The sequence below is a fragment of the Xenopus laevis genome, chromosome 6L, assembly GCF_017654675.1.
Source record: "Xenopus laevis strain J_2021 chromosome 6L, Xenopus_laevis_v10.1, whole genome shotgun sequence".
Classification (NCBI taxonomy): Eukaryota; Metazoa; Chordata; class Amphibia; order Anura; family Pipidae; genus Xenopus; species Xenopus laevis.
The window spans coordinates 21984920-22057008 of record NC_054381.1 but is presented as its reverse complement, the minus strand read 5'-3'; the positions used below and the strand labels follow the sequence as shown (position 1 = coordinate 22057008).

At 38.6% G+C, this 72089-nt stretch overlaps 1 protein-coding gene across 1 annotated transcript; it reads right to left on the bottom strand.

The window, feature by feature from the left end:
- Positions 1–15084: 15084 nt before the first annotated feature.
- On the bottom strand, positions 15085–70979 carry kif5b.L (kinesin family member 5B L homeolog). The gene is made up of 26 exons (XM_018267185.2): positions 70648–70979; positions 37691–37778; positions 35213–35286; positions 35019–35123; positions 34014–34062; positions 32001–32056; positions 30675–30762; positions 29070–29194; positions 28086–28190; positions 26984–27129; positions 25925–26073; positions 25540–25721; positions 25279–25347; positions 24444–24650; positions 24143–24286; positions 23615–23803; positions 22924–23041; positions 22002–22063; positions 21673–21782; positions 21021–21122; positions 19403–19463; positions 19241–19312; positions 19055–19159; positions 18711–18927; positions 16583–16715; positions 15085–15464 (listed from the first exon to the last, which is right to left on the bottom strand). The coding sequence occupies exons 1-26, from the start codon at positions 70771–70773 to the stop codon at positions 15458–15460; spliced, it is 2889 nt and encodes a 962-aa protein (XP_018122674.1). The 5' UTR covers positions 70774–70979; the 3' UTR covers positions 15085–15457.
- Between the last annotated feature and the right edge of the window lie 1110 nt (positions 70980–72089).

Here is a 72089-nt window from a genome sequence, read left to right as displayed (position 1 = left end):
GGTTTTCATTTTGTATTATTTGTGGTTTTTGAGTTATTTCGTTTTTTATTTAGCGGCTCTCCAGTTTGCAATTTCAGCAATCCAATTGCTAGGGTTCAAATTCCCCTAGCAACCATGCATTGATTTAAATAAGAGACTGGAACATGAACAGGAGAGGCCTGAATAGAAAGAGGAGTCATAACAAGTAGCAATAACAATACATTTGTAGCCTTAAAGAGCATTTGTTTTTTTAGATGGGGTCAGTGACCCTCATTTAAAAGCTGGGAAGACTCAGAAGAAGAAGGCAAATAATTCAAAAACTATAAAAAAGAAAAAAACAAGACCAATTTAAAAGTTGCCTAAAATTAGCCATTCTATAACATACTAAAAGTTGAACCCCTTTAATGTGTCACTTGCCTTTTGTTTTCACAATAGATTAGGAGACTCAGATACATATATATATATCTATATATCTATATATCTATAGAGATATATATATATATAGATATATAGATATATATATATATATATAGATATATATATATATATATATATATATATATATATATATATATATATATATATATATATTAGGACTACATTAAAGGACCTGTAACATTAGAGAGGTGCATGGGAATTAAAGCCCAAGTATAAGACACTGGCCACATTCCACTGCATTAGGGAGGCCTTGCAACACAACTTATAATTGCCACTGGCAGCTTCATAATCTTTTCTTTAGTCTCAGCGCTCATGTGTATTAATGGGGTTTGCATTTCTCTGTTTATCTGCAGCCGCTTACTTCAATAACCAACATTTACTTTGCGCCAACGCCCTTTGTAATGTATTTCACATCCTTGTATTTATTGATCATCACAGACTCCCTAATCCTCACTGTGAGCTTTAAAATTGCAGAATGCTGCCACCTACTGGAAAGTTGGTGGATTCATAAATTAAAAACCCTGTCCTCCCACGGCCTAAATGTTGATTTTAATCTGAGGACTTTTTTCTCATGATAGTTTTATGTTACAAAGTATTATATTTAGGTTTTTATTTTGCAACACTGTATATGGAATGTTTCTAAGTTGCAAACTTATTGTTACATACTCTGGGGATAATAACGTTTTTAGATTTGGAACTTTGTGGGTAAAATAAGCAACTATCCGGAAGTAAGAACATCGCTCATTGGAGGAAGCCAGTCGGCGAAGCTATTGATGGGCAAAATTTAAAAAAAAAAACATTGGTGGCAGGGGCCTATAGAATATTAAAATAATACATTGGTGGGCAGGGGATTAAAAAAAAAAACCCACATTGGTGTTCTGTAGAATTGAACTTGTGGCCTCGGGATTTGAACTTCGCCTCCTTTCGTGACTTTGGTTCTTTTCGCAGCTTCATGACAATTTTGGCTGTTTTCGTGACTTCGGCTATTTTCGTGACTTTGGGTCTTTTCGCCGCTTCGGGAGTTCGGATTTGGCTGTTTTTGTGGCTTCAGGTCCTTCGGCTGTTCGGGATGGCCGCAGGCTTTAGTGCTCTCAAAGGGGCCGACTCTTTTCAAAAGTGCAGCACTGCCGGGCCCCCCTTCATGCCCGGGACACTTGTCCCCCCTGTCCCCCCCCCTGATGGTGGCCCTGGGTGTATTTAAGCACATAAACAGTGTATGTAAAATAATTGTATTTTAAAATACTGCACTATATTATCTATCTGTTCTTTCCCCCTTAACGACCTATCGTCTTTGCGGTACAGCAATCTATTTGTGGAGAGTACCTACTGGAAATGTGCAGAACTGAGCAGCCTAAAATGAATAAGATTATTCCTACAAAAGGCTGCTGCACATGCAAAGCATCATATAATCCTATTTAGCCCTACAGGCATCCAGAAAACCATAATTAACTACCCAAGCTAAGGGGGCAATTAAAGTTGATAAGTATCACTGATTGTGGCTGTTGTTGTGGAATTTCCAGTGAACATCTGACCTGCAGAATTAAATGGGGCAATTCGCCTTCCATTTTTAGGGTAGGACTACACGGACGTTTTCAGCGTGATCCAGGCCCGGACTGGCAATCTGTGTGGTCGGGCATTTGCCCTAAGGGCCGCTCTATATTTTGCTTAACTGGGCCGCTCCCGAGAAATAATACTTATTAGAATTTACTGTACCTTTCAATGCATCTGTGGGCTCTAGGACCGCTCCTCCGTCCTAGCTCCCACTGTGGCTCCGCCCCTCCCACGTCTCTCCGTTCTCTGCTGCTGCTGTTGCTGCGTTCACAGTGGAAGCCGGAGGAAGAGGGCCTTCAGCATGGCCTGTCAGTCCCCTGTCTCTGCACGCCCGCATCAGCACCGGCAGCTGCAGCACACTACTGTATAGGTGTGGAGAAGTGCGGATCATATTTATGCTGATTGCTGGCCTGCCTGTGCTGCGCCTGAACGCAATGCTCCCTGCTACAGTAAGAGGCAATTAACCATTTTTTTTGCACTGTGCAGTCAAAACAATTGAAAAAAAAGGAGAGGCTGATCTAATAAAAAATAAAGGGGCAAAATAAATAGGAGTGAAGATGGGGAAGCAGAATAAGGAATAAAAGGAGAGAAATCTGGAAAAAAAGTAAAGCTAAATGGTGAAGGGTGTAAAAATGAAGGGTTATGAGTGAGAATTTGAAAAAAGTAGAAAGTATCTCTCCTCTTTTCTTTCTGTAATTCTTTGGCAGTGGGCTGTGATAGTATGAAATAGTTGTGGGCCACTATGTTCTATTAAGAGAATTTCTCAATCCGCAACTGACCCTATCCCTCCTGCCCCCGCACCCGACCCTAACCCGCCCGCTCCCGACCCTAACCCGCCCGCTCCCTACCCGCACCCAACCCGGGCCCGCTGCTCCCCTTTATTTATAGACCCGCCCCGCAGTGATGTCACAGGTGTGGCAGGTGGAAGTCTATATATTCCGGCGCCGGAAGCCAGAAGCCGGCAGTACTTGGTCTTCTGGGAGAGCAGCAGAAGAGCTCAACCCACCCGCGACCCGAGCATTTTGTCCAGGGGTCGGCCTGAACCCGCCCGACCCGCGGGTTCCGCGGGCCTCGGGTCGGCCCGCAACATCACTAAAAGGCAGGGTTACAGCAACAGTTAGCAGGAGAGAAGCAGAGACAGGCACTGCAGTCCCTGTGGTATGCCAGCTGGCAACTCAGTCTAAGGGTCCCCACCAAAATAGCCCCACACTTGATAAGACCGGCCCTGCGGTGCTGCACTTAACTTGCGTACCTCTAGAACTGCTGACGGCTGAGTTATACAGGGAACTCTGAGTATCACTCATGTATTATAAGGGATAATGTACCCCCTACTGTAAATGATAAGGATATTAGAATTCAATGAGGGGTTGTTCTGTGACCATATAAAGGCACAAGGCTGCAGGCTGAGTTATACAGGGAACTCTGAGTATCACTCATGTATTATAAGGGACAATGTACCCCCTACTGTAAATGATAAGCAAACATAAATTTAAATGTCTATTGGTATGTATCTTATAGGATGCATTATTAGAAACTAAAATGTACTCCTTTTGTATTTGTTTATGACGAGATAGAGAGAGAGAGAGAGAGAGAGAGAGAGAGAGAGATATAGCTAGATATAGCTAGATATAGCTAGATATAGCTAGATATAGCTAGATATAGCTAGATATATAAAATATGCTCGTGTTTAAATAAAAGACCAGCATGCATTTCTGTGTGGGCTGCTTTTTACTCCCAGTCCGGGCCTGGCGTGATCTGACGCGCTGCGACCGAACACCAGCGACAAATCGCATGCGACGGAAATAAGGTAAGAGATAGAAATGTCGGATGAAGTTGCAGCGTTGATCCAACGCGTCACGACTGTTGGCTGCAGACACAGTGTGCAGAGTCTGCATCCAACAGTGGTGTCGCATTGGATCAACGCTGCAACTTCATCAGACATTGCATTCACTTACCTTATTTTCGTTGCATGTGATGTCGCTGGCGTTTTTTCGCAGCGCGTTGGATCGCAACAAAAACGTCCGTGTAGTCCTACCCTTAGTGTGATGGAGGTAGTGATATTCTGAGACAATATTATATTGTGGGTTTTGAATGAGTTTGCAGTTTGTTCAGCCCATATGAATATTTGTTGGGGGACTGTAAGATCCAGGTAAAAGGTTCAGTCAGGTATTAAATTATTGAGAAGGATCAGTGTGCAAAGGGGGGGGGGGGGTTTCTTCATTCTCTGTGCCCTTTTTTTTGGAACGCAGGAGGGGGAAGGCAAGTAGCCACACTAAAGCTGCCCATATATAGGGAGAACTGCTCACTTGGCAACATCACATAAGAAGCAGATCTCTCCCTGATATGCTCAGCTTGAGATGGGTGATAGGCTGATGTGATCCTGGGCCCTAGGGCCCAACGATCGGATCACAATGAGAAGCATCAAGGATCGAATAAATGAACGGATGCTGTCCTGATGGGAGTTTTTAAACCTGCCTGATCGACAGCTGGCCAACTTTCAGCATCTGGCCCCATACACAACTTAATCTGTAGGCAGCTATATCTGTCCGTGTATGGGGGCCTTTAGGAGAACAATTTTGCACCCTAGAGAATAGAATATGACCCCTCTTGTATTTTGTTGAGGACTAACGGAGTAAGGGCAGAGCCAGGCCAACATGGATGGCACAAAAGACAGCACGACTGCTCTCCACTTGGTAACTGCTCTATCCCCACCATACTTGATGCCGCTGATCCACAGTTAGAGGAGGTAACAGAGGTATGTGCCTACAGTCCTAGCAGCCCTCCATCATTGTGTCCCAGGCATGTTCCTCTGTTGCCAGTTCCAACCCTATGTAAGTGGGAGGGGGGATTGGCTGGACTGTTTGCCACCTGTATACCCAATAAAAAAAATATTTATAATATTCAGTATTAGTCTGGCCCACTGGGATGCCAAGAAATCTCATGGTAGCCCAAGTGGTGGTGGACTCTCCTGTTCACATAGCCATTTGCCTTGTATGTCTATATAATGGACATTCCCCATATCTATATGCGAACAGAGGGGAGAAATGAGGGGAAGGATAGACAATATGTAAGTACTGATTAAGCAAATAAAGAAAGTGAATGAAGAAAGAGGGAAAAATTGTTTGGAGAGTGGGTCTGTAGTCAAAGGTTTTTAAATGAATGAGAGAAGTTATGTTGATGGATAGATCTGAGCCACGGGTTCTTTTGCTCCTGCCCGAGGTACCCTGCTCCTGCACATGTGGGCTCTGACCCTTCTACTCATTCCCTCCATCCTTGCCCCATCTCCTCCATAAACAGAAATTAACATGATGCGGTAACTTTTATAGACAACATTTTAGCTCTTTCCTATGAAAATACAATAAAAACGGGAAAAAAAATGCCCCATCTATAAAAACCCCAATTGTTTCAGTTTGTCTGCCAAAGCGATCGTTTTGTTCCATGGTAATGAGAGTTAATGTGTGTCCCCTGGCACACTGGAATTTTGGAAAAGCTGTGATTACGCATGGCTAGTTACAGTGAAAGGGCTTGAGCACAAAATTGACTGTTAATGGGCCTAGGGCTTTGTCTCTGGAGACATTCTCTAGTGGACCTTTATTACACAGTTGCATTGGAAAATACAAACGTATCCAAAAACATAGGCACCAGTTCTGCCAGACTCAACACAATACAAATCTTATTCAACACAGAAATTGTAACATGGACTGGACAAATGTAGTGGCACCTTACTAACTTGTAAGTAACATTATACATTATAAGCAACACATATTCTGCCAGTCTCAACTGCCCGTGTGCCCCATAGAAAAAAAAAAGAAGAAAGAAAAGCAGTCTGAGCAAATGAAATGGTAAATGGTAAGAAACCATATACAACTTTAAAGGGCATGTAAAGTCTAAAATAGAATAAGGCTAGAAATGCTGTATTTTGTATACTAAATATAAACATGAACTTACTGCACCACAAGCCTAATCAAACAAATAATTTTTGCTTTCAAAGTTGGCTACAGGGGGTCACCATCTTGTAACTTTGTTAAACATCTTTGCAAGACTAAGACTGTGCACATGCTCAGTGTGGTCTGGGCTGCTTAGGGATCGTCGTAAACAAAGCTGCTTGAGCTCTGCATGGCTGGGAAGTAAGGCGGGGGCTCCCCCTGCTGTTCATAAGTATGATTGTTTCCCTGCTCAGCAGTTAGGGACTGTCTGACAATTCCTATTCACAGCAGTAAATGAAGGGAGAATTTTACAGTTTCTTATAAAAACAGTACACATTTTCTAATCAAAGTATATTGGAGATAGTTTTCTTTTTCATTAAAGAAAGTAAAAATGGGATGTTATTTGTTTGCCTTTACATGCCCTTTAAGGCTCAACCCAATCTTTAGATACCTTAAAGGGGAACTATCGCGAAAATGAATTTAATATAAGCTTCAGCATACTGAAATTAGATATTCTGTACAGTTTCTGAAATAATCAAGTTTATTTTCACTATTCCACTTTCAGTATCTGTTTCTCTTCATTCTGTCGTTATGCAGGAGTTGATTGTCAGATAATCATTGACAGTTAGATCCAATATATCTTATAGGGGGGGCTCCTTTTGCCTAGAACAGTGATCCCCAACCAGTAGCTCGTGAGCAACATGTTGCTCTCCAACCCCTTGGATGTTGCTCTCAGGGTCTTCAAAGCAGGTGCCTTTTTTGGAATTCCAAGCTTGAAAGCAATTTTTAGTTGCATAAAAACTAAGTAAAGTGCCAAGCAGAGCCACTTGTAGGCTGCCCGTCCACATAGGGGCTACCAAATAGCCAATCACAGCCCTTATTTGGCACTCCAAGGGACTTTTTCATGCTTGTGTTGCTCCCCAACTCTTTTTACATTTGAATGTGGCTCACGGGTTAAAAAGGTTGGGGACCCCTGGCCTAGAAGATATATTAGAGCTCACTCTATTAGAGCTCACTCTATTAAAATCACCAGACATTATGTCTCTCTACATGCAGGATTTGTGCAAAAGGCAGTTATTTTGTTTGTACTGGAATCAGTAATTGCTCTGCTAGGAAAGGAAGCCCCCCTAAAAGATATATTGGATCATTCATCTGACACATAACTGCTGAATGAAGACAGAATGAGGAGAAACAGATGCTGAGAGAGGAAAAGTGAAGATAAACTTGATTATTTTAGAAACAATGCAGAATTTTTGAATTGATGGTATATAGAAAGTTTCTTACTTCAGTATGATGAAGCTTATATTACATTTTCATTTTCATGATAATTCCCCTTTAATGTTCCTGTGCCAACCATACAAAAAGGTCAGCAATAAGTTTAAGGTCTATGGCACAGAAACTAGTCTCCAGATATGTGGAAGCAACAAGAGAGAAAATGGATCAACTACTGCAGAGAAAGATTGACCAGTGATGAAAGAACCTCTATCATCTCCTATGTGAAATGGGGATCTATGGTAGAAACCAGGAGATTAGAGCTTTTTGGTAAAGCACAACATATATTTGCAGGGGGGAAATTATAACTTTAAAGGGGTTGTTCACCTTTGAGTTAACATATAGTATGATGTAGAGAGTGAGCAAGTGCTTCCTACACTCCCCCTTCCTATTGCAGAAGTCAAAAGGGCCAGATTTTCTCAGCTGCTGGCAAATATTGTGTGCGAGGCTTTTGTGTTGGGCGATACAAGAATTTATGAGTCACGTAGAGAATGTGCTAATGGAAAGCAGTACAACAAACTTGGCATTGAACTCAGGCTGCCAGGCATTCTTTTGTCATAATGAAGACTTAATAGATTATCTGCGTCTCTTTTCTACAGACATCTCGAGGCTTTCAAACAAACCACTGTAGTCCATGGAAACTGCTGGAATTATAGCAGAAGTTCAGTTATTGCAGGAAACATAAATATTTGTATTCTCAGACCTCAAAATCCCACATGTTCCTTTGACCTTCAGTTTGAGAGGGGAGCTCACCTTATTAGAGAGAGAGAGAGAGAGAGAGAGAGAGAGAGAGAGAGAGAGATCACTACAGAAAGAGTTGCTCAGATTTTAAGAATCTTGTTTATGAAATGGTGGACTCTTTCTTTCACCCATTGATAAATAAGATTCTAAAAATCCCGTAGGAATTAATAGAACGAAAAAGTTCTGTAGTGGTCTCTTCTAATCAAACCTGCCCCTGATATGCTTAAAGGTAAAGGCCCAATTTATTAGAGAAAAATAGAAGATTGGAGGAGGAATGGGAGAAGGCCTGAATAGAATAAAAAAAATGGATGAACACCAATTTATGTTCTAAATGTTAAGCCCCAGATCCAGACGTTCATTATTTATGGTCGTGCCCCAAACTATAAAGTTATGGATGGACACGGAAAACCTTATAAATGTCAAAGGAGTCAAAAATATCTTTCTGTGAAAGCTTAATAGGTTTGCCAAGTCAATTAAACTTTTATTTGCTGCAGTTTGGTTAAGATTTAATTAATCATAATTGAAGTTTTCTTTATACAGGTATGGGACTGGTTATCCAGAATGCTCGGGACTTGGACCTTCCCGGATAATGGATCTTTCCGTAATTTCGATCTTCATACCTTTATTCTACTAGAAAATCCTGTAAACATTAAATACACCCAATAGACTGGTTTTGCTTCCAATAAGGATTAATTAGATCTTAGTTGTGATCAAGTACAAGCTACTGTTTTATTCATTTTTAAAAATTTGGATTATTTGGACAAAATGGAGTCTATGGGATACAGCCTTTCCGCAATTCTGAGCTTTCAGGATAACGGATCCCATACCAGTTATGTTTTTATATTTCCTTTACGTATGTTAACCATTAATATGTGGATCATATTTATATTAGTGGGTTTGGTGACTTAAGAGTGAGCAATTCTGTTTTCATTTTGTTCTTTCATTTGGCTTCAGGTGACCATACCCAGGCTAAGGAAAATCTGCCAACAGACAAAGCAGACAGTTTATTGGCCAGTGTATGGGGCCCTCGCTCGGGCCAAAAATCAGCCAGATGTAGACCGGGCAGGCTTAAAGTTCCCATCAGATCAAGGACCATATCTGTGTATTGATGTGGCCCTCGGTTTGATCAACTGCATCATCAGTGTTGAGATCCAACTATTGGGCCCTAGGGCTCACAATTAGATCAGCCCGATATCTCCCACCTCAACGTGGTCATACTAGCTCGCCATACTAGCGGATCTTTTCATCTATGGGTGCCTTTAGACAATTGTCAAGTCTGTTAGATGGTTATTTGTGATTTTACCTATATACCAACTTTTTAACTGCTGTTCTCCACCAATATGATTGTGCCAACTAATGTTTTATGTAACACTGAAGTTTAACTATAAACTCTAATAAAAACTGATGAAAAAGAAAGAGTGAGTACCTTTCTGCGGTGGGCTCTAATCTCCAAACAGGCATATGTTTCCATGGAAGCCTGTATTTATAAAAGACGTGAATAAGAGACTGGAATATTAATAGAAAGATGATTAATACATTAATACATCTCTACAGTGCATTTGTTTTTTAGATTGGGGTCAATGACCTCGATTTGAAAGAGTTAGATGAAGATGGCAAATAATCAAAAAACTATAAAAATAAATAAATAATGAAAACCAATTGAATTGCTTAGAATTGGCCATTCTATACATGAACCAGCCCTTTAAATTTAAGTGAGAAAAGTCTTGCGATGTTGTTCTCTTTTTTTTGAGCAGACGTTTCTATGGTTAGTTCTAAGCAGAACAACATCATGAGACTTTACCTTTCTCATTAACTTGATTTTCTGCTGGTTGAAGTCAGCTGAAACACACAACAGGTGGCGCTGTTGTTTCAAAATCATGTGTGTAAAAAGGGCTGTCCTGAAAACTAGAAACAAAAATGAAGAACATCAGAACAACATTTGCTTTGAGGCTTCGCATTCATATAAATTAAATTTCGCCTTTAAAGCAGTGACGGAAACTTTGTGTCTTGTGTGAAACATAAGAACTTTTTTTTAGGAGTGTAGATAAAATTAGAAAGATTTGTCATTAGTCATTTGATTTTGACATCTTTATTTTAAACACAAATACATTTACAGCATGCAGAGAGTCTGAAATAAATGGCATTTCATCTGTCCAAATGTCACTCGTTTGAATGTATTGGAGCCGAACCCAAAGGCAGACAGACAGACTGGGGATCTGCTCAGGCATTATCCAGTTAAAAATAGTGAACAAGCAGTCAGTGTTTCTTTAAATTAGGCAAATAATTTAGTTGTTTATACTGCATAAATATTAACTTTTTACCCCAAATCGGTGTCGTAGGGACAAAAAAAAAATAAGGAAGAGGAAAAATGATGGCTAAAACAGTATCAAATAGCAGAAAACAGGGAGGAGGAGGGAGAAAAAAGAAACCCCTAAACATGGAATAGACTTCCTACTGTAAAGGAAGAGAAGCGGAATATAGAAAATATAATATCCTGTATGTTGGGTTTAATGGCAAAAGGTAGAGATTTGAATTGACTTGCAGGTCTGATCTCATACAAAGGAAATCAAACAAGAGAGAGAGAGCAGTATATAGCAGTATATAGGCACAGGAGAAATGCTTCACTGAATGCTAATGTACAATGTTAATATATATTTATATATACCTATCTGATCATTTCAACACTGTCCCCTGAGACGAGCAGCTGGAGCGTCACATAGAGGAAACATCCAGGAAAAATTAGTGTTCAAAAATCCAAGCGCATTGACTTCATCATGATCTGCGAGAGCTGCGTCAGCTGAGGTCTCGGAACCAACACGTTCTTGACTTCTTCATTGCACTGCAGTGGCTTCTGGGAACTTTATGAGTTCAGAGTTCACCTGCGTGTTTCATTCATGGAGTGTTTGGACTAAGTACAGAGACATATTTGGATTCTAATGTTTGGCAGGTTTACAGTATAAACTAAAAGTTGAAGGGTTGTTCCCACGTAAGCCATCTTGACTATCACATTCACTTTCTTGATTCATAAAAACACACACATACTAGTGTCCTGCAACCAACGTCCCCCCCTCCAACCGCAAGTGGATCAACCCACAGCAATCAAGGGGTTACAGTATCAATTACTGACAGGTCACGCTACATTATCCCAAGCTTCAGGTGCTCTTTGGTGTCAATCCCACTATTTTCCATAGCAACGGATTTGAAGGACCCATAGCTCCCTGCCTCTGGCACAACCAATGACTTCTTAACCGAATTCCTTATAACAAATTATTTTAAAACATTACAGATTCATTATAGAGAAGGGAACCGCCAACATCCATGCATAGAAGATAATCAAAGACAAACATGTCAGGAGCTAGCAAATTAAAGGGGAACTATCAGGGAAATTAAAATTGAATATAAGCTTCATTATACTGAAATAAGAATCTTTCTAAATACAATCAATTTAATAGTCGGCAATGTGTCTGACATAATCAAGTTTATATTCCTCTCTCAGCATCGGTTTCTCTTCATTCAGCAGTTGGGTGTCAGATGAATGATCCAATATATCTTACAGGGGGGGCTACTTTTGCCTAGAAGATGTATTAGAGCTCACTCTATTAAAATCACCAGACATCATGTCTCTCTACATGCAGAATTTGTGCAAAAGGCAGTTATTTTGTTAGATTTTGTTTGTGTTGGAATCAGTTATTTGAGTGAGTTCCAATTCATCTGCTAGCAAAGGAGCCCCCCAATGAATATCTGACACCCAACTTCTGCATGAAGACAGAATGAAGAGAAACAGATGCTGAGAGAGGAATAGTGAAGATAAACTTGATTATTTCAGAAACAATGCAGAAAGCTTTTATTACATTTTAATTTTTTCAATAGTTCCCATTTTAATGGTAAGCGGGTAAAGGCAACAAAAACGAAAAGGGCTGCTTATTAGCCAGCAAGGCCGACAGTTTATGGAAACCCCGGTAGTTATGTGTTGAGTTGGGGGGGGGGGATAAGGTAGAGTGGTTAAATCAAGTACTACTGAAAGGCTTCCTATACATTCAAATACTCTCCTCTGACAAGTATCCATTAAAAAAATAAGATTTATTCTGTGCAGAAATCCTGTTTCTGCCTCTGCATTTCTCACCCTATGGATGTGCAGCCAACCTCATTAAAAGTGAAACAATTGCATGTTGTGGGATTTAAGTCACACTGAGCACCAGCTCCACAGCTTTTCCTACGATCATTAAAAGCTAAGGCTAACAAGCACAGGCGAAGGCTACTGGCACATGTGGGGGTTTGACTGGTGGCCAAAGTGCCCGGTCACTGCTCTAAAGACAAAAGCATGGGAAACTATGAGCCCCCCGGTTCAAGTGCGGCTTTTGTGTTTTGTGCCATTGTCAAAACACATGTATCACAAGCTTAAAGGATAAGTAAACCTTTAAAATAAGCAAATGTAAAATTGACGAGGGGCTATTCTAAGTACTTTTGTAATTTAGATTCATTATTTATTTATTTTTGATTCCAAGATATTGAGGGATACTTGTTCTGATAATGTGAATAAAGTTTTGTTGCAACACCGCCACCTAGTGGTCATTTCCCAACCAGTCTGACCACCAAGTTAAAATCCTGCAGCTGTCGGGTACCCGCAAAAAAGCAGTCACTCTGCGGAATGAGGGGAAGATTTTCAGGTGCAAATATAGATGCGGGTGTGCGGGTCGCCGATCTCATCTAAATTTCTTATCTTATGTAATGTTGCCTATATTTTACTCCTTTTAAAGTTTTACAAAACGTGTTTGTCCACACCCACTTTTGATGACGTAATTTCCAGTTTGCAGCGCCATCACTTCCTGTTTTATGGTGGTCGGCAGGGTGCAGGTCGGGTTACGGATAAGGCAGTTGCGGGTCCGGGTCGGGTAGCGGATCAAAGTGGGTTTGTGTCTCAGAAATTGGTTCTGCACAAGACTCTACACCAAGTAATCAAGGAAGTTGTCAGGAGAAAGAAAAAGGCTGCTCTGATGTTCTTCCGCCTAGGAAAACATTAAGAAACATTCCTTCATTTTTCCTAAGCACAAGAACATCAGAGCAGCCTTTTTCTTTCTCCTGACAACTCCCTTGACTACTTGGTGGTCAGACTGGTGGGAAAATGACCAGCAGGTGGCGCTGTTGTAACAAAATTCATTCATATTAACAGTACATGTATCCCTAGTATAGGTCAATCTAAAAACAACTAGACTTGCAGAGTAATCATTAAAGACGTTTCACTACTCATCCGAGCAGCTTCTTCAGTTCAACTGACATCTGAAGAAATTCACAGGGGTGTTGATTCTGTGTAGTTACTGTTATGGATTATCCAATGTGTCATGCAACTCCTAGATACAGGAGAGTTGCATGAATGGATGTGAAGTGTTCTGAAACCTCAGCCACTGGATAATCCTATCACAGTAACTACACAGAATCAACACCTCTGTGAACTTCTTCAGATGTCACCTCTTTGAAGAGTTACAATGTGCCATTGTGATTGAATTAGTGGAAGAGTTTATATCCCGAGGACTTCCCACACCAGTCAGTTGAACTGAAGAAGCTGCTCGGATGAGTAGTTAAACATCTTCAATTACTCAGCAAGTCCAGTTGTTTTAGATTTACTTATACTAGATATACCATGACCTGGATGAATGAAAATCTTCAGTCATAGTTAATATCTTGGAATACAAAAAATAAATACATGTAAATTACAAAAGTACTTAGAATAGCCTCCTCATCAATTTTACATTCACTTATTTTAAAGGCTATCCTTTAAACATATATTTCAATCTATATGCAGCCCTATCATGTGCCAATGCTCCCGGTCGAGTAACAGCATTGTCCATAGCAGTGCTCAAGCAGAACCCTCTCTCTTTACAGGGCACACAACTGCAAAATCTAAAAGGGCCACGCCAAAAACCTTTTAATGCCTTCCAACGTGCTCAAAGAGAACAGGCATTCCTTAGAACTAAAATCATCGGGAATGTACATCTTACACTGAGAAGTCGTAAAATAATCGACAATGTAGAAAACCGCAGCCAGTTAAGCTCTGCATTTCAATAAACCAATCAAGAAACTGACCTTTTATGTATATAATAAAGGACAAAAAAAAAAAAAAATCAGAATAAAGCAGTTTATGCGATGCATGGGTAGGACAAATGCTAAACAAAGAACCTATTTGTGTGTGTGTGTGTGTGTGTGTGTGTGTATATATATGTGTATGTGTGTGTATATATATGTGTATGTGTGTGTATATATATGTGTATGTGTGTGTATATATATGTGTATGTGTGTGTATATATATGTGTATGTGTGTGTATATATATGTGTATGTGTATATATATATATATATATATATATATATATATATATATATATATATATATATATATATATATATATATATATATATATATATATATATATATATATATTCTCCAGTATTTAGTTACTATACATTATTTAAACCAACAACAACAATCCCAACGGCAGTGTACGTTCCGCCAAATAAAACAGCAGCCTTGATTACACGGAAACTTTGTCTTATTCCAAAAAAAAAAAAAAAGATCAGAGCCCTGCGGTGAGTATACAGGTTTAGCACAACTACAGTAATTTTATTGTAGCATCGAAGCTTCAGGAGGGGTCATCACCGCTGTAATATAGTGAGACGGTAAACTTGAAAAATGCTTAGTTTGAGAATTGTATTAAATGCTTAAAAGGGTTTGTTCAGCTTTAAAATAACTTTGAGTAAGACGTAGAGTGATATTCTGAGAATTTGCATTTGGTTTTCCTTTTTTATTATTCGTGGAGATATTTCGCTTTTAATTCAGCAGCTCTCCAGTTTGCAATTTCAGCAATCTGGTTGCTAGGGTCCAAATTACCCTAGTAACCATGCTTTGATTTGAGTAAGAGACTGGAATATGAATAGGAGAGGGACTGAATAGAAAGATGAGTAATAAAAAGTAGCATTAACAATAAAGGTGTAGCCTTACAGAGCATTTGTTTTTAGATGGGGTCAGTGACCCCCAATTGAAAGCTGGAAAGAGTAAGAAGAAGAAGGCGGCGAATAATTAAAAAACTATACAAAAGAGAAAATGAAGGCCACCGGAAAAGTTGCTTAGAATTACCCATTCTATAACGTACTAAAAGTTGATTTAAAGGTGAACCACCCCTTTAATGTTTGTTCCATGTCCCCCAGAGAGAAGAGCTGACGTAATATAACACGGGTCTATCTAACTGGTAACTTAAATTCCAACTTGGCACAGTGCAGATTACGTTTTTAAGACATGGATAAGAAACTGTGCAATGGATGGCGCTACATATTAAAGGACAGGTTTTAAAGCGAGGACAACAAAATTGCACTCTAGTATTTTTTTTTGTTTTTGCAGCAAATCAGTTCGAATTTGCCAGACACAGAAGAGAGGGAAAGGAGAGCTGTACAGGTCAGATAAATTACAATTTCAAAAACGATCCTACAATCCCATAGAGATAAGTGCGTTTAGCAAACGTCACTGCTTGATTCTCCGACTCCTGTGCACCCACGACCCACTTCAGCAGCTGAAACAAGAAGCAACACAATGAGTCCAAATTGCAAGCTCATGTACAGTATATACAATTATTGTCTCTGCAGGGATGCAAATAGAGAGAATCTTTTGTTTTTTTGGGGGGTTGATTGCCAGAATGATCGGGACCTGACGTTTTATGGATAACGTATCTTTCTGTAATTTGGATTTTCATACCTTAAAGGAGAAGGAAAGCTACCGAAACAGTTTATTGCCAATAGATTAGCCACAATAGAGCAAGCTAGAACACTGTATTTATTCTGCAGAATGCTTTACCATACCAGTGTAAACAGCTCTAAAAGTGCTCTCTGTTTATGATAGCAGCTGCCATATTAGCTTGGGACGTGAAAGGAATGTTGTAATCCTCATTTCTTCTTGCTCCTCCCCCCGTCTTTCCCTCTCTTCTCATTTTAATTTGGGATCTTGGAATGCTAACACTTTAGGCTTGATAAAAGGCCTGAAGGGGCCCGAAACATTGCCCTTTTTGCGGATACACATGGGCTGAATAAAAACACAAACTTCAATAAGCAAACTATTGGTGTGCTTCTGGAATTTTTACTACACATATCAGCTTGGTGTGACATCACTTCCTGGCTGAGTCTCTTCCTGCTCACTCATAGCTCTGAGCTCAGATTACAGCAGAGAGAGGAGGGGGAGAGGAGCAAACTGAGCATGCTCAAGCCCTAGCCCTGGAGGTTTTAGCTGAAAGTCTGATACAGAAGCCCATGTGTACACAATAGAAGGACAGAAATGCTGCGTTTCTTTTGACCTTTCCTTCTCCTTTAAGTCTACCAGAAAATCATGTAAACTTTACAAAAAAACAATTTTTTTTTGGTTTTGCTTCCAATAAGGATTAAATTATATCTTAGTTGGGATCAAGTACAAGTTACTGTTTTATTATTACAGAGAAAAATTAAATAATTTTTAAAAATTTGGATTATTTGATTATAATGGAGTCTATGGGAGACAATGGGTTTCCAGATGATGTATCCCATTCCTGTACTACACACTCGTATGAACTGAATTTATTGAACATTAAACAATTTTTGACCCAGCCTATTAAAAAAATCCATCTAGATGCAACATGAAAAGAAAGAATAATGAAAAGCTTACACTTTGTCCTGTTTAGCGCTGCCTCCACGGACAGACACTGGCTGAGCGTTCTGAGGAAACACGCCTCCTCCACGAATTGCATTTGGGTGGGTGGGAGAAGCAGCAGGGTGCTGCCCAGGGCGAATAGGTTTAGCTGTTAAACACAAAAATAAATATCTGAATTGAAGGATGATTTAAAAACAAATCTCAAATCCATGATGACAGATGTCCTTTGTCATCTTAAAAAGCCCTAAAATTAAAAAGTCGACATATGTTAAGGGTCAAAGCAAACAGGGTAAATGAACAAGAGGGAGAAAGAATGTCAGAAAGCACCAGAAAGGGATAGATGGAAATATTTCAAAAGGACATAACATTGTTCTGTTCATTTGGGAAATGACATGAATATGAACAGCAGGAAACGAAGAGCCACAGAGTTGTAGCCCATGTTCTCTTCCTTTTAGCCGACCAATGTAACCCGTGTCTTTTCAAGTAAAGAAGAATGCCAATACCTGTGCTTGCAGCAAACGGGGTGATCCCAAATTTATTCAATGGTGCTTCATAGCACTTAAACGATCAAACGTTTCGGGACCGCATGGCGGGACCGCATGGCCCTTCCTCATCACTGAAACTTTTGATCGTTTGTTAAGTGTTATGAAGCACCATTGAATAAATTTGGGATCACCCTGTTTGCTGCAAGCACAGGTATTGGCATTCTTCTTTACTAGGATTTACTACTGGCGAGTGGCTAGGCCAGTGCCATATATATCTGTATCCCCTGCATTGACTTTGTATGACCCGTGTCTTTTCTCCATTTTGAATGGCTGCCCTTATGGCTACACAGCATCTTGTTTATATAAACTATAGAAGTGTTTCTGAAGCAAACACACCAGTTGTACCAGTGCAGGGCAACACTAAATTTATATTACTTTATAACACGTCATTTTTTGTGTTACTGTTCCTTCGAGTGTTGTACAACTAGCTGGTGCTATATAAAAATTATGATCTACCAAAATAACAGGCTAAATCTCCCCCTGACAGGGCATTTATAAGTTGGTCAGTATGGTCGGAATCAAGGAATATATAAACCCTTAAAAACTAAAAAGAGCAAGGAATAATAAGAAATAAAACCAATAAACAGAACAAATAAAATCCCAAGATAAACAGTGAGAGCGGGAGAGAGGGCTATGCTACCTAATACTTGTGGAACAGAGATTTAGGGTATAAATTTAGGACAATTTAAACAGAGTCTGTCCTATTTACAGGCTATAAGGGAACACCGAATAAAGGATTCAGCTAAAAGTGTTTAGGAGAACCGCAGACAAGCCCTTTAATTTGTTACTTTAAAGCTGAAAGTTTTGTTCCTCAGTTGATGAAATTTCTTTTTCTCCTCAGGTTCAGATCCAGATTGGTATTCGGACAATCTTTTATGGAGGATTCAGTATTAAAGGAAAACTATCGAAAATGAAAATTTAAAAAAGCTTCCTCATACTGAAGTAAGAAACTTTCTAAATACAATCAATTAAATATTCTGCATTGGTGAAATAATCAAGTTTATATTCACTATCCCTCTCTCAGCATCTGTTTCTCTTTATTTTCTCTTCATGCAGTAGTTGGGTGTCAGATATTCATTGACAGTTAGATCCAATATATCTGATTCCAGCACAAACAAAATAACTGCCACAAATCCTGCATGTAGAGAGACAGGATTTCTGGTGATTTTACTAGAGTGAGCTCTAATACATCTTCTAGGCAAAAGGAGCCCCCCTATAAGATAAATTGGATCATTATCGGACACCCAACTGATGAGGAGAAATAGATGCAGAGAGAAGAATAGTGAAGATAAACTTGATTATTTCAGAAACTGCACCGATTTTTTAATTGATTGTATTTAGAAATTTTCTTATTTCAGTATGATGAAACGAATATTACATTTTCATTTTCGCGATAAGTTCCCCTTTGAGATGAGTCCAAAAAGATGGATTCAGTGCATCGCTTATAAATCAGATACAAAAAAAAAAAAAGTCCACACCTATCTCAACAACAGCACTGGCATTAGCAACTTCATTACACCGTTTTCTCAAACTGTTTCCCAAAGCTAGGTTTGCGCAGACATGAATTGAAAAGCAAGTACAGATCAAGCTGAACTTACCAATCTGTGCAGAATGTCCCCTTCTGGCCATGTTCTTGGACCTCACGGCTTCCTTAATGCGATCTACCTCTTGCTGATAGCGTTTCCGATCACGCGATGCATTTTCTTTGGCTTCCTTCAGTGCAGATTCCAAGGCTTTAACTCTCTCAGCAGTAGCCCTAAGTCGCTTTTCCAGCTTTGGAAGCTCACACCGCAAATCTGCATTATCACGTACCAGCTATACAGGAGATAAATTCTATTGCATTTAGGTATTTCTGGGAAATAGTCTTACATTTTCTCAATTAGAAGGTATGATCATTTGCATGGATATTACATATATTTTTCTGCCTGTCTCTATTTCATACCTGCTTGTGAACCTTAGTGAGTTGTTCAAGGTTATTCTCAAGAAAGGAGATTTTCTGCTTCTGTGCGGCACTGCCCCCAGTATCATCAGAATCCATTTCTGCACTCTGCACAATAACAGAGAAATGTCAGTAAAACATCCAAAAGATTTCACTGAACACTTCAGAACAAACATGGACTGGTTTTACCTTTTTAACACGTGTAGTTAAATCCTGAACAAACAGTTTTCTAAGATTATGGAGGGTCTGAAGCTCTTTTGCCTGTAATTAGAGAAATCATGTCAAACCACAGTAAATGAACAGCCAGTGTATATTATTCAACATTTTGTTGAGTTTGCTTGCTTGTCTTACCACTGTCTCTTCCAATCCCTTCAGATCCTGCCTTGCCTGCTCTCTTCTATCCTGCATTACACTGCGAATAAAGGAAAAAAAAATCTTAATACAGTTTTGAAAAAAAATTACAAAGTTGCCAAAAAAGATTGTAGGCCACAATATATCCAGAGACTATTATCCCACTGTTACTATAGGCACCATCTGCTATCCCACAGTCACACTCCCTTCCCAGAGACTATTATCCACTGTTACTATAGGCACCATCTCTCCCTACTATACCTGCTATCCCACAGTCACACTCCCTTCCCAGAGACTATTATCCACTGTTACTATAGGCACCATCTCTCCCTACTATACCTGCTATCCCACAGTCACACTCCCTTCCCAGAGACTATTATCCACTGTTACTATAGGCAACATCTCTCCCTACTATACCTGCTATCCCACAGTCACACTCCCTTCCCAGAGACTATTATCCACTGTTACTATAGGCACCATCTCTCCCTACTATACCTGCTATCCCACAGCCACAATATATCCGGAGACTATTATCCCACTGTTACTATAGACACCATCTCTCCCTACTATACCTGCTATCCCACAGTCACACTCCCTTCCCAGAGACTATTATCCACTGTTACTATAGGCACCATCTCTCCCTACTATACCTGCTATCCCACAGTCACACTCCCTTCCCAGAGACTATTATCCACTGTTACTATAGGCACCATCTCTCCCTACTATACCTGCTATCCCACAGCCACAATATATCCGGAGACTATTATTCCACTGTTACTATAGCCACCATCTCTCCCTACTATACCTGCTATCCCACAGTCACACTCCCTTCCCAGAGACTATTATCCACTGTTACTATAGGCACCATCTCTCCCTACTATACCTGCTATCCCACAGCCACAATATATCCGGAGACTATTATTCCACTGTTACTATAGGCACCATCTCTCCCTACTATACCTGCTATCCAAAAGCCACAGTCCCTTCCCAGAGACTATTATCCACTGTTACTATAGACACCATCTCTCCCTACTATACCTGCTATCCCACAGTCACACTCCCTTCCCAGAGACTATTATCCACGGTTACTATAGACACCATCCCTCCCTACTATACCTGCTATCCCACCTCCCACAGTCCCATCGGAAAGAATACATTATTATCACTCTACAATAATTAGAACTTTTGCCTGTGTTTATGAAGTCATACTAAACTCATGAAGCTGTATGACACAGTATCCTACTAAGTCATGCATGCATGTTTCCAAAAAGCCACAAAGCAGGGCTTTAGATTTTAGCATGCAATTGTAAATATAATGGCAACACGGGGGCATATTTATTAACATTAGAGACAAAATATCAATGGTGAGGTTGCCCATAAAACCAATCAGCAATTTGATTTGAACAGTCACCTACAAGTTAGAAAACAAAAGCAAAGATCTGATTGGTTTCTTTGGGCAACATCAACAGTGAGGTTTATTTCCAGTGTTAATAAATATGCCCCTAACTTCTCTCTTTAGCCCAAAAAAAAAAAAAAATGAAATATTTGCTAATCCAAGATTTTATTTATAAAATGCATTGGGCAGCCTATAATCACACCAACCACATTGTCAACTTACGTGAGTTCATGCAGTTTTTTGCTTTTTTCCTGATCAGTGTATTTCAGCTTTTCATGCTCAACCTTAAGCCGTTCTTGCTCAAGCAACATCTTCTGATTTTGGCTGCAAAAAAAATTTATTAGGGTATTAGAATGATTAAAGCCATATTCTGGTAAAAAAAATTAACAGATTTACAGTTGTAAATTTAAACACCCAGTAAATTAGATGAAACTTGCAAGCTGAGTGATAGATCCAAAGGACTTGCAATGATGCTAGAAAATACCATTAAGGACCCAGGTGGGTAAGGTGGGCTACTAAATCATGTGACCCCAAAACACCAATTTATGATGCCTCATGCTTTTGTTTGCTTGCCAAAGCATGGAAGCAATAACATTCACTCACTTAGGTTTTAAAATTTAGCGTTATATATCAGAGGTGAGAACCTGGGTCCTTTTAGATCTGGGGGTGTCTTGGTCACACCCATTCCACAGCACCAACCACACACCCACTAGCATATTACTCGTCATTCGGGCCTGCCTGCAAAAATTTGTGGCACTGAATGCCTGTAAATAGTAAGCCCACAGAGATACAAAATGCTCACATAAGAATATCACTGGGTGCCATTACTCAAAGAAAGAGAGGCTAATAAACACTGTTTATGTACAACACTTACTCTTGTAGCTCTGTAATTACTTTCTCCTTGTTTTCAATCTCATCCCTGAGAGCACTTAATTGCTTCTGGTGGGTTTCACGATGACTTTGAATCTGCTCCTCCACCGCATGCTACAAAACAAGGAAAAGTATTTTAATCTTTTCTCTTCAACAAAATAAAAAATGGATCTCCACACAAAAAACGTTTTTGGCAAAAAGAAAAAAAAACTTTTCAATGCATGTTAAAATTTTCTGTTTGAGTTATTTTATTATAATAAAAATTTGTATTCTCTGCACCACAAAGTTTTGGGTGAGATTACTCTTTCAATGTAGAGATGAATGAGAACATACCTTCACTTCATTTGCAGTCTGAACTTTATTAAGATGTTCTTTTTCCATCTCATGCACTTTTTCTGTAAGAAACATAAAGCACAAAGGAGCATAATGAATGAGGAAATGACAGGCCTTTCAGGGCAAAGCTTTCATGAAGAGGTGAATCAATACTCTACAATGTAAAATTAGAACATTATTGCTTATTTGGAAATTAAAGGCCTTTTGTAAAGGTATTATCAATACCAATAAAACCAGTATTTAATGCATTTAATTTCATAGCCCAATTTTCCTTTTCCCATTGCATGAGCAATAGTTTAATATTCAAATGTACCTTTTGCATCATTAGGGCATACCTAAATAATACTTTAGCTTTCATACTTTAGGCGGGCAGTCAGATTCATGAAAGAGCAACAACACACTGCATTCTGCTGCTACATCTTGTGATCAATATGCTGTAGACTGCTTCCCATTCACTTGAAATACATATCTAAGTAAAATTAGCCCTGAAACAGCCAGGTGAATGGGAACTGCAACAGTTTGCATTATTTTGATCAATAGAAGTAGCTACAAAAAGCAGTGTTGCTTTTTAAGGAAAAGCTGAAAGCATGGAATATTTGCCTGTTAACAGCAGATATTTTGTGACTCATGCCACTTCCTTTTCCAGTCAAAATGAAGAACTCAGCATTAAGTAGTAATGGCTTGCTCTCCAATACAAGTGACGACAATCAATAGTCTGACTTGTGTTTGTGGTGTTTGTTGGGTGTCTCAGACTCCATCAAATAGCATTTTACCCTTCATCAAACATAGGTTTATATCATGTATATCATGTATAGCAGCTCGCCAGTGAATCCCATAACTTTCCCCCACAGCAATAAATTCTGTAAATTTAGTTGGAGATGTGTTTTACCAAATGTAAGATGAGTGTTACTAGTGGTTTTACCTTGTGCTCGCAGCTTTACAAGCTCTTCATTGAGAGAATCCACAGACTCCTCCAACTGCCTCTTCTTCTGTTCCACATTCTGAACATATTCCGTCAGTGATTTAATCTTTGCTTCATGCTTTAGGGAAACAATATTGCAGAGTTTAATAGAGCAAACGTTTTCTTTAATTATTCTTTCAGTAACAGGTTATTGAAAGACCGACATTGTGATTTATTTTTTCCCTAAATTCACGCTATTTTTTCACTAACACACAGACTTTAGAATAACCAAGTGAAATTTATATGCAATCAAATTTATCCTGGAATATATTAAGTTAGAAGTCACAATGTCTGCAATGAGGGGGGTTTCTCAGACTATGACATTAGAACACTCCCTTTGGAACAAGGATTTGCAGAGGCTTGCTGAGAGGAATATGACATACAGACTTTAAACCACCACTAGAGGTGGATATTGACTACAAATCTTGCACAAGTTTAAAATGTAAAAAAACGCAACAAAAACATACCTCCAACAAAGATTACAAGCCCTTTAAATCTAAGGTGTTGCTTAAACTGATTGCACAGTAAAAGCTGTTAATCTCTATTGGAGGTCTGCAAATTTATTTTTGATTACACAGTGCAGTCACTTTTCATACCGAAATCTGTGTGTACTTTTCAAAACTGTTTAAAGCAATTCCATTCCAATATTAACCTGAGAGATGCGCAGCTGACATGCAGTTAACTCCTTCTCATTCTCCTCCATCTTCTGGTTACTCTCGCTCTGTGTGCCTTCCAGCTGTTTGCATCGTTTTACCATAGTCTTCACTTCAGACTTCATTTTACTGATGTACAATCTTGCAACAGTAAACTCTTCATCAATCATTCCACTTACTTCAGGTTGCTGATAAGGAAAGAGAACAGCATTGTCAGGTGTATGCAAATAGGACAGTGTACAATTACAATTCAGACAGTGTTGAACACCAGTATTTAATTTTAGAGAATTATAAAACGAAAGAGCTCCTAAGTGCACAAGTCCTTGGATAAATGTATATTCCTGCTAAGGGGGCTGAAAAAAATGCATACAAAGTGATTTAAGCATAGCTTTTAGCATATCATAAATTTGGCACAATAATCCCCAAATTAATAAATGTAGTTTCATCCAGACTTCACCACAACAGAGCACAAAGAAATCAATCAGTGGGTGTTGGGCAACAGGCCAAGCCTTAAACGACCAACCTACCTTGCCATCGTTGCCTCCTACTGCAATACCAATCTCTGCTAGATCCTTCAGTAAAGAAGTCATCATCTCTGTTGCTCTTTTCTTCTGATGATTGGTCATTTCCTTTAGTTTCTGCAGCTCAGAGTCTAGACTGGACAAAATGACCTACAAAAAGCAAAAAATGTTTGTACAGTGGAGGGATAGCAGTTTATTATTATTATAACATTGCATTGTAACAGAACCCAGGATGGGTCAGTTTAAACACCGGTCTAATGCAAACCAATACAAATACTACAACAGAAAGTGTAGTGCTGTAACTTACAGATTTCTGATTAAGTTCCTCACTTAAAGTGTCAAATTCCTTAGATTTATCTTCTACTTCCTGAGACTTCTGATCGTAGTTGACTGCAAGTTCCTCTAGAGCCTGCAGTACTTCTTTCACTTCTTCCTTTGAGGCATCATTTTCAGCCTGAAGCCTGTTCAACTCTGCCTGCATGTTATCTTGGTCTCTTCTTGTAGATGCCAATAGCTAAAAAACAGAGAAAGGAATTAAGCAGAGAAATTAAGAAATTCTGAAAAAATTCTCACAATAAATGCAAACAAAGTACATGGTTTTAGTGGCCTACATATCATGGTTAATGCACAAAATAAGATTGAGACAGAAGTTTATGCCCTGCAGTGCACTATAGCTTTTTTTACATAACGCCAAATCAATGAGCTTATATGGAGCTGTATTTTTTTTTTCCTTTAGGCTGATGATCAAGGATGTCTCACTAGATAACATGATAGGAAATGCAGGTGGAGCAAATTGTACCATTTGTCAACCAGCATAGGTATTTTTTGTGTCATAAGCATAACAAAAGCTGCCCATACTCAGTCTAAGCTACTGATTTGGCCCTTCAGTTGAGATTTGGTTTATTTTTGGGTTGGTTTGAAAATCCTGTTGGGCAAGAAGGGCATCAGTACACGGACGTAATCCTCATCTGATAGGTCTTGAAAAACCTGCAATATGGTTCCATCATTGGCATGTGGGTGGCCAAATCGGGCACAGATCCACTTGTTTGGTGACCAAACTGCGGACCACAAAGTATATGGCCATCTTAACAATAACATTTTAGTGTATTATGTTCTTTTAATGTTTTCACAGGCCTGCTTACCTCTTCTTGGTCCAGCATTTGCTGCTTGAGTTTTTCCACAAGCTGGCTTTGTTGATTAATCTCTTCATCCTAAATTAGAAATAACTCGTTAAAGTAATGCAAAAAATAAATGGAATTTATGGTATTACAATAGTAAAAACAAACACATTTGTTGTTGCACCAGGCAATAGGCATAATAAGCTTGGGGTTGGTGCTATAAAGGCTTGAGATAAAGACTTTATATTTCCTTTCTACTGAACCCAAGAATAGACCAGAGTTTACCTTGTCATCAAGTTGCTTGTATAATTTAGTAACTTCTTCCTCGCATTTACTTCTCTCTGCATCCGTAAAATTAGCAGCAATTGTGACTGCAGGCTTTTCATTATTGACAAAGTTATCGACGACAAAGGCATCCATGTTGGCTTTCTCCTTATCATATTGTTCCTCAATTGGTACCGACTCTCCTGCATACAAAAATAAACATATTTAAACCCTGCTTCTCCAAACCAATCAAAGTAGTGGTGATTGGAAGACAGCCTAGCCAATCAAAGTTCCCAGGAATAAGTTTTACAGACAACAGGCACAATTTGCTCTTAATAAAAACAGCAGTATTTAATTTGGAGGGGGGGATCGAAATGGGTCAATGAATTTTCAAGTTAACGCTCACCCTTGCGCCATCTGTTAAGTTCATTTTCAAGCCACTGAACGGTACTGCGCAAACTTTTGGTTTTTTCCTTCTCTTTTTCATATTTCTTTTTCCATTGTTCGGCTGTAAGCTCTACATTTACACACACTGTATTCTTAATGGTCTTGGCTCTAAGAAAGAAAAACAAAATATTGTTGTATATAAGTTCACATATAATCACGTAATAGATGGAGGCAACAAATCAAGGCTATGAAATAATGACCGAAAAAAAAGTCGGCCAGATCTCGATCGGATGGGACAGAAAATCCCGTTGGATCGCGGCCGCATCTATCCGTTGATGCGGTCCCGCGATCCGACCGCCCATTTGGGCATCGTTAGGATCCGATCGTTGGGCCCTAGGGCCCACGATCGGATCAGCCTGATATTGCCCACCTCAAGGTGGGCATATCGGAGGGAGATGCGCTCGTTTGGCGACCGCCAAACGAGCGGATCTCTCCATGTATGGGCACTTTAAGTGTTAAATTAAAGACTATACTGGAAGATATGCAATAACATAGCTCTGCTTTAAGTTTGGATTTCACCTTCCATTTTTTACATCAACAGCCTCACTGTGAAATGTTTCCCAGCAGTACAGGGGTGGAGAACAGGTTGAAGGAAATGCAAGGAAGAAGTTACTAAATGATACAAGCAACTTGATGATAAGATATTTGCCCTAAGACCTCAAGAAACACAGCAATTAAATTCAATTCTTAAAGCATATGGTCATCCCATAGTGATGCAAGGCATCAGTTAGCATTGAGCTGCATCTACAACCTGCTATGCTTGCACCTTTCAAATTCAATACCCTCCTATGTAAGAGTTGCTGCAGACAGCACTATTCAGAGCAAACTGTAAGCTGCAAATACAACTCTACTCTAATCACTGCCTCTGCTTCACTTTGAAGCAGATCAATGTTAAGTAACGGTAGCACCAGGGAAACGTAAAATTTTTTCAAAAGGTTTGGATGTAAAAGATGTAAAGGCAATATTGTGATTAAAAGCCTTAAGTGGTTGCCAGCTGCTTTGCTTCAGGACCACATACCTTTGCCCAAAGAGAAGTGTAGATTTCGATTCAGACTCATTGTAAGATGATGGTGAGCAGCAAATCACAATAGTGGTTCTACAATTTCCTCCCAAGGAATCCTGGAGAATTCTGGTCATTTTACTGTCACGATATGGAATATAGACCTGTAAAAGGAGCAGCAAATTTATATTTCGGTCTTTGGTCCTCAGAAACAACACTGAAGGTGAACAAGGCACTAGCAAAGCCAATGACACTAGGCTTGATTTGCAGCTTCTAAAGAACAAGTTGTTGTTGTATATGGGCCAAAGTACATGAACAATATGGTAAACAGGATCAATTAAATCTGTTTTAGGTAGTTAAGGCAAGATGAGGCAAGTGCTTTTAATAAAAGCTTCATTATACTGAAATAAGAAACTTTCTAAATACAATCAATTAAATAGTCGGCAATGTGGCTGAAATAATCACATTTATCTTCACTATCCCTCCTCTCTCAGCACCTGTTTCTATTCATTCTATCTTCATGCAGCAGTTGGGTGTCAGATACTCATTGACAGTTAGACCCAATATATCTTATGGGGGGGGTTCCTTTCCTAGCAGCGAGCACAAACCATTTGTTTTTTTTTGGTGTGCTATTAATCTGGACATTGTCTTGTGGTAACATGGGTGTGGTCTAAAAACAGAGAGTGGCTAACACTGGCTTCCATTATCAGAGCTCCACCATGTAGACCAGAAAAATTCCTCGGTAACATCGAATTTGACAGCACTGATATAGAACATCGGCAATGAAAAAATTCCAAGGAAGTAAAATTGGGTACATAAAGATTTGACCCAGCACACTGTAGAACATTCAGTGTACTGCTCTCATGATGGCTGGTCAATACTCAATACCCAAGAATCCATTCATTCTGCAGACATGTTCAAGTAGAGGGAATTTGTCACACTCATAGTGAGTACAAAGTACATAGGATTCCAGTCACATGAAAATGTGACCATTTTATATATACAATGTAATAATATATTATATGTTTGCCCATGGTATTGCACACAATAACAAATATATGTGAATTCAGAACATGTTTTGTCTGTATAATAAAGAGAAATCATGCTTCTTCAAACTTACACTGCCTTCAGCCAAAGCAGAAATGACATTGCCAAGCGAGGACAACGATTTGTTGATGTTTTTAGCCTCATCCAACACTGCTCCTTCAGCTCCAGTTTTGCTCACCTACAACAGTTTTGCACAGATTAAATTTAAATTCATGAAAACTCAACCAAAACCAGGAAATAAAATGCGAGTAAATGAAGATAACATTGAAACAACTGAGCAGAGTTTTGCTGTTTGAAGAGTGGTACTGAACATAAGCTAGATGGACTTCTGGAGGGAAGAGCTTTGAAATACCACCTGAAAGTTACATTTCCATCTTTACTGGCAGGCCTTGCAAAACAGTAAGAAACATTTCAATATTACTGGTAATGGTACACTTGACAGCACTAAATTTTGGATCATAATAAAAGAAAATTACTAAACATAGATTAAAGGGGCAGTTTAACCCTTGTTCAATATGAAGTTCAATTAATAGGGCTCGTGCTGAACAAACTTGATGCCTGTTTAAATCATAAAACATTGTGGTTTTTGTTATTAGATTCCCAGTGCCCAGAAAATCCTTCTGTATAAAGGACATCTGCTAACAATACAATCACAACAAACGACAAGGAAGGGTTGCATCAAATTATCTTCCTTACCAGGACCAAACATGGCGTAGCTTCGATCCTATGTTTAGCAGGCAAAAAGTATAGTCAGCACAAGTGCTATTCATTGTACTCATGCTGAACACGTAGGTATACTGGTAACCTTTGCTCAATTTCTAGCAACACATTAAAAGGTCCTTTAAAAGGTCATTTTGGGATTCATTTAGAAATTGCATTGAGGAGACAGGATTTGGACTGGTATAAGTGCACAGCCCTGCTACTGAAGTATAAACAGTTTTATGCAAATTCCTTTATGATAGTTTAAGCCAAAGTTTTATAGTGTATTTAAGGTTAAAAAGAAGAGGCTACTCACAATTAAGAGACATTCATATAGGAATTAACAAAGAATATTTACCTTTTCACTACCTGCCAAATCAACCAGGTAAAGCTTCCCACTTAGTTTCTGTTCTGTTTGAGTGTTTTCTTGTTTGACGTTGATTAAAAAAATGCTGTGACTTCGAGAGCTGTGCTCATTCATGTCTGTGAAGTTAATTGCAAGGTTTAAAATATTTGCAAAATAAATAATGTGGCAATAGCAAAAAAAAGAAAAAAAAAAAAAAAAGAAAAACAAAGGAACTATATATTTATTAAAAAATAAATTAGGGAATGTTATTCTATTTGATCAAATCAAAATAAAAATACTGCATGTTTCTAGAAGCTATAGAAAATTTTGCATGTCCGCTTCCTATTACCGGAACCCTTTTCAAGGTGTGGGATGCAACACTAGCACTTATTCAGTACCAGGGGGTCTCCCCAAACACCACTTTGTGGGAAAATGATAAGCTTCCTCATTGTTCAGATAAAAATAAAAAAACTGGGTAAATAGATAGGCTGTGCAAAATAAATAATATTTCTAATAAAGTTATTTAGCCAAAAATGTAATGTATAAAGGCTGGAGTGACTGGATGTCTAACATAATAGCCAGAACACTACTTCCTGCTTTTCAGCTCTCTTGGTTTCCACGGATTGGTTACCAGGCATTAACCAATCAGTGACCTGAGGGGGGAGCCACATGGGTCATAACTATTGCTTTTAAATTTGAGCTGAATGCTGAGGATTAATTCAAAACTCACTGAACAGTAATGTCCCATGTGGCCCCCCTTCAAGTCGCTGACTAACTCGTTTTAGAGCTGAAAAGCAGGAAGTAGTGTTCTGTTCGGTTATGTTCGATATCCAGTCACTCTAGCCTTTATACATTACATTTTTGGCTAACTAACTATATTAGAAACATTTTTTATTTTGCACAGCCTGTTTAGCCAGTTTTTATTCCGACCCGGAACATTTCCTTTAAGAACTCCGATTTACAGAACTACAGGCACCCACAGGGGATACAAAAAGTTGATTATTTGTTCATAGATGGGATATTTAAATCTTTTGATCAAGTAAAGGCAGACTTTGACGCAACAGTAAAAGTATCTACACAGTGGTATGTGCCTGCCCTAACCACAGCCCTCGTTACATACACCAATTCTGCCAGTGTTTTTATGAAAGGCTTGTCTCAAATAGGACCCAAAGTAATAGCTTTGTACAAATTCCTATGCAGCAGGCTCCTAATCTTCTCCACTACAGTCTTTGCAGAGTTCAGCACTGGAACAGAAATATTGCTTTCACTTGCACATGCCAGAGCAAGATGCCATTAGCTGACAGAGCAGGTATGGCACAAGCAGCACTGAAAGGTCACTGCTACCACAAAGTGACACTTTGTAGAGGTCTAATATATGGCTTCAGTATGATTCAGTCCTAGTGAGAGACAGCCTATGGAAGAAAGGGAAGGCAGCTCTTTTTTCAGAAGCAATCTCAGCAGAGACTGTGAGTCCAGCAGTGAGATGCAAAAAATGATTGATAAAAGGGGGGCAACCATAGAGTAAACAAAGGGCATAGCTGAAACAGCAAATACCCTGATTCACCAACAGGATAATGTCCCATTACATTAAATATATATTATTCGTCTAAGACTTACTTGTCACTGCTACATGTCTGTTAGATTTCCCTTCATCTATTGTATCCATGACTTCATCAGGACTACATACAAAGCGCTCAGTACAACCCTATGATAGAAGACAAAACAGTGAGAGGCACATTTATCAAGGGTCGAATTCAGAATTCATGCAAGTTTTTTTTTTTTTTTTTTGTTTTTTTTTTTTAGATTTTACTCAAAATTCGATTGGGGGGCAATTTATTAAAAAATCAAATACATCAAACTCTGACTAATTTAAACGACCCGATAACTCAAATCGAATTTGATTAAAATTCGATCAAACTCAAATCAAGTTTTTTTCTCTGAAAATAACTTGAATGTCAGGAAGGCTCCAAACATCTCCAAATTGGTCACTGGACTTCTCCCTCTTATACAGGAATTCGGCAGCTTTTAGGTGGAGAATAGTCAAATTAGAATTCTTAAAAATCTAGAAAATCAAAGTCGACTTTTTTTAAAAAAATAAATAAAACTTGAATCGAGTTTGGATAATTCCCTGGTCAAATTTGACAGTTTTGACCATAAAAAATTTTGAAAATTCAAATTTGAATTTTCAATTTGACTCTTAATAAATCTGCCACACTTGCATTTTACACAATTTCTGTGGTTGGGGTTAACAAATGCAAGGATGCTGTGCAACTAATCCATTATTAGGGTTTAATTTGTATGTTGCGCCTAAAATTGCACACTAAGGGGGTTATTTACTAAACTCTGAATCCAAAAATCACAAAAAAATGTATTTTTTTTAAAATAAAATAGGACATTTAAAAAATCACAAATTTTTCGGATTTTATTAAACCCAGAGGATGGAAAAGTCTGAATCAGAAAATCCAGCATCTCAGACCTGTCGAGGTTGCATATAAATCAATGGGAGAAGTCCTAATGATTTTTTGATGTGCGCTGGGTTTCGTGCAATACCCCGAAGTTTTTGGTTGAAAAATCCTGAAAAATATTGTGAACATTGGATAAAAAAAAAAAAAAAAAAAAACGGAAAAAATTGCGAAAATTAGATTTTTTTTCCTGCAAAGCAAATTTTTTGGGAAAATGTAAGCGTAAAAAACGGAGCAGATTTGATCGAAGTTTGTAGCAGAAAATATTAAGATAAATTCGGACTTTGATAGATAACCCCCAACAGTGTAACTTATGTGAAATCACACCCCACTGACAAGCAAAATACAAACACTACTTGCAGGTAATTTTCCCAACGCAGACACATTAGGAATGGGTTCTTGCATCCTTTTTGAATTTGTACTAGTAAATGAACACTGCTGTGTACAAAACGAGAGCAAAGCTAAATATCCCAATACTCACCTTGACATACGGAACTCTGTTTTTGTCTTCATGAACCGAAAGGTTTGTTTTTGAAACTAAAAAAAAAAGAACAAAATTAGACTGCCCTGCGTGTACTGACGACCTACTGTTCCTATGTGTTAAACAGATACAGCTCCAGATAAGTGAGAGAAATAAGTTTGACACCTTAGAACAGTAGAGAATTGTTCAAGAAATAAAACATAATGCCTATACATAACATAATTACAAATCTCTATATTTCAGATTTTTCTCCAAGGATAAATATTGCCAATAGTCCTAGTAAGCCAGTATCAATTACAGCAAAGCTGGACTTTTACATATACACCTTTCGATGCTTTATTTTGTCATGCAGGGGGAGCTAGAGATCTATATGAAAGATGGGGAGTGTCAATACTGAAAGACAGATAGAGCGAAGATTAAAGTATGACAGCAGGGCTGCAGATTGTAACTGAAAGAGAGACACTCAGGGGGAACCAATTTCCAGCTGCATGAATTTTTGCTGTGACTACTGTTTAAATGAGCAGTCACACAAAACAATGAAAGCATCCTAAAGTACTGAAAATATAATGTACTGCTGCAGTGGCAAAACTTGTGTGTTTGCTTCAGAAACACAACTATAGTTTATATAAACAAGCTGCTGAGTAGCCATGGGGCAGCCATTCTGAAAATTGAGAAAATGCACAGGATACACAGCAGATACCAGATAAGCTCTGTAGTATATAATGGGATTCTTCAGAAATTATCTGTTTTCAACTGTGTATCATGTGCATGAATGGCTGCCCCCATGGCTACACATCAGCTTGTTTATATAAACTATAGTAGTGTTTCTGAAGAAAACAGCAGTTTTACCAGTGCGGGGCAACAGTTCATGACATTGTCATTCCTTTAAAATACTTTCGTTTTTTGGTGTTACTGGTTAAAGCCAATGGGAGTAGGTATGGGTAAGGCTCTGATTAAGTCCAAACACTGGCACTTTCTGTATTTTGTGGAGTGAAGTAACTTCAAAAGAGCTCCACGTTACTGAAGGGTGATACTAACTAAAGGTGGCCACAGACGCACAGATAATATCGTACAAAACAAATTTTCGTCCTATATTCGTTGCGTGTATGGTGGGAAAAGAGCCGACCGATATCGGCAGAAGACTTGGGTATCGGTCGGCTCGTCGATCGGGCTGGGCGGAAAATTTTGATCAGGTGCCTTTGAAGGGATCCAAACATCGCCCATTGTTAGTGCTGAATCGTCAGATACAGGTAGAATTCTATTGTTTCTTCCTGTATATCTACCTGTATATCTGTTGATTTAGCTCTACACGTGTGTATTAAAGCGAACGATCTTTCTTGGAAAGATTATTTCCAAGAAAAATCGTAATTGCTACATCTATGGCCACCTTTACTCACATGTTTACTTACAATACCAGTTAATTTATTAACAATTCATCAAAGAAGAGTTGCTGTCAAAAGGTTTCTAGTGAAATATTTAATTGCAAGAAATCAGCACCTAAGTTACAGTTGCGCAACATCTCTAATTTAAAATGGCATAGGACTGCTGACTGTGCAAAACAATTAAACTCTAGTCCCTGACACCCCCTTCAGAGGAGAAAAAGGATCAAGGCAGCAAAACAAGTGCAGGTATGGGACCCTTTACCCAGAATGCTTTGGACCTAGGGTTTTCCAGATAAGGGGTCTTTCCGTAATTTGGATCTTCATACCTTAAGTCTACTAGAAAATCATGTAAACATTAAATAAACCCAATAGGCTGGTTTTTCTTCCAATAAGGATGAATTATATCTTAGTTTGGGTCAAGTAGAAGGTCCTGTTTTATTATTAAAGAGAAAAGGGAAATTATTTTTTAAAAATATTTGGATAATATGGGAGATGTCTTTCCATAATTCGGAGCTTTCTAGAGAACGGACCCCATACCTGTAATACAAAACAAGCGACAACAATTTCTGTACTAAACTGAAACATGCCCATTACACACACATTGATTAGCCTTAAGAGGACACAAACTCACCATCCAACAGATCCCTTATCTTGTCCAAATAAATTTCAAAGTATGATACCTAAATAGAACATTTATAAACAAGGGAAAGGAACAAATCAGAATTATATGTTTAGGTATATCAACATATATTATATCTATAAATGTCGAAGGGGTTGTTCATCTTTTAAATAAACTTTTAGTATGATGCAGAGAAAGATATTCTGAGACAATGTGCATTTGGTCTTAATTTTTTATGATTTGTGGATTTTGAGTTATTTAGCTTTTTATTCAGCAGCTCTACAGTCTGCAATTTCAGCAATCTGGTTGCTAGGGTCCAAATAACTTTAGCAAACATGCATTGATTTGAATAAGAGACTGGATTATGAATAGGAGAGACCTGAATAGAAAGAGGAGTAATAAAAAGTAGCAAAAACAATAAATGTGTAGCTTTACAGAGCATTTGCTTTTAGATGATGTCAGTGACCCCAATTTGAAAGCTGGAAAGAGCCAGATGAAGAAGGCAAATAATTAAAAACTATAAAAAAATAAATAATTAAGACCAAATGAAAAGTTGCTTCAAATTGGACATTCTATAACATACTAAAAGTTAACTTAAAGGTGAACCACCCCTTTAATTCACATCACCTACAATGAATGAGTAAACGACTTATTGTAGGACATAGGGATAGGGTTTTTCCCCTAAGAACTTGCTGCCAAACAGCTGTGGCCACTGCACAATTACGGTCACTAAATCAGATGATAGAGAGATTAAATGTACCCCCACAATAGGAAATCATGTCCCACATAGGTCACCATGGAGTGTAACCATATAAAAAATCACAAGGCAGCTTGTCTTATAAAAGTCACGAAGTTCAAGGTGACGTCTAATAGCCTATGAGAAAGCAGGTCATGCGTTTCTTATAATAAACAAGTTTCATTGAATCTTCTGACATTGCTACGCACCATTTATAAGGATATATTTTATGCAACTGTCATGTTGGCAGAGCATAAACATAATATCCTTAAGATAATTACCTTTATATGAAATTCCAAATTTTCATCCATAGAGTAAATATAATTAAAAATGTCTTGCACTATCCTGGGAATGATTCCCATTCCATCCGGATCATGGAGTGTTCCCTGATTGAAGAAAAAAAAAGAGATAGTTGATGATCAGATCAGTAGAGTTTATGAATGAATTTTACCAGCAGTGAATAACTGGGTCTTACCTCCATGGTATGGGTTTTTCCTGATGATGTCTGCCCATAAGCAAATATCGTGCCATTATATCCCTCCAGAACATCTAGCAATACAAATGGAAGGATCAATAATGAATAAAGAATACATAAATAAATCACCATTGCCCATTACCAACTATATTTTAATGCACACTTCTTGCAGCAATCATGTTACCCCACCATATCAATCTTTCAACCTCTTCATCAGGAATAAAATGCGCAAATGTTTAACTGTTTCATGTCATACTAGTTCAGGAGGCTTTTTATTTTCAATAATAACTTGACCAGTGTTTGAGCCAAATGTCCTAAAACCCTAAAAATTAATATGGCCAAAAATGTAATTTTATATACTGAACTTATTGCACGAGGCTAAAGTTTCAGCTTGTCAATAGCAGCAATGATCCAGGATTTCAAACTTGTCACAGGGGGTCACCATCTTGGAAAGTGTCTGTGACACTCACATGCTCAGTGGGCTCTGAGCAGCTGTTGAGAAGCTAAGCTTAGGGCTCGTCACTAATTATCCAGCAGAAAATGAGGTTGGTCTGTAATATAAACTGATGCTACAGGGCTGATTATTAAATTCTGATGCTAATTGCACTGGTTTCTGTGCTGCCATGTAGTAATTATCTGTATTAATTACTAATCGCCTTATATTGTGACATTCCTATTCTATGTGTACTGTATATTGTGAGTGGGTCCCTAAGCTCAGTAAGTGACAGCAGCACAGAGCATGTGCAGTGAATCAGCAGAAAAGAAGATGGGGAGCTACTGGGGCATCTTTGGAGACACAGATCTTCATCAATAATGTTTAGCATTTCTAGCCTACTTCTTGGTTATATTTTAGTTCTCCTTTAAAGGGGTTGTTCGACTTAAAAACACCTTTTTCAGTTCAGTTGGTTTCCGACAGTTTAAGAGAAATAAAGACTTTTTGAAATTACTATTAAAATGTATTTATAGAGCGCCAACATATTTTGTAGCGCTTTCTATTTTCTATGTGTGACTGTATTTCTAATATTAAAGTGTAATTTTTCACCTTCTAAAGCAGCTCTGTGAGGGGGGGTCGCCGACCCTCTATAATGGATACATTCAGTTAATAGATTTCTTATCTGTGTCCTTGCTGAGCAGAATCCCTGAGTTTCGTTACAGGCAGCTGAATTGATACAATAGTTGCTAATACTCCAGAGAAATGTATCAACTAAATGTTGCAAAATTGTAAAAGTGCAGAATCCGCACCTGATTTACTGAGCTGCCAGACTCAAACACCAGAGACAAGAATATTAAACTTAAAACTTGGATTTTGGAAAAACGGTAAAAAATAAAAATGGATAGTAATTGAAAAAAAAAATACTATTTCTGGTGAACAATCTGAAAACAATTGAAAAAAGTGTTGGGAAGGTGAACAACCCTTATTCTGGCATGAGAGATTAGTCAGTGAAAATAACAGTAGGAGAATTACATCATGTTGATGCAATGGGATTGCAGAGTAAGGCTCAAAAGCCTCCAGGGAGCAGTACGACAGCAGCAGGGTAGGGAGTGGCACTGGTGAAGTAGAATATTACTAAGCCTGCACAGCTCTAGCTAAGGAAAGCATTACCAAACAGAACCAAGACTTAAATATAGGTAAGGGAAATACAGGCTTGAAAAGGGAGTTCCCACAGAGCCATGGCCTAAAACATGTTAGTTCCCACAGCACAATGGCTTTGCCAAAACAGAAAGTCGATGCACAGAGTAGGTATGGCAAAATAGGCATAACTGTATGGATAAAGAACATAACTAAAGCTGTTTATTCAACAATTCTGCATGTTTATTTAGACCACTGTAATAATTCAGAAGTATGTTTTGATTCAGTAGGTGATGCGGATTGTATTAATATACATCAAAACAATTGTATAATCAAAAGAAATATAGAATGTATCAAGTGTATAATGTCTAGTGTTTGATCCTCAAGAAATAGGAGGCAATAGTAATGGATCTACTTGCAATAGACCAGGTAGAACAGCCAGAAGAACACCAAAAAATTAAAGTTTTTTAAAGTAACAAAAGTATAATGTAATGTTGCCCTGCACTAGTGAAACTGATTGTGTGTTTGCTTCAGAAACACTACTATAGTTCATATAAACAAGCTGCTGTGTAGAAATGAGGGAAATTGAAAAAAGTCTATATGGCACAGGCTAAATAGTGGATACCAGATAACACCATTATGTTCTACAGAGCTTATCTGCTGTGTAACCAGAGTCTTGAATGGCTGCCCCCATGGCTACACAGCAGCTTATTTATATAAACTATAGTAGTGTTTCTGAAGCAAAGAGCAGTTTTACCAGTGCACGGCAACGCTGTACTATATTTTTATTACTTTAAAACACTTTCTTTTTTGATGCTACTGTTTATTTAAATTACGACAGCTGTCACGTATACAGAAAAAAAAGTTTTACCTTTAACAATTGCTTTTGCATAAAGAAAAAGTTTTACCTTTAACAATTGCTTTTGCGCAGGCGTTGTAAACTTGTTCTTGTGATGTGTTTGACTGGAACACACGGTCGAAAACATAGGGCTTGGACTAAAAGATAAAAGCAATACAGAGACATTAGATAAAGATTGCAAAAATAACAAAATGAACAGCAAGAAGAACTCTAGGGAAAAGGGATAGTACACCCCCCCCCCTCTAATTAAAACAAAGAACTTGTCATTTCTGGCAGATGCTTCATGAGATTTCATACAGCTATAAATGAGTCTGTCGTACGAACCGTCGGCTCTAATGCTGCACAAATTGTACACCCATATTTTTATGGTCACATAAATTGATAATTTGCATTTTTAAACAGAGAAACTAACATGTTCAGACGCTCCCTAAGCACCACTTTTTTTTTTCTTCTACAGTTTTTATTTTGCCATTTTAACAAACACAAAACGAAGGTAAGGAAGAGAATAAGGAAAGAGTCAAAGACTAATAACAGCAGTGCAATGTAGGCCCAGCAGTGCTCAGCATCTGCCATGTGCAAAATGCAAGCAGCACTCTGGGCTGGATCAATATTTCTCTGTCTGGATGACTCAGGATCTCTTTTGTTTCCATAACAAAGAGCATAAATCATCAGCTTGGGACTGACACGCAGCCAAGCTCTGGGGATGTTGTGAAGTTAAAGCAACAGTATTTGGGAAGATAAATCGGAAAAAAAAAAAGCACTTGGAGAAGGAAAGCTACCGAAGCAGTTTATTGCCAATAGATTTATTCTGTAAATACTGTATTTATTCTGCAGAATGCTTTACAATACCCGAGTAGACAGCTCTAGACACGGTCTCTGTTTGTTTAGGATAGCTGCTGCCATATTAGCTTGTTGCGACATCACTTCCTGCCCGAGTCTCTCCCTGCTCAGTCATAGCTCTGGGCTCAGATTAGAGGAGGGAGGGGGAGCAAACTGAGCATGCTCAAGCCCTAGCCCTGGAGGTTTAAGCTGAAAACAGGAAGTCTGATACAGAAGCCCGTGTGTACAGAAAAGAAGGAAAGAAATGCTGTGTTTCTTTTGACTCGGAGCAGCATTACTTTGAGGGTTTGCCGGTGTATTTATATAGATCTTTCATGCAACGCTTACTTAGTTTTAGCCTTTCCTTCGCCTTTAAGGGGGAATTGCTGTCAGAATAAAGCCCGTATAATGTGCAAAGTGACTCTTGTATTGTGCAGATTTTCTTTAAGTGATTGCAGCTTTTTTTTTGCTTGCATGGTGGAATCTATTTCCTGGTACTCATGTGACCTGTCCTTTTGCCAGTAAGGAAAGATAACTGAAGTCCTGTCTTGCTTCACAAACCTCTAATGGATAACATAACACTAAGTTGGGGGGGGGGGGGGAATCAAAAAAATAAATAAATAAATAAATAAAGGTGATTATGTGATTACTGTAAACATAGACCTATGGCACAGCCAGGTTGCTAGGGTATATGGAACCTTAGCTGCTGAAATTACATACTGGGATGTTACTGAACAAGAAGCTAAATTAAAACAGAAAAACAAAGACCAATTGCACATTGTATCACAAGATCACTATCTGAGGGGGATTGATTGGAGAGGTATAAAGAAAGGCTCTATATGGATTGAAATAGAACAAGGCAAAATGACACATGGGGTGGGTTTATTATAAGAGATTCATTTAAGAGGGAAGTTGCCCACAGGTGAATTCCTGATGAATTGGCCGGAGCTTGGGGTTGTTCTACGTAGCACACGTTTTACTCTGCAGACTCAGCTATGGAATATGTAGCGCATAGCAAGTATCCCTATATAGCCATTACCCAATCAATCCAAAAACAATTTTAATTGGATATTTTACACTTACAAAATAAACTCACATTTCCACAAATGTTTTCCCTGAAGATACATATACAGAGGGTAACAAAAGAGCTGGTCACAAATACTTTCTCTGGAGGTCTGGGTACCAGGGGTAATAGATTACTTTTTTCCCCCAGAATAATAAAATGCTCTTTCCAGAGGCCCATGTAGCATATACTTCTCACGTTGGGGCAAGTTGAATTGGGGGTCTCATCGTGGAGCACAACTGCACTCTTTACCTATTACATACCTCCCAACATTTTGGAAATAAAAAGAGGGACAAAAAGATTTGACGTGCGGAGCGCATAGAATTTTTTTGACCGACACCCATTTTTGTGACCACACCTCTTAATTACCATTTCAAAAAATTTAGCAGGTTATTAAAGTTTGAGCACATTTCTGTAGTTTGTATGTGTTATTACAGTTTTGCTAATGGAGGTGAATTGCCCTTTAAAGTAGAAGTAAAGCTTAACTAAAGAAGTAGCTAGAAATGTTGTACATTATGTTTTGGGCGTCTGTACCAGCCAAAGGCAAACACAGCCCTTTAGCAGTAAAGATCTGTGTCTCCAAAGATGCCCCAGTAGCTCCCCATCTTCTTTTCTGCTGATTCACTGCACATGCTCTGTGCTGCTGTCACTTACTAAGTTTAGGGACCCACTCACAATATACAGTACACATAGAATAGAAATGTCACAATATAAGGCTGATTAGTAATTAATACAGATAAATACTACATGGCAGCACAGAAACCAGTGCAATTAGCATCGTAATTTAATAATCAGTCCTGTAGCATCAGTTTATATTACAAACCGACCTCATTTTCTGCTGGATAATTAGTGACGACCCCTAAGCTTAGCTTCTCAACAGCTGCTCAGAGCCCACTGAGCATGTGAGTGTCACAGACATTTTCCAAGATGGTGACCCCCTGTGACAAGTTTGAAGTCCTGGATCATTGCTGCTATTGACAAGCTGAAACTTTAGGCTGGTGCAATAAGTTCAGTATTTAAAATATGCCATTTTTAACCATATTCATTTTTAGGCTTTAGTTCTCCTTTAAACTGTGAGTCTAAGTTGTGAGTCTAAGCTATTTCAAGGGTCCCGCTTTGTTACAAAAAAAAAAAAAAAAATATTATAATTTTATAATATATTTCGAGCCGAAACGTTGAATAAAAGGTTTACAAATGCTTCTGCCTAGGTGCTGGTTATAGTAAATCATAGATAAAGCAAAAAAAACGCACTCAGAGGACCTTTGAAGGTGCAAAATCAAAAAATTATATTTATTTCAACGTTTCGGCTAATCACTTAAGCCTCCTGATGACGGCTTAAGTGATTAGCCGAAACGTTGAAATAAATATTTTTTTGATTTTGTGTATGTATGTATGTATGTATGTATGTACGTACGTACGTACGTACGTACGTACACACACGAGAGAAAAACCGCAGGACTGTCCAGCGAAAAACAGTTGGGAGGTATGCACTAAAGCAGTTTACATTATCCCCCATATGTAATGTAAGCCACGACGTTTGCCTAGGAGCAATCACCAATAGCAACCAATAAGATGTTTAAGCAGGGGACCAGTAATTGCTTTCTGCCGACTGGTTGCTATGGGTTACTGCCCCTGGGCAAACTCAGTGCCTTTAATCAAATAACTCCATTACCGTTTAAAAACAGTGTAAAACAAGGTTTTAAAGTTACCAATGACTTTCTATGGAGCCAAGAGGATGTAAACCCAAAACTAGAATCAAAGTGGGCAAAATCATAAACAACTTTCCACTTATATGTTCATTAGGAAACGATCTGAAAATAATTCAGAGTGGAGCAGCAGACAGAACATCAGAACTTGGCACTGACAGGCACATACTTCCATAAGATTAATGGACTCATGAATACCGCTTCATTAAGCATTTTTGTTGGATCAGCAAGTCCATTTGAAAGCAGTACTAAAGCAGTGGCTACACCTAAGTGCAGATAAAGTACTATATTCTGTTGCCTTAGCTAAAGAAATCAGAAGCGTATGCAATAGCTAAATACAGCTCCGGGCTGATAGTGCCCTTACCTTACCCATTGGATGATGTTCCAGGTTTCCGACCAATAATGCAATATATTTCAGGTGTTCTGGAAAAGGACCAAGTTCCACTACACAAGACTTAATCGCAGCCCTGGGGCTGTACAAGTGTTTCTCCGGGAGCTTAGGGGTATTTTACACTAAATAAACTTTACTGAAGGAATAGAATCTGCCCAAAAACAAAACCTTTTGCAATGCAATGGTTACCTTTCATTTAATTTCCAATAATAATGTTCCTTAAAGGGATACTGTCATAGGAAATTTTTTTTTCAAAATGAATCAGTTAATAGTGCTGCTCCAGCAGAATTCTGCACTGAAATCCATTTCTCAAAAGAGCAAATAGATTTTTTTATATTCAATTTTGAAATCTGACATGGGGCTAGACATATTGTCAATTTCCCAGCTGCCCCAAGTCATGTGACTTGTGCTCTGATAAACTTCAATCACTCTTTACTGCAAGTTAGAGTGATATCACCCCCTCCCTTTCCCCCGCAGCAGCCAAACAAAAGAACAATGGGAAGGTAACCAGATAGCAGCTCCCTAACCAGAAACGGAACTAGAGGGGGGCGGGCCCTGGCGCCGGATGCGCAGCCAGGCCCCCCGCCCCCCTCCGTAAACCCGGAACTGGCCGGGATATGCGCGGCACGCGGACTGCCGGGGGGGCCCTGTGGGGCTAGCGGGCCTGGCTCGCTCGCACCCCCTGCTCCCCCGGTAGTTCCGCCCCTGTCCCTAACACAAGATAACAGCTGCCTGGTAGATCTAAGAACAACACTCAATAGTAAAAACCCATGTCCCAATGAGACACATTCAGTTACATTGAGAAGGAAAAACAGCAGCCTGCCAGAAAGCATTTCTCTCCTAAAGTGCAGGCACAAGTCATATGACTTGGGGCAGCTGGGAAATTGACAAAATGTCTAGCCCCATGTCAGATTTCAAAATTGAATATAAAAAAAATCTGTTTGCTCTTTTGAGAAATGGATTTCAGTGCAGAATTCTGCTGGAGCAGCACTATTAACTGATTCATTTTGAGAAAAAAATGTTTTCCGATGACAGGATCCCTTTCAGTAGGCCAGGTTTTAGTTAGACAGTGGTCTGCCTAAAGTGACATTTTTTGATACCTTTTGTTCCTTTCAGGAAATTGTTTCAGTTTCTATATTATTGGACATTTTGTTCTCTCTTAACAAATGGACATTTTTTAACCATCCTGGACTAGTCGCAATTGGATACAAGCAAATAAAGATGAATACAAGATTGGAATTTTTAAATGTAATTGTTTTAATTTCTGTATGCTGCAAAGTTTTCTATTCCTTATATTTGCGCACACAATTATGGTTTGAGCACCGGCTTTGCTATTTATGTGTTAATAATGTTACACACACAATACAAGTGTCACTTTGCCCCCTCACTATGGACTACAACTCCCAGCAGCCTCTAGCAGGGAATCCATGTTACAGACAAGCAGAGTGTGGCCCTGAGCTTTTGTATTTTTTTAGATCTGTGCAACAATTATGGTCTGAGCACCGGCTTCACTATTTATGTGTTGCAATACAACCTATATACGCACCAATGTTTTAAAATGTGTTAGTACATTTCTCTTTAAATTGATTACCCAGACTGCACTATGTTGTATAGGTCAAAGTGCATATGAGTTTTAAATAGGTGCACTTGTTAATGGTCCTTATTCACTTGATAAGGGGTATTGAACCCGAAACATGTGTTTACCACTGACTGGAATAAAAAGTTGTTTGCAGTAATACTGCTGGAGTTCCTCTTCCTTCTCCTATACTTGGATCTTGTGAGTAACGTTCTGGGTGGACGGACTTCTTCCAAAAAATGAATTTTAACTCTGCGTCAGAGTGTCCCTTTTCCACATGTTTGGAAACCGGTAATTTGGTGTTAGACCTTCTAATGGTCGATCTAGGTTGGGATATCCGAGTCTTTATGTGCAGCGTGGTCTCATCCACATAGATGAGGCCACATGGGCAGACCAGATCGTACACCACAAATTTAGACATGCACGTAAAATGCCCTTTCAGTGGATAGTTACATCTCGTTAATGGATGATAGAAAACCGCACACTTATTGACACAACTTCATTGGTTACATGACAAACAAGGGAACATGTCCCATGACCTTGGACCAATACATGTTTGCATCGGCCCCTCATTTATCCGTGTCTCTGATCATAGGTGGTTGTCCAAACTCCCTGGATAGGCTGACTTCAAGATGTCCCAATGTTTGCCACAATATCACGGTTATCGCTAAGCTGTGTAACAAAGAGGGTTCGTGGACCATCACTGCCCAATTTCTGTCTCCCGTGTTTAACCCTATGTTTCGCTCTGTCTAGAAAATATGGAGGATAACCCCGTACCCGGAATTTTATACATTTCATCCAAATGTTGATTCCTTCTGTCAGGTTCACTCACTAGCCTTTCAACCCGTGAAAACAGGCTTATAGGAATGGCATTTTTAATATGATTAGGACAGTAAATTTTATAACGTAACTGATTCCGGTCAGTTGGTTTTGAATATAACTCAGTATAGAATCTGTTCATACCTTTAGTAATCTTTATGTCCAAAAATTGTATAGACTGAATATTCATGTGAAATGCATAGGTAATGTTTGGGTGCATTTAATTTAGGTCTTGTTGGAAAAGCCATAAATAAACGACGCCCCTCCACAAAATGAACACATCGTCAATGTATTGCCACCACACAGTGGACAGTGAACGATACATGTCAATATTTGTGTTCCTCCTCTTGCGCAAGCATAAGGATCAGTCCACACTAGCAGATTGGGGGAGAGTTAGTCGCCTCATGAGGCAACTTCGGAAAACGAAGCGCCGTGTGTGCTTTGGTGCATGCGACTTTTCATTATAGCAGACAGGAAGACGCACAAAGGCAGAAGAAGAGGTGATTAGTTGCCAGGCGACTAAATCTCCCAGAATCTGCTTGTGTGGACTGACACTAAAGGAGTTGGCATATGAAAGGGCAACGTTAGAACCCATCAAGGTCTCCATGAGAGACCGAAACGTTGGATGAGATGCCATTTTGTGTGGAATAAATCACTACATTATCACAAACAACAGAGTGCGGATCCTGCTTTTACATATATAACCTACGATTGATTGAGTGTGGGCAATGTGGGACTAATTATATATAATAAGAAAATTTTATGTATAAAATGCATTTTCTGAGCGTCCATCATTACTTTGAGAAACGTTAGTCTTTTAGTTAATAAAACATTTTTATTTTTTGTTTAAGTCCTGAGAGTGCGGACCTCTTTTTTTTGGATAGTCATTTCAAAAATTTTGGACACTGCACCCAGGCAAGTTTTAACTGAGTGACGTGAGTGCCGACGATGAGATATGCATACATACATATGAAGAGAAAGCTAGGATCTTTCCCTCTTCACTAAGCTCCATTTTCACCCTTAAAAATAATTCTTTCCCCAGTGTTCCTTCTAGTGAGATGTGCATGTACAGTAGCCTCTAACAAATGCTCACTCAATTTTAAGCCGAGGACAAATGGCAGGCTAAAATTATAAATCACTTGTCGGCCCATAAAAGCACCGGCATGCAAAAAATGTTCAGCAAGTGCCGGTTGGACTAGATTAGAACATATTTTTCTAATTAGCCCGTTCAGTTGAGGATCCAGCTATCATAACTCTGCATTTTTAAACAAGCCTTTGTAATGGATATGCAATTACAGGCTACAGAGTTAAGCTAGCCACACATACACAGATGGCAACAGATGCATACGTTTATGTGGAAATGAGCTATACAATCAGGGGTGCATCGGGAGGGAGCAATGTGGCTGCCCAATAGCACAGACCTACACAAAAAGCCACAGCCAATACATGTCTAGGGTTATCATCCGCCTCTATAACACAAGGGCTGCACTTCCGGTTATTCCACAGTTAAAGGCACAATCCCTTCTAGGGCATTCTGCTCAGGATTGAACAATTTCACAAAGGTGCCATGTGAAAACCAAAAGAATTGATGCAATGTATGTATAGTACAATGTCAGACAGACTGGCGGGCAGACTAACACCTGGTAGAATTGACTACTAGAGGGCCACAAAACTGGAATATAAATCTAGGCAAAAATCCAACAAGTTAGCAAAGGGTTAATACTAATCGCACACATGGTATTCTCTCTGTCAGAATAAAGTTCTGCAACACTCCATGAAATTTAGAATAGATAGAAATGGAACACGATCCACCTGTCATTGTACATGGGCAGATTTAAGGCAAAACATTATTAAAGGGGAACAATCTCAAAAATGAAAATTTAATATAAGCTTCATACTGAAATAAGAAACTTTCTAACTACAATCAATTAAATATTCTGTATTGTTTCTGATATAATCAAGTTTATCTTCACTATTGCTCTCTCAGCATCGGTTTCTCCTCATTCTGTCTTCATTTTGCAGTTGGGTGTCAGATGAATGATCCAATATTTCTTATAGGGGGGCTCCTTATGCCTAGAAGATGTATTAGAGCTCACTCTTATTAAAATCAGCAGACATGTCTCTACATGCAGGATTTTTGCAAAAGGCAGTTATTTTGTTAGATTTTGTTTGTACTGGAATCAGTTATTTGAGTGAGCTCTAATACATCTGCTAGGAAAGGAGCCCCCTATACAATATATTTGCTCATTCATCTGACACCCTATTTTATTTACACTCTATTTATCCGTCTGTTCTATTATTTGCCCTGATGACTCAAGACTGTTGATACAATGTAAGACAATGCAGCTGATTAACAGACCTGTCTATACTGGGGAACTTACGGTACACTTTTGTGACATTGTTTAAAAAGTAACAAGCATGAGTTCATCAAATGCTTCTTTTAATAGCAATTTTTTGTTACAAATAACTTTAAAGGGGTTGTTAACCTTTGAGTTAACTTTTAGTATTATGAAGAGAGTGATATTCTGAGACAATTTGCAATTGGTTTTAATTTTCTATTATTTGAGTTTTTATTTGTTATTTAGCTTTTTATTCAGCAGCTCTCTAGTTTGCAATTTCAGCAATCTGGTTGCTAGGGTCCAAATTCCCCTAGAAACCATACACGGATTTGAATAAGAGACTGAAATATGAATAGGAGGTCTGAATAGAAAGAGGAGTAATAAAAAGTAGCAACAACAATACATTTGGAGCCTTACAGAGCATTTGTTTTTAGATGGGGTCAGTGATCCCCATTTGAAAGCTGGGAAGAATCTGAAGTACAAGGCAAATAATTCAGAAACTATAAAAGAGAAAAAATGAAGGCCAATTGAAAAAGACACTTAGGAGCAGATTTATCCCCTAAACTTTTATCAATTAACTTTGAAATTTGAATAAAAAAAGACCAACCGAAATTTATAAAAAAAAAAATTTAAGTTTTTTTGGCTGATGAATAGGCTGTATTTGATCGTTCAAATCAGAATTAAGATTGTATTTGAATCAAAGTACTTAAAAAAAAAAAAAATGATTTTTCACCAACTGACTCCAAATAGGTTCTAGGTCCCCCCTAGGCTAAAACAGCAATTCAGCAGGTTTTAGATGGTGAATGGTCGAAGCAACATTTTTAAAGAGACAGTACATGAAATTTCAATGTTTGAATTTTTTTCTAATTCAAATTTGGACTGTTCCCTAGTCGAAGTACACAAAAATAGCTCGAAAGTTGAGTTTTTTTTTTACTTCGAATTTTCAATTCGACCCTTGATAAATCTGCCCCTTATAATTCACCATTCTATAACATACTAAACGTTTACTTAAAGGTGAATCATCCCTTTACAAACCACTGAAAATGTTTAGTACATGTATATGGGAAAGTTGATTAGAATTAGATTTTCTTTGATTATGTTTGATTATGCACATTTTTATTTTGGGCTGACTCGCCCTTTAAACAGGAACCAGGAAGTGAGACATGCAACTAGAAAGAATTTTATTGCTTAGAACATAAAAAAAACAAGAATAACCACAACTATGAAAATAGACAAAAGGAAGCACATGTTGAAGGAGGGTATAATGCCCCTCTAATCCCAAGTTATATAGACACCTGACAAAGTTCTTTAAAATGGCATCATTATTGTAATGTAGTTCAGTCATTCGTATGTCAGAAATTACTCCTAAAACGTCACTGCTCTGCATGAGCTTTTTATCTTTTATTAAAGCGACAGACATACGGGCAAATTTGGCAGCACTTCGCCGATTTACTAATGGTCGTTGGCGTAATTTCACTAACGAAGGAGGTAAGACTCTGGCGCAACTTTGCAGGTGAATTTTCGCTCTGGCAAAAGAGAGTTACTACGCAAATTCACTACGTTTTTGATTTTACGGACCGTTACCTCTATCGCCAGACTTGCCTTCGCCACCTCAGACCAGGCGAAGTGCGATGGAGTAGATAGGACTTACTTGAAATTTTGTAGAAAATGTTTCCAAGTCCCAAAAAACACTGGCGTCTTTTTTCAGGGCGATAGGCTGCAAAAATGCACAAATCTTTTTTTAGGGTACCCGGCTTCCCCCCTATATTTCCTTATATATGGCACATAAACTATACACGGGGCTCATGTGTAGGGCAATATAACAACTTCTATTTTATTTTAAGGTTCCCTGGCCTTGTGTAATTTAATGTATTTGCTGCAGTATATACGTCCATTGTACTTTAACTGCACGCCGTATGCAAATTAGCCAACGTTAGCGTAACTTCCAACTGCTGATCGTATTATCTCTAGTGCAACTTCGCAAGCGTTCGGTGTTGTCCAGAAGAATTTACGCCTGGCGAAGTGTTCTGATGTGTGTGAAGCCAGCGCTGTCGAATTTTCAGAGGCAAGTAAATTTACCCCATAGTCAGGCGATTGCCGTAAAATACGCATGATTTAATAGACGGAGGGTAGCATTAGAGAAGAATGAAAATTCAATGACTAACAGTATCAGGCATGTCTTTTTAAATCTTGCTTTAGCAGAGGTTAAAAAGTGCCATTCAGAAGTGGTTTTTCCAGACGGGTAAGGCTTGGCTGTTGTCTGTGCCTAGTGAAAGCCTTAGGCTAGCGTCACAAGTGAACTTATGTTGCACAGATATTTCTCACTGCAGTCTATGGGAAGTATTGATATAGAATAATAATACTAATAATAATAATAATAATAATAATAATAATAATAATAATAATAATAATAATAATAATAATAATAATCAGATATCCATGTTTTCAGGTTCAATGTGAAAGACACAGTGGGATATATTTATCAAAGAGAAGTTAGAGAAGGCTACAATTCCGCCACTCTCCATTCATTTCTATGGGGTTTTCGAAAGAGTATAATCCCATAGAAATGAGTGGCGGGATTTCACTCTAGCGAACTGTAGCCATCTCTAACTTCACTCTGATAAATATACCCCAGTATCTGCGGCCTACAATAAAATGTTAATGAAAAACACTTCACATACATTATTTATTTATTTATTTTTTTAAATTGTGACAAAACACCCTATGAATAAAAAGTTAATCGTTTAGCAGGTCACGGACGGATCTATTCTATGTTTTCCAGTTTGTATTCCTTCTTAAAGGGTTCACTTTTAAATTGAGTTTTAGTATGATGTAGAGAGTGATATTCTGAGACAGTTTTATATTATATTATTTGTGTTTTTTGAGTTATTTAGCTTTAGTCAGCAGCTCTCCTTTTTGTAATTTCAGCACAAGTTTTTTAAGGTCCAAATTACACTGGCAACCATGCATTGACTCAAACAAGAGACCAGAATATGAATAGGAGAGGGCCTGAATAGAAAGAGGAGCAATAAAAAGTAGTAGCCTTATAGATCATTTGTTTTTTAGAAAAGTTAGAAGAAAGCAAATAATTCAAAAGTATAAAAAAAAAAAAAAAAAGTAAAAAATGAATGCTATCTGAAAAGGTCTTAGAACTAGCCATTCCAGAACAGAAGTCTTTTTTCTGATAGTTTCATTATTTGGTTTCTTCTTCCAACTGTATCCAGCTTGTTTCAAATGGGGGTCACTGACCCCATCTAAAAAGAAATGCTCTTTAAGGCTACACAGTTCTTGCTACAATTTATTACTTATCATTCAGTTCAGACCATCTCCTATTCATATTCATAACGCATGGTTGCTAGGGTAATTTGGACTCTAGCAACCAGATTGTTGAAATTGCAAATGGGACAGCTGCCAAATAAAAAGCTAAGTGACTCAAACACCACATATAATACAAAAAGTTAATTTAAAAGGTGAACAAACCCTTTACAGGTGGATCGCCACTTTCATTTTTTTATGTTTTCTCAATTAAATAAGTATTCCTGTTCTCTCTCTTTTCAGACTGCAACTGAAAAGCATAAGAAATAGTCAGCCTCAAAACTTGGTGCTCCGCATTACAAAAAGGGCTGTTATCCAGAAAACCCCAGATTCAAACATTTCAAATAATAGACCCGCTGCTCCCATGCCTTTAATATATGGATTTCCTTTCAGTTTCCAACAACTAAATGTTACCAGTTTCCCCATCACAAATGGCAATCAACACGAAGGGGCAGATTTATTAAGGGTCGAATTGAAAATTCTAATTTTTTAGTTTTTTTATGGTCAAAACTGGTCATACTCTGGCCCTTTAAGAACTCGAATTTCTGTTTAAGTCAATGGGAGATCAATTTTGAGTTGTTTGCAGCCTTCCCGACATAAAAGGTTTTTTTCCCCGAGTTTGAATTGAGTTGAATTCTATTCGAGTTTTTGGGTTGATTACATTCATCCGAGTTTAAAAAATTCGGTTTTTTTCAATAAATTTCGATTGATTGTATTTCTAATTTATGGGAGTTTAGGGCAGCTTTTAAAAACTCACATGAATTTTAACCTTGTGCCTCCACGAAATAAAGTTACAGAAACAAGCTTTTTGTAGAATGATATAATGGGTATTACGTTAAAACATTTTATGGACAACCTTGAAGACTGCAGGTTAGAGATGGGTGCTCTGAGACTAGACCACTCGAAATTCCTAAATTTAAAGTATTGAAATTTTTGTAACTTGTATTTTATTGGATAAATTCAAAGTTACATCAAGTGCACAAAAAACGTTGCTTTTGTAATAGGTACACACACGATTTATCGAGGGTCAAAGTGAATTCGAGAAAATTTTTAAAGTAAAAAAATTCTAAATTCAAAGTATCTTTTTGGATACTTCGACCATCGAATAGGATACTACATCTTCGACTCGAAGTAAAATAGATTGAATATTTCTTTAAAAAAAAAAACTTTGATTTCAATACTTTGCCAAATTAAACCTTGCCGAAGTGCTATGTTAGCCTATGGGGACGTTCTAGAGCATTTTTTGAAGTCGAAGAAAAATCGTTCAATCGATGGATGAAATCCTTCGATTCGAAGGATTTCATTGTTCGATCGAATGATTTTACTTTGACCGCAAATGGCCAAATTCGATGTAAAAAAACTTCGACTTCGATATTCGAAGTCAAAGTATTCCAATTCGATGTTCAAATTTCGAAGCTTTTTCTACTTCGAAATTCGACCCTTGACAAATCTGCCCCAAAGTGTGTCTCTTCCATGGTATACATTAGTTGTTAATTGTATGTTAAATTATCCATATTGTTGCAAATAAATCATATTGTATCAAAATAAACAAAAACTAAAGTAATGAAACTTTGCAGCTAAGGAACATGTGACAGGGCCACGTAAACAAACCAGGATTCTGCACCAAGAAAGTTCTTCAAAGCAAAATGTGAATCCAAGGGTTTTCCATATCTACAAACACTGATAAATGAATGTTTTTATCAGACACACAAGAAGCGTTGCTATGAAGAATACAGGCCAAAACATACACAGATGATCTCTAATGGAAGAGCCAAGCCTTTGTATCTCATCAAATACCACTGGCACATTTCTGCTGCGCCCCAAGCACCAAAAACAGTTCCCCCCACAAACAAAAGCTCTTTTTATTCATCAAAAATCTACACTGCCAAAGTGCATTGGAAACATTATTTATAATGCATCACTTGATTGTCATGAACATCAGACTTCCACATAAACAAAATACATTTCTGAACATTTAAAACAGAAGTTAACTTTTGCCCGTCCATTAACGGTTTATTGTTAGTCTGCATCAAACACAAAAATACACAAGTTCACAAGTTTAAAGGGACGCTATATGGTATATATTTTAATATTTGTTCATTACAGACACAAAAAATTCGTGAATATATATATATATATATATATATATATATATATATATATATATATATATATATATATATATATATATATATATATATATATATATAAAATCAGACTTTTAAAAAAAAAAAAAAAAATCAATCACAAATTTTTGGGAATTTATTAAACCGCTGAGGGTGGAAAAGTGAGAAACTGAAAATCCGGGATATCAGACCTGTCGAGGTAGCATATAAGTCAATGGGAGAAGTCCCAATGATTTTTTGATGTGCGTTTTTGTGCAATACCTTGAAGTTTTTTGGAGATTTCAGGTGAAAAATCTGAAAAATACATGAAAAACCCGAGTGGATTTGATCGGAGTTTATAGCAGAAAATATTGAGATAAATTCGAACCTTGTCAAATAACCCCCTTAGAATCTGGGCAAAATGAAAAATAACATTTTATCTAATGAAGATTTCAGATTAAGGAGCTTTCCAATATACTGTACATTCATGAAACATTTTCATTGATTTCAAAATGAAAGGTTATCAGTTATTGGTCTTTTGTTTATATAGTGCAGAGTTACAGGACCACACAGCAAAATCAATTTAGGGTCTTTCATTTTTTTTTTTTTTTTTTTTTATTATGTATAGTTTTCATTATTTGTCTTCTGCTTCTGACTCTTTCCAGCTTTCACATGGGGGTCACTGACCTCATTTATAAAACAAATGCTTTGTAAGGGTACACATTTGTTATTGCTACTTTATATTACTGGTCTTTCTATTCAGTCCCTCTCATTCATATTCCAGTCTCTTGTTCCAATGAGTGCATGGTTGCTAGGGGAATTTGGACCCTAGCAACCAGATTGCAGACTTTGCAAACTGAAGAGCTGCTGAATAAAATGCTTAAAAAAACCCCACAAATAATGAAAGAAAAAAAAAATGAAAACCAACTGCAAATTGTGGTAGAAGATCACTTTCTACATCTCACTAAAACTTACCCAAAGTTGAGCAACCCCTTTGAGGGGCTCAAATTCAAGCAAATCTAGTTCTGTGTAATAGTTATTCATTTACACTTTCAACTGTATATATGTACCACACCTATTGATTAAATAAATGATAATATCAAAGCTCACTGGCAAACAGAATAACTTTAGCTAGAGAATTTACAAAGCCAGCCTTTAGCAGATCAAAGGATTCCGTGTGAAATGCAACAGGAACATGCTCATTACAAATAAATACAGTGGCTGGCTACTGCCATAACACAAAGGAAGAGCCTCGTCTCTATGTATAATCAGTCAGAATCGGAACTGAGAATTGTATAGGGACAAGTTACACAGCACTTTATAGAGATGGCTTATTAGTGCAGTCCATGCTTCAGTGGAGCTTACAATTAAAGATCCCTATTTTGCCAAGGGATCAATTTGCTCAGGAGCCAATCAACTTGCCTGTATGATTTGGAGTGTGGTAGGAAACAGGAGAACCAAGAAGAAAAGAAACAAGCAGGGAGAGAAGATACAAATTCCATGCAGTTCCTTTAGATTGGATCTTTCTCCAACTTGAGGACCAATGCTCTAGGCCAAATATAAATGATGATGATATGGTTTGGCCCTCAGGGCAAAGATGGGATCCCAAGGGGGAAGACTGAATCACGTGCCAATGCAGTGCTTGTATGAGAGGGTTTTCTAACCTGCCAAATAGATATCTGGACACTTTTCAGACAGATCAGTTAGATGGGCTCATACATAGACCAATAACCTGCAGAGGAGCCTATGTATGGCTGTGGTTGTGCACCTGCAAGGCATCATTAACTACCAACTACTACACAAACTGCTTCACTTGATCAGTTTCCAACATATGCGCTGGCTCTGTAGAACTCAATATCTCAAAAATGACAAAGCAACCTGAGCCGTTACTTTTCTAAAGGGCCACTAAAACACAATATTTAATAAAAAATAAAAAAAAGGAACAAAATGTGCCCATGTGCCATAACCCATAGCAAGAGGTCTGCATAATGGAAAGGCCGCCTTCCATAGACTACATTATATCTAATCAAATAATTCAAACTTTTAAAATTGATTTCCTTTTTCTCTGCAATAATAAAACAGTATGTTGTACTTGATGCCAAGTAAGATATAATTAATCCTTATTGGAAGCAAAACCAGCCTGTTGGTTTATTTAATGTTTACATGATTTTCTAGTAGACTTAAGGAATGAAGATCTAAATTACGGATCGGTTATCCAGAGAACCCCAGTTCCTGAGCATTCTGGATAACAAGTCTCATACCTGTACTGTCCTTGAATGTTTGTTTTTTTTGTTTTTTTTTGGACAGTGGAAGCCATATGTGTGACGAGAGGAGAATGTCAGAAATACTACTATCTGAAAGAAAATCTGGAAATACACCACTATTTTCTACATCGAGATCTATTTCTAGCCAGAAACATGTAGCAGCTCTTGATATACCCATGTAAAAACAATCATTTATGCATCAATGTATCTCAATGAATGTAACACTCTTCCCAAATGTGGCACTCTGTAATGTTTCAGTAATAAGAAGATATCAATGATACCATTATATACAATAAGGTAATGCACAAATAAGGTATAGTGCTACCTGAGCCTATATATTTTTTTTATAAAAGTTATTTTCCATATCCAGTTTATACAAGAGAAATAATACAAATATATCCAGTGGAGTCAATGTAAAGTGAAAATTCCTCCTCCCAGACACACCCTTCTTAGTTCTGAGGTCACAAGCGAATAGAGATATATGTGCATATAATTATACATGATCATTATATAAACAGAGCAGAGTCATGCATGTCTGCTGATGTTATGGAAACATTTCCTTCTGTTATAGATCAATAAGATACCTATAATTCAATGTAAAAATAAAAAAATAAAAAAACTGGGAAAATAGGCTGTGCAAAATAAAAAGATGTTTCTAATATAGTTAGTTAGCCAAAAATATAATGTATAAAGGCCACTTCCTGCATGGCAGCTCTCTTTTAGGCAGCAACCAATCAGTGACTGATGGGGAGCCACATGGGACATAACTTTTCAGCGAGTTTCCAATTGATCACGCCCATTTTATGCCAACACCCCCTAAATGCCACATCGATTTTTCAAAATTTGGCAGGTTATGAAAACTTTGAACACATTTCTGGGGGTTGTAGGGTAAGGTTTTATGCATTATTACAGTTTTGCCAATGACAGTGAAACTGCCCTTTAAGCTGTGAGTCTCCGTTCTCCCAAGAGACCTGCTTATCTGAAATAGTTACAATTGTCTCTTTGCTTATCTTAAATTGTATCCAAGTGCAGCTGCCCAGTATTCTGGGCTCTGCCAAATGCCTCTTATTTAATTACATTTCACTAACAATCAGGGACTGTGGGTTGAGCTGTCAAAATCGGGACTGTCCCGTGAAAAACAGGACAGTTTGGGAGGTATGTTGAAAGTATCCCCCATTTCAATATTACACACAACAATTCAAATGAAACAGTAGACTTTATTGGGCCTCACAGGAAACTCTCGTTAACCATTAAAGAAATCGCAACATAGAAATTTGCATTGTTCTTAATCAAGGGCAGAACACATTAGCCGCCATATTTATTGCTTTTCTGCTAGGAAATGTTTGTTTTCCTGCCACAGTAAATCTTCCGACTTTGTGCTTTCAATGAATATTCATATTTTACCTCCTCGTAGTTAAGGGACTGCCAACCCTTAAAACTTCTTGCTGTTCAACTGCCGCTCAATGACAATTTCCCCACTAGAAACCCAGCATGCACAGTGTTAGCAAGGAAAGAATAAATGGGGAAAATGGCAGCTCCCACCGAGGCTGCAAATTGAATCATGCAGCGAGATAAAGGGAATGCTTTATTTATTGCGACAAAACAGTACAGTGCAATGGGAATTACACCTCCCAGAACAGCACTCCCTGTAAAATCGGTGTTTGTTTTTAAAGGTGTGTAAGTTTGAGAGAAATGAAGTATTTGGAAGTGCCAGGCCTCCCATTGTCAAGTCTAATGTCACACAGGCAAGTGTTTCCTCAGTATAGAATTGCAGTGACCTTTACATTCATTTTCTTGTGTACAAAAAAAAACAAAACACAGATAGGGACTGAATGCATTCAATCACATCACTGAAAACACTTTAGCAGAAGAAATAAAGTGGCTTCTTACAAAATATTTAGAAATGTGATGGGACTGACATATTGAGCAATATTTATACACCTTGGAGAGACTTCTTAAAGGATCTATAGATCACTATTTGTCTTATTGATGAACTAAGCAGTACCACAGATATGCTGTATAAAGATAACAGTAAAAGCTCAATTAAATGATGCAGGAAGTGCCTCATGTTGTTTCCCTGCTCAGTTTTCTCTTAACCCAAAAGAGCAGGAGTGACAGGAGATGTTTCCCGATTCATTACCAAACTTTTGTATGAAGAGGCCCCAAACAGGACAGCAAAAGGTGCTATGCAACACATTCAGTGTAATATAAAATAAGATATTTGTTACCCAGAACAGCTGTATTGTGTGTACACTATATTTTAAATTAAAAAAAAAAAAAATGGAACCCAATTAGAAAAAAATATTTTGTAAGGTACCGGGTCAATTAGTTAAAGGACATACTATAAACTAGATTAAAATGAGCCACATAATGCATATTACATGGCTGCATTCTGAGCAATGCTTATAAATATGCTTGCAATTTCTACCAATAGAGAGATCCATAAACATGCCCTATCCCATTAAAGGAGTTGTTCACATTTGAGTTAACTTTTAGTATGATGTAGAGAGGGATATTCTGAGACAATTTGCAATTGGTTTTTATAATTTATTATTTGTGCTTTTTGAGTTATTTAGCAGCTCTTCAATTTGCATCTTAAACAATATGGTAGCTAGGGAACAAATTACCCTAGCAACCATGCATTCATTTGAATAAGACTGGAATATGAATAGGAGAGAGTGTGAATAGAAAGATGAGGAATAAAAATTAGAAATAACAAATGTGTAGCCTTACAGAGCATTTGTTTTTTTAGAAGGGGTCAGCGACCCATTTGAAAGCTGCAAAAATTCCAAAAGAAAAAGGCAAATAACTATAAAAAATAAATGAAAACCAATTGAAAAGTTGCTTAGAATTTGCCAAAGGTGAACAACCCCTTTAACCCTTTCCCTGCCAGCCGTTTTGTCCTAGATGCGAACATCTACTGCCAAGCAGTTTTTAGATATTTTGCACTCTTTCACTTTAAGGGCCTTTCCTGGGGTGGTCTTTTAGTTAACCCAGGAAAACAATGTATTGTTTTTTTCAGGACAACCTGAACTTTCACAATATGCAAGAATTTTGGTGTAATTCTACTTCTCTAATAAAATATTGGATTCTAAGTGTCAAATAAAATGAAAAAAATCATGTTGCACGAAGAACAATCACATATATCAGAAACATCATTCATTTTATGTACGAGAACACAGCCGATTTAGAAAGGTCTATGTCTCCTGAACGCGACAATACCAAATATATATAGTTTTATGGAGATTTCTCACTTGTATAGCTCAAAATCTACAAGCAGTACACAACCAAATTTCCAAAGCAACACTTCCCAAACGGCATACTTTTGATTTCAAGGCCAAACATTCCGCTAACAGTAGGTTTACCCTAGAAAACTACCCATTACTAGAAAGAACAGATTCTGGTGAATCAAAAATGGGTAGAAATATCTTTGTACTCCAAACCACCAAGTTGCAATTGTTTCCTAAAGTTATAATGTTTTATAGAAATTGGTGAATTTTTTGAAAAATGACCTCAAAGCTTCCACTCTACAGCAACATATCTCCCACACATCATTAGGTATCAATGTAAAACACCCCAAATATAAAATCCTGGGTCCACTGAACAGTTTGATGCCCAATATGAATAGATGTACCCAAGCACGTGGCATAGGAGGCCCCAAAAGGAAGACCCCCCATTTGTTCTGTCATTTCAGATACTGCAAAATCAACACATTTACATCGTTTTGGGGGGCGGCAAAGGTAGAAAAAAGTATGTTCACCCCAGAAAACCATATATTTTCGGAAAGTACACATTCCCCTGAATCCAAATTGGGTATGCATGTCTTTCTACACCAAAGTACCAAGCGGCAAACCATTACTAAAGTTGGTGATTTTGGCGACATTTCCAAAAATCACTTAAAAATTTCTACCCTGCAGCATCGTATTACCCACATACTTTTAGGTATCAAGACAAATCACCCCAAATATGAAAGCCTAGGGTCCTCTGAACAGTTTGATGCCCAATATGTATAGGTGTACCCAAGCAAGTGGCATATAGAGGCCTGAAAAGGAAGACCCCATATGGTCTGTCATTTCAGATACTGCAAAATCAACACATTTACATCGTTTTGGGGGGCGGCAAAGGTAGAAAAAAGTAAGTTCACCCCAGAAAACCATATATTTTCGGAAAGTACACATTGCCACGAATCTAAATTGGGTATGCATGTCTTTGTACTACAAAGTACCAAGCCGCAAATCATTCCTAAATTTGGTGATTTTGGTGACATTTCCAAAAATCACTTAAAAATGTCTACCCTGCAGCATCGTATTTCCCACATACTTTTAGGTATCAAGAGAAATCACCCCAAATATGAAAGCCTAGGGTCCTCTGAACAGTTTGATGCCCAATATATATAGGTGTACCCAAGCACGTGGCATATAGGGGCCCCAAAAGGAAGACTCCCATATGGTCTGTCATTTGAGGTACTGCAAAATCAACACATTTACATCGTTTTGGGGGGGGGGGCAAAAGTAGAAAACAGTAAGTTCACCCCAGAAAACCATATATTTTCGGAAAGTACACATTCCAACGAATCCAAATTGGGTATGCATGTCTTTCTACGCCAAAGTACCAAGCCGCAAATCATTCCTAAATTTGGTGATTTAGGTGACATTTCCAAAAATCACCTCAAAATATCTACCCTGCAGCATCGTATTACCCACATACTTTTAGGTATCAAGACAAATCACCCCAAATATGAAAGCCTAGGGTCCTCTGAACAGTTTGATGCCCAATATGTATAGGTGTACCCAAGCATGTGGCATATAGGGGCCCTAAAAGGAAGACCCCCATATAGTCTGACATTTCAGGTACTGCAAAATCAACACATTTACATTGTTTTGGGGGGGCAAAAGTAGAAAACAGTAAGTTCACCCCAGAAAACCATATATTTTCGGAAAGTACACATTCCCACGAATTCAAATTGGGTATGCATGTCTTTCTACGCCAAAGTACCAAGCCGCAAATCATTCCTAAATTTGGTGATTTAGGTGACATTTCCAAAAATCACCTCAAAATATCTACCCTGCAGCATCGTATTACCCACATACTTTTAGGTATCAAGACAAATCACCCCAAATATGAAAGCCTAGAGTCCTCTGAACAGTTTGATGCCCGATATGTATAGGTGTACCCAAGCACGTGGCATACAGGGGCCCCAAAAGGAAGACCCCCATATAGTCTGTCATTTCAGATACTGCAAAATCAACACATTTACATCGTTTTGGGGGGGGCAAAAGTAGAAAACAGTAAGTTCACCCCAGAAAACCATATATTTTCGGAAAGTACACATTCCAACGAATCCAAATTGGGTATGCATGTCTTTCTACGCCAAAGTACCAAGCCGCAAATCATTCCTAAATTTGGTGATTTAGGTGACATTTCCAAAAATCACCTCAAAATATCTACCCTGCAGCATCGTATTACCCACATACTTTTAGGTATCAAGACAAATCACCCCAAATATGAAAGCCTAGGGTCCTCTGAACAGTTTGATGCCCGATATGTATAGGTGTACCCAAGCACGTGGCATACAGGGGCCCCAAAAGGAAGACCCCATATAGTCTGTCATTTCAGGTACTGCAAAATCAACACATTTACATCGTTTTGGGGGGGGGGCAAAAGTAGAAAACAGTAAGTTCACCCCAGAAAACCATATATTTTCGGAAAGTACACATTCCAACGAATCCAAATTGGGTATGCATGTCTTTCTACGCCAAAGTACCAAGCCGCAAATCATTCCTAAATTTGGTGATTTAGGTGACATTTCCAAAAATCACCTCAAAATATCTACCCTGCAGCATCGTATTACCCACATACTTTTAGGTATCAAGAGAAATCACCCCAAATATGAAAGCCTAGGGTCCTCTGAACAGTTTGATGCCCGATATGTATAGGTGTACCCCAGCACGTGGCATACAGGGGCCCCAAAAGGAAGACCCCCATATAGTCTGTCATTTCAGGTACTGCAAAATCAACACATTTACATCGTTTTGGGGGGGGGGCAAAAGTAGAAAACAGTAAGTTCACCCCAGAAAACCATATATTTTCGGAAAGTACACATTCCAACGAATCCAAATTGGGTATGCATGTCTTTCTACGCCAAAGTACCAAGCCGCAAATCATTCCTAAATCTGGTGATTTTGGTGACATTTCCAAAAATGACCTCAAAATATCTACTCTGCAGCATCGTATTACCCACATACTTTTAGGTATCAAGAGAAATCACCCCAAATATGAAAGCCTAGGGTCCTCTGAACAGTTTGATGCCCGATATGTATAGGTGTACCCAAGCACGTGGCATATAGGGGCCCTAAAATGAAGACCCCTCCTTGTATGTTCTGTCATTTCAGGTACTGCAAAATCAACACATTTACATCGTTTTGGGGGGGGGCAAAGGTAGAAAAAAGTAAGTTCACCCCAGAAAACCATATATTTTCGGAAAGTACACATTCCCACGAATCTAAATTGGGTATGCATGTCTTTCTACTACAAAGTACCAAGCCGCAAACCATTCCTAAATTTGGTGATTTTGGGGACATTTCCAAAAATGACTTCAAAATTTCGACCCTGCAGCATCGTATTACCCACATACTTTTAGGTATCAAGACAAATCACCCCAAATATGAAAGCCTGGGGTCCTCTGAACAGTTTGATGCCCAATATGTATAGGTGTACCCAAGCACGTGGCGTATAGGGGCCGCAAAACGAAGACCCCCATATGGTCTGTCATTTCAGGTACTGCAAAATCAACACATTTACATTGTTTTGAGGGGGGCAAATGTAGAAAAAAGTAAGTTCACCCCAGAAAACCATATATTTTTGGAAAGTACACATTCCCACGAATTCAAATTGGGTATGCATGTCTTTCTACGCCAAAGTACCAAGCCGCAAATCATTCCTAAATTTGGTGATTTAGGTGACATTTCCAAAAATCACCTCAAAATATCTACCCTGAAGCATCGTATTACCCACATACTTTTAGGTATCAAGACAAATCACCCCAAATATGAAAGCCTAGGGTGCTCTGAACAGTTTGATGCCCGATATGTATAGGTGTACCCAAGCACGTGGCATACAGGGGCCCCAAAAGGAAGACCCCCATATAGTCTGTCATTTCAGGTACTGCAAAATCAACACATATACATAGTTTTGGGGGGAGCAAAGGTAAAAAAAAGTGCATTCACCCCAGAAAACCATATATTTTCGGAAAGTACACATTCCCACGAATCCAAATTGGGTATGCATGTCCTTGTACTCCAAAGTACCAAGCCGCAAGCCTTTCCTAAATTTGGCGATAAAAGCAACAGTTTTTACATTTTTGAAAATTGCCTAAAAATATTGCAATTGGCCGCATTTATCTCACCCAATTTCTTACATACAATTCTAAAACACCATAAATACTGATGCCAAGGGTCAATTGAACCGTTTGATGCCCAATATGCATTGATATACCAAGGCAGCTGGCATGTGCGGACCCAAAATGAAAATAGTGCATATGATTTTTCTCTGCTGCCGATTCGCCTTCTGTGAACATAGACCCTTGACTTCATATTATATGCCTCAAGACCCTCCTAACAGCAAAGACCCCCCCAAAACCATATATTTTTGGAAAGTACACATTCTGACGAATCCAAAAAAGATAAAGACGTCTTTCTACACCAAACTGCAAAGCTTTTCTAAACGCAGAGGTTTTTACATTTCTGAAAATCGCCTAAAATTGTTGCAGTTTGCCGCATTTATCACACACACTGTTTTACGTATAAAGAAAAATCACCCTAAATATGGACGTCAGAGGTCTACTAAATAGTTTGATGCCCAATATGCATAGATTTACCAAAGTATGTGGCGTGTACAGACCCCAAATGAAAAACATGCCTATGAATTTTCACGCTAGCCAACTAAGCTGCAGAAAAGAGAGCCCCAACTGTGCGTTATGTGCCATAAGACCCCAAAACTGTAAAAAGACCCCCAGAAACCCATATATTTTTGGAAAGCATATATTCTGGCGAATCAAACTAAGTAAAATAAATCTTTCTATACCAAAGCACCAAACAGCAAAACTATACTAAAGATACATAAGGAACAATAATGCATGGATAAAATTGCAATAAAACCACAAAAATAGCGTAAATCAATGAAATAACAAAATAATTGATCCGGCAGCGTAATTAGTGGCCGAAATCGATTATCCAATAGTCACGCTGTCAAAATAACATGCTTTTAGGCAAAACAAACAGTACAATGAATAAGTAAAAAAAAAAAAAAAACCCTGTTTGTGAGTTTTTGTGTATACATATTTGTGCACTAATAAAAGTTGTCTGAGTGTGCAAATACATGTAATTAAGTGTAAATAAGTGTACAAAATCGACTAAGTGTGCTAAAATAAAAAAATAAAAAAACACAAATTTTTACTAAAATGTTCATGTAAGTGTATAAATGTACTGTAGGTATGTGTAAGTGCAGGTAAGTGTGTAAAAAAAAGTGCACTTACCGTTTTTGTAGCAGGAGGATCGCTGGAACCGAAGGACGACTCCTGGCAGCGTGTCTGCAGAGTTACTGCGCAGCAGGAAGTGACTGGGCGCGTGGTGCGACGAGGAGGAGGTAAGCCAGCAGCAGCAGCGCTTACATTGCGCTTCTGCTACTTTGAAGTCGGATCTGCGACAATCGCGTCGCAGATCCGACTTGACAGCCCCCCAGCCACGTTGCCCAGGGGGCTGTCTACCCTCCTGACTCTCTGCAGAGGCGGCAAAAGCCGCCGATGCAGAGAGAAGGGCTCAGCTGCAAAAGAACGTACGAGGTACGTTCTTGGCAGCCTGAGCCCTGAACCGCCAGCACGTACGCCGTACGTGCTTGGCGGTTAAAGGGTTAAAGGAGTTGTTCTCCTTCAAACACTTAGTTGTTTTCTAGTGCAACAGAAATAACGACTTTTTCCAATTACTTTCTATTTTCTACGTGTGACTGTTTTTCCAATATTCATATGTAATGTGTCATGTTTCAACTTCTAAAGCTGCTCTGGGAGGGGGGGGTCGCCGACCCTGTAAACTGTTCTAAATTGATACATTTCTTATCTTTGTCCCTGCTGAGTAGAATCTCTGGGTTTCATTACAGGCAGCTGTTAGAATTGATACAATAGTTACTAATACTCCAGAGATGCTGCTGAGAAATGTATCAACTAAATGTTGCAAAATTGTAAAAGTTCAGAGTCTCCACCTGAATTAATGAGCTGCCAGACTCAAACTACAGAGACAGGAACTTTAAATTTAGATTTTGAAACAACAGTAAATAAATAATGGAAAGTAATTTTAAAAAGTCTATTTCTGGGGAACAATCACAAAACAACTGAACTGAAAAAAAAGTGTTTGGAAGGTGAACAACCCCTTTAAAATAACACAAAGGCAGACAACTTAATGGAAACAATAACGCAATCTAACTGATGTACAAGTTCTATGCCCTGGATAGGATGACTTTTGATGCTCAGTGAAGTGCCGGGGCTGAATATTCAGGCATGTATAGCTACTAAAATGCAGTAGTTTCAGCAAAACAAAGTACCACCCCCAGGACTTCAGCTTCAGGCCAGAGAGAGAGCACTTACACATTATTTAGAATTTTCAAGCACATTATTTAGAATTTTCAAGCAGGGATGTCAGTATCTCTAGTTATAAAGAACAAGTAAAGAGTAATTAAAAAAAAAAAAAAAAAAAAAAATCTTAAATAGTTGAGGATCTGCCATCAATTAAACACTCCAATTGCACTTCCTAAATTAAACCAAACATAAGTGATCATGTGCTCAATGACAAAAAGCAGATCATTATTTGGTCACCCCAATGTTGGGCTACATTACATATTCAACATGGTTTGGCCTCCAATTGGATACGGAAGGGTCTGTATAGAATCGCTGGAAGAAGATATAATCATGTGAGGAGGATACGAGACACTAGATCATATTTTTCAGTTATCCCAATCACTATCTCATAAGTTCCAATATGGTATCGGTGGAGGCCACTGTTGCTGCCTAAGTGGACCAATCAGCTGCCAGACCAGTAACTAGCTGACAATTCAAAAGCCAATGACAGAGCAGTTTATGGTAATCTTTAAAGAGTCAGTAATAATATTTTGACCAGTCAAATGAGACCAGAACAAAGGTTCCAGGTTTGCCTGGAAATGCTTCTTGCCAACTTCTCATAAGGGGGTTAAAACACTACAGAAAAATGAGGGTGATTCAAACCTACCTATTAAAAAGCATACTGGCCAATCCAGAAAACAATTCTAGGTGCACCTCAAGCTGCAAATACTGATCTTGTGAACATCCAGTGCAAGACTGATTTCATGAACAGCAATGTAGAGAATCTAACTCAAGCCTCCACTAAACCTCAAGAAATGTAGATACGGACATTGTGAAATATAAAGTTTCTCAACTTGAACGATATAATACACAATTCTGGAAGCAATCGCATACATTGATAAATGTTTATGTTATTTTGTTTGCCCACAGCAGATTGCATGCCCAGCCATGAATTACACATACGTCATCTGGAATAAGCTCAACAGGCCATTAGACGTGTCGCTCAAAGCTTCAAGTTCAATTTCTTATATTTTTTAATAATGTGCCTAATCTTGAACAAACGTAACATTAAGAGTGAAGCAATGATATTTTCTACATACTTTGCTGGTTTTCTGCAAGGTAAGGGAATGCAAATTGATTATCATTAACATTTCAAAACATGTCATTATTCTACACTACATCCAACACATTGTGCAACATTTGTACCCATGAAAAAAACAAGGTCCGCTTTTTATTACATGATCACATCATGGTCTACCACTTCCAGTGGTACAAATTTTCTTAGGAAAGTTCCATGGCAGTGTAATTTAATTGACAATGGGCATTCTTCAAAGCCACTGGTTTTAGAACTTTGAATAATGAGAAATTCCCATACGTAGAATTGGTTATTTGCACGCAATTCTGGGCTGCGCTGATCTACTGGTCACTTAATATCAATAAGACCGGCCTTTGGGGGGGGGGGGGGTCACACTGCTCTAGCAATAGTATGTTACAGTAAGAGCATGCAGTACTCACTGAAGATAAAAGGAGATCCCCTATCCATGTATTGATATGGGAAGTCAGAAGTTTTTGCTTTATTTGTAGTATTACAATTGCATACATACATACATACATACATAGACAGAAACAACGTAAGTTAGGATATATATATATATCTATCTATCTATCTCTGTGAGTTGATCCAATGGAAGGCAAAAAAAACCCTCCAATTTGCCTCAGAGGGGGAAAAAATCCTTCCTGACTCCGAATTGGCAATCGAACTAGTCCCTGGATCAACTTGTACTATGAGCTAGAGAATTCCACATCTTCACAGCTTTCACTAGAACAAACCTCTTCCAAATAAAGACGGAACCTTGTTTCTTCTAATCGGAATGTTGAATTCATTTTACAGTATCACTTTGACAAGGCTATTAGAAATCTAAGTGGGCCGCAATACGGGCAGTCATCTCGCGGGACTGCATCAACGAACAGATGCGGCCGCGATCCTAAGAAATTTTTAACCCTGCTCAATCAACATCTCCCCGACTTTCAGCCAGATATCGATCGGGGAAGCCCGACGGAGGGCCCCACACACAGGCCAATAAGCTGCCAACTCGGTCTGTCGGCAGCTTTTATCGGTCCATGTATGGCCAGCTTAAGTGCAGTTTCATCAGGAGCCAGTTAACATGCTACAATGTTCGGGAGTGTGGGAAGAATCCATAGCACCGCTAGCCCTGGATTATCCACTTGAAAAAAAATTCACACACATTTTCTCACAATTGACGGCAGTTTTTACACATTAATAAAATGGATTTGAAACCTGCTGTTAGTTTTATGCCATCAGTGTCTGGTCAGTCTACATGAAGTTACTGAAGAAAGGAAAGACTAGTGATGCTCTGCTGATAAAAATAGAGAAAAGTTATCAAATGTTGCTCCAGTTTTCTCTAACTTTCCTTGTCTTAACGGCTTTGGCCAATGTGAATATCTTCAAAACTTATTAAAAAAACATTTATATTGCATTTGTGAATTTCATTTGTCCATCGTCAATAAAAAAAGTGTTGGAAATTAAAAAAACTTTTAAATTATGAAAGGGCTCAGAAGAGCACTCTAGGCAATTTACCATTAAATGTGAGAATTTCCTTTAAATGCAATTTTCTATTAGATTTCAATCAGGGACCAGCATGGCTACTGCTCTAAAAACCCATAAAGTTCCTGACAGGTACATTTAGCTCTATTAGGCACCACATTGTAAAGTAATGAAACTGAGAAAGCAATCAAACAAAAACACATATATTACAAAATGCATCTGCTTTCATTTAACCACTACTGATTTTTAGCATAGAGCATGTCCCAGTAACGGGGAGGATAACATTCATGACAGATGTGCATACAATATGTCATTTAACAGATGTTAAGACACTTTAATAACAAGCATTCTCAAGATGCTAGGTCTGGACCTGCTGATGGGCTCACAAGAACTGTCCTCATTCAATCACACAGTACAAAGAAATCCTATTTAAACTTAAAAGTGCTGGCAGGACAGAAGCATGGGAATCAGATTTCGGTGGAATACAATAGTTTAGTGCAGGCATGTCACACTCATAACACACAGGGCCAAACTGAGACGAGCACCAAACAACTTCAATGGAGCGAGATCTCAACTCCTGTAATATGAAACTATACAAAATTTTAAAACTCAATAATCATGTGTTTTTATACTTTAGATTTAGATCTAGCAGCTCATTTCTAAATACATATAATCACCTTTAAGTTAACTTGTAGTATGTTATTCTATGCAACTTTTCAATTGGTTTTCATTATTTTTCCTAGTTTTTTAACTATTCGCCTTCTACTTCTGACTCTTTCCAGCTTTCAAATGGGGGGGGGGATCACTGACCCCATCTAAAAAACAAATGCTCTGTAAAGCTACAAATGTATTGTTATTGCTTCATTGTATTACACTTTTTCTATTCATACCCTCTCCTATTAATATTCCAGCCTCTTATTAAAATCAATAAGTGCTTGCTAGCGTAATTTGGACCTGAACAACCAGATTGCTGAGAGCTGCTGAATAAAAAGCTAAATAACTCAAAAACCACAAAGAATAAAAAAAAGAAAACCAATTGCAATTTATCTGAGGATATCACTCTCTACATCATACTAAAAGTTAATTTGAAGGTGAACAACTCCTTTAAACAGGCCAGGTTTCAGAGGTTGAGGGTAATGTTCAAGCGAAAGTCTACAAAGCAACAAATGCTGCAAAATAAGAGAATTTCACATTCACTGCCCCCAGTGTGGCATGTCTGCTTTAGGGTGGCATTGACAACCTATACAGGTACTGTGTATACCACAACTTCTGAAAGACCTTTGTGCACACTTAGGGTCAGGGCACACAGGCAGATTAGGGGAGATTAGTAGTACGGCGACAAACATCCTCTTATTCGGGGCGACTAATCTCGCTGAACGGCCTCCCCTGCTGGCTAAAACGTAAATTGCCGGCGGGATGGCATTCATTTTCCGAAGTTGCCCAAAGTTTCTTAATGAGGCAACTTTGGACGACTTCACAAAATGAATCACGCTAGGTGGGAAGGCAGTTCGGGGAGATTAGTCACCCCGAAGAAGAGGAGATTTGTCGCGGGGCAACTAATCTCCCTGAATCTGCCTGTGTACCCTGACCCTTAAATGCACAGCCTATAAAAACCAGAGAGTTGCAGAGTGGGTGCAATCCAACTAGAATTGACTATTTACAGAAGGCCCCAGTGCAAGAAATCCATCTGTTGTTTTAAATCCCACACCTTGAGAGTTGTAAAGAGATGATGGAATCTGTAGCCCTGGAGATCGTTGTTCTATTGAAACTGAAGTGTGACCTCTGGGGAGAGAAGAGCCTTGCCAGAGGCCAGACACATGAATCAAAGAAAATCAGTAGCCTACCCACACTGGTGAACAAGCCTATATACTCCCTGTATGTTCCACAAGCGAGGTGGGATAAAAAAAATTATATTGTGTGTACATATATGAAGAAAATAGACAGCACTCATCAGGTCTTTAAAAAGTGAAAAGATATATTATCAAGCCCAAATTTCAGTCACTTCCTGCGTGACCGTTTTCAAGGGAATACAAACAGAAAAGTATACCCCTGAAAAAGGTCACAGGTAGCCAAAACATTGGGCTTGAAATAAAACTATTTTTTCACTTTTGAATGACCCGATGAGTGCTATTATTCTCTGTTTTCTTTTACATTGATTATTCAGCAGCACCCTGGCATTTGATTTTTAGCGACGTGTACATAAAATCAGAACATACATGCAAAAAAAAAAACAAAAAAAAACAGCACCAATTGTCTTTGCACACAACTTGTATCATGACATGGTATGCATAACGGGCGTTTCGTCCCCATTGGCACCTTTCTCAAGGTACACATACACTTAAATCACTACTTAACCTCCGTCCACATTGTTTGTAACGTGCCAGTGACATAACCAATAAAATTAACCCTTGTATGGCTGGCCACTAACCAGCATATATAGTGTTAGTGTGTGATATTGTATGGTGTGATCCCATACGGACATATAAAATACATAGAATTATTATTGTGCTAAAATCTCATATGTATTATTAAAGTGCTAAGCAATACTAAAGATTGTTTTAAAAACAATTTCAGCCGTACATTTTACTTATATGATACAGACATTTTGGCCCATCTTCTGACCTTTTTCAAGGATGTCCTTGAAAAAGGTCCCCAAGTCGTATAAGATGCCATCACAATAACAGAGCATGCATTCACAATTTAAAGAGTACACTGATCCTTCAGCTAGATATATATTATATTTCTTGCCATAATACAGCAGAGTCTGCCCTAGTAGGACTGATATTTTCACTCTTAATGGGATCAAACGTATTCTTGTGGGTGGCAGAAATGTCAAAGAATGTGGGTTAATAGCAGGACTTCCCCCAAAGTGGCTCTTCAGGTTTTGCGGATCTGCAGCCTTGTAGAGCCACAAGCTGGGAATGGGTGGACCGGGAAGAGTTGGGACCTGTGCAGCGTAAAGCAGAGACACAAATGCTTCAGCTGTCAGATGCTGACAGTTGTAGTTTAAAGGGATCCTGTCATTGGAAAACATGTTTTTTTCAAAACGCATCAGTTAATAGTGCTGCTCCAGCAGAATTCTGCACTGAAATCAATTTCTCAAAAGAGCAAACAGATTTTTTTTATATTCAATTTTGAAATCTGACATGGGGCTAGACATTTTGTCAATTTCCCAGCTGCCCCCAGTCATGTGACTTGTGCCTGCACTTTAGGAGAGAAATGCTTTCTGGCAGGCTGCTGTTTTTCCCTTCTCAATGTAACTGAATGTGTCTCAGTGAGACATGGGTTTTTACTATTGAGTGTTGTTCTTAGATCTACCAGGCAGCTGTTATCTTCTGTTAGGGAGCTGCTATCTGGTTACCTTCCCATTGTTCTTTTGTTTGACTGCTGGGGGGAGGGGAAGGGAGGGGGGTGAAATCACTCCAACTTGCAGTACAGCAGTAAAGAGTGATTGAAGTTTATCAGAGTACAAGTCACATGACTTGGGGCAGCTGGGAAATTGGCAATATGTCTAGCCCCATGTCAGATTTCAAAATTGAATATAAAAAAAAAAAAATCTGTTTTCTCTTTTGAGAAATGGATTTCAGTGCAGAATTCTGCTGGAGCAGCACTATTAACGGATTAATTTGAAAAAAAAAAAAAAAATTCCCATTACAGTTTCCCTTTAAGGTTGAGGCAGAGACACAGACACATAAAAGAAATCGCTCTCTTTAGGTTTTCAGGGCAGCAAAGGCGATTTAGCGTACCGTGAAATAAACTGGATCTTGCCAGAGTCTTTCATTTGTTCCTGTTCTCCGGGTCGGACTTTTTGAAACCATGTAACAGAATTTGGGTTTCCTCCGGGTCTGCTGCTACATTGTTTCAACAGTCAGAACCAGCAGAGAATGTAAAGAGACAGATATAATAACGATTGCATTCCCCAAGGGAAAACATTGGAAATCTGTAGGACAGACACTTTTTGTGCAGCCACAATGAAAGGAAGGGAATGTTATAGTTCAGCTGCTGCTGCAGGAGGATGGCACTGCTCATTCATCAGGAGGCTGATCATTACAATTGGCACTTGGAGCTGCACCAGCTGAATAAAGCAAGGGCAACTCCCATGTGTGAGTGATGCCGCCTCACCAGCGAGCTTTCTGCCATCTCTGACTGTCAGCTGACTGCCCTACACCAGACAGTTAAAGCCCCCATTGAGCACCAGCAATGTGGCAGCTGCAAGTGACACAGAGGCAAAACACAAAGCCCAGGAGTTTCACACAAATAGCCCTAAATAGAGTATTAGAGACTGGAGTACAAGGAGCCTGGGTTTATGGCTCCAGAGTTAATGAGGGCTGCTGGGAGTTGCTGCTGGGAGTTGCTACTGAAAACAAAACAACAGCTAATTTAGGGATTGTCCCCCCCCCCCACAAAGTAGCGATAAGGGCCCAGCCTTGTACACTCACCGCCATCACCACAGTATCTTCCCCTTGAAACTTGGCCACATACTTGTCCCCTCTGACAACCTCGGAATTGTTCAAAGGCCTGAATCGGCACATCACTTTGATGCTACACTCCGCCGGGTCCGCCATCTTGTCCGCCCCTTTCCCTCCGCCACCGGAACGGGGCACAGCCGAGCACACAAATAGGACACCGGCGGCAGCTCCCGCTAATAAGTTATTTTTATGACGCTGAAACGCCGCCGACACTCCCCGCAGCCGGTGAGTGAGTCGCCAAGCTTGGTGGGCGGAGGGATTAGACTTCACTTCCCATCCAATATGGCAGCCATGGCGGTGACGCGACGCAGGCTCCGCCTCCCCTGGCGGCTATAAGCCGGTGATGTCATCCCCGCCCTGAGTCCAGCTGCCAGCAGCAGAGCGCACGCGCACATTCAGGAGAGTCGGTAGGCGGGGCGTGTTCGTGTTTGACGTAGTGCGGAAGCGCAAGGGGGATCTGTCACTGTGACTGCTCCATGAGATCAATTGTTTTTTTTCCCCTTTGCTTGAGGAGTTTGGGTTGGACAGCAAATCTGCTTTAGCGCATTAATAGCTCGATTAGGCGGCTTCCCAGCAATTGTACACGATGACTTTGTGTTGGGCTTCTTGCCATCATTACATTGGTCTGTTGCACAATTTGGGAGTTGTCAAACTTAAAGGGCATTAAAGGCAAAAAAAAAAAATCCCATTTTTACTTTCTTTAATGAAAAAGAAACCTATCTCCAATATACTTTAATTAAACAATGTGTACCGTTTTTATAAGAAACCTGACTATATGCAGTGAAATTCTCCTTTCATTAATTGCTGTGGATAGGAATTGTCAGACGGTCCCTAACTGCTGAGCAGGGAAACAATCATACTTATGAACAGCAGGGGGAGCCCCCGCCTTACTTCCCAGCCATGCAGAACTCAAGCAGCTTTGTTTATGATGATCCCTAAGCAGCCCAGACTACACTGAGCATGTGCACAGTCTTAGTCTTGCAAAGATGTTTAACAAAGTCAGGCCCGGATTTGTGGAAAGGCCCGGGCCTAGGGCGGCAGGAATTTAGGGGGCTGCATGCTGCCCAACCACTCCCACATTGGTTCAAAAACACTGGGGATGAGCTGGAGATACAATCAAGTTCCCATGCGCCAATCCCCATTGCTCCTGTCCCCCTTGAAGGGACAGGGGCGACGAACAGTAGTGGGCCTAGGGGCCCCCACTATGTAAATCAAGCCCTGTGTTTACAATATTGAAAGCATAAATTATTTGTTTGATTAGGCTTGTGGTGCAGTAAGTTCATGTTTATATTTAGTATACAAAATACAGCATTTCTAGCCTTATTCTATTTTAGACTTTACATGCCCTTTAATACTGAGGGGTTTTGTTTCATGCACTCTCAATAATGGCTGGAAGAATGTCCTCTCCCCCA

What these genes read in the sequence shown, in the direction of transcription:
- kif5b.L (XM_018267185.2), bottom strand. Translation starts at nt 70,773, where the DNA reads ATGGCGGACCCGGCGGAGTGTAGCATCAAAGTGATGTGCCGATTCAGG. An exon ending in ACACTTCTCTTTGGGCAAAG is followed by an intron (nt 26,074 to 26,983) that starts GTATGTGGTCCT and finishes TTTCTTTCTTAG; the next exon opens with AGCCAAGACCATTAAGAATA. An exon ending in AAAAAACTGCATGAACTCAC is followed by an intron (nt 19,464 to 21,020) that starts GTAAGTTGACAA and finishes CTTTATTCGCAG; the next exon opens with TGTAATGCAGGATAGAAGAG.